The 72,089-nt window shown below is 38.1% G+C and overlaps 4 protein-coding genes and 1 pseudogene across 11 annotated transcripts; 2 read left to right on the forward strand and 3 right to left on the reverse strand.

Moving 5' to 3' along the window:
• Window positions 1-4,160: 4,160 nt before the first annotated feature.
• Window positions 4,161-24,657, reverse strand: LOC149029608 (DNA photolyase). 7 transcript variants are annotated; one of them, XR_016171184.1, is made up of 15 exons: window positions 24,244-24,656; window positions 24,032-24,165; window positions 23,783-23,932; window positions 23,511-23,622; window positions 23,024-23,354; window positions 9,068-9,281; window positions 8,843-8,932; window positions 8,041-8,296; window positions 7,756-7,868; window positions 6,246-6,347; window positions 6,113-6,160; window positions 5,234-5,344; window positions 5,079-5,169; window positions 4,728-4,972; window positions 4,167-4,606 (listed from the first exon to the last, which is right to left on the reverse strand). XR_016171184.1 is itself a non-coding variant. In XM_089141975.1 (14 exons), exons 1-14 carry the CDS (start codon window positions 24,494-24,496, stop codon window positions 4,866-4,868), a joined length of 2,112 nt encoding a protein of 703 aa, XP_088998101.1. In that variant the 5' UTR covers window positions 24,497-24,656; the 3' UTR covers window positions 4,164-4,865. The 7 variants fall into 7 exon arrangements, 3 of the variants coding, with proteins under 3 accessions (XP_088998102.1, XP_088998101.1, XP_088998103.1); XM_089141975.1 differs by having other exon boundaries at window positions 4,164-4,972; XM_089141976.1 differs by lacking the exons at window positions 5,234-5,344; window positions 6,113-6,160 and having other exon boundaries at window positions 4,161-4,972.
• Window positions 24,658-35,690: 11,033 nt separating this feature from the next.
• On the forward strand, window positions 35,691-46,668 carry LOC149029609 (uncharacterized). The gene is made up of 3 exons (XM_089141978.1): window positions 35,691-35,859; window positions 36,748-38,417; window positions 38,878-46,668. The coding sequence occupies exons 2-3, from the start codon at window positions 36,752-36,754 to the stop codon at window positions 39,243-39,245; spliced, it is 2,034 nt and encodes a 677-aa protein (XP_088998104.1). The 5' UTR covers window positions 35,691-35,859; window positions 36,748-36,751; the 3' UTR covers window positions 39,246-46,668.
• A 257-nt stretch (window positions 46,669-46,925) lies between these two features.
• On the reverse strand, window positions 46,926-49,155 carry LOC149029610 (geraniol 8-hydroxylase-like; annotated as a pseudogene). The gene is made up of 2 exons (XR_016172728.1): window positions 48,096-49,155; window positions 46,926-48,019 (listed from the first exon to the last, which is right to left on the reverse strand). The product of XR_016172728.1 is annotated as a geraniol 8-hydroxylase-like (transcript).
• Window positions 49,156-51,482: 2,327 nt separating this feature from the next.
• Window positions 51,483-53,519, forward strand: LOC149029611 (geraniol 8-hydroxylase-like). Its single transcript, XM_089151099.1, has 2 exons — window positions 51,483-52,624; window positions 52,701-53,519. The coding sequence occupies exons 1-2, from the start codon at window positions 51,683-51,685 to the stop codon at window positions 53,322-53,324; spliced, it is 1,566 nt and encodes a 521-aa protein (XP_089007225.1). The 5' UTR covers window positions 51,483-51,682; the 3' UTR covers window positions 53,325-53,519.
• A 1,075-nt stretch (window positions 53,520-54,594) lies between these two features.
• On the reverse strand, window positions 54,595-56,677 carry LOC149029612 (uncharacterized). Its single transcript, XM_089143637.1, has 2 exons — window positions 56,465-56,677; window positions 54,595-55,803 (listed from the first exon to the last, which is right to left on the reverse strand). The coding sequence occupies exons 1-2, from the start codon at window positions 56,675-56,677 to the stop codon at window positions 54,595-54,597; spliced, it is 1,422 nt and encodes a 473-aa protein (XP_088999763.1).
• Between the last annotated feature and the right edge of the window lie 15,412 nt (window positions 56,678-72,089).

Consider the following 72,089-nt stretch of genomic DNA (forward strand, 5'->3'; position numbering starts at 1 on the left):
CTAACAAGGAATGCAACTAGAAAATCATTTAAAAAGGCATTGAGAGCCTCTCTTCCTCTAGAACTTATTCATTCAAATGTGTATGAACCCATGAATGTGTATATTAGAAAATCATTTGAAAAGGCATTGAGAGCCTCTCTTCTTCTAGAACTTATTCATTCAAATGTGTGTGAACCCATGAATGTGTATACTAGAAAATGACAAGCTTATTTCATCACATTCATAAATGACTATACACGGTATGGTCACATTTATCTAATTTTTCACAGTTAGAAGTTCATAAACTTAGTTGAAAATCAGTTAGATAAAATTATTAAAAATCTCAGAACGGATAGAGGTAGAGAATATTTCTCCGATACGTTCAAAGGATTGTTTGATGAAAAGGGGATATCTAAACAACTTATTATTCCAGGGACTCCATAACAAAATGGGGTTGCTGAGAGGATGAATAGAACCTTGCTTACACCAAGTTTCCCTCTTTTTTTCCCTTTTAATGTTTGGTGCATTTGGAAATCTCAAACAGATACCCAGAAAATCTCAAGCACTTCAGATCACTGTTTGCAGACCAGACAAAACAACTAGTTTAATACAGCTTCAAAATCATGCATTTCTTTCGTACGGAAGTTTTCCTCTCCTCTCAAATATCAGTAATTACATGTGTTCTTGATCAATATTTTTTTAGAAAGAGATAAATTTAGTATTTCTTAGTCTCATACAATCAATTATAGAGAGTTATGATTACAAGACAACGATAGGAAGCCCAAGAGTAGATTAAAAGGAATTTCTTACCTTAAGCATATGCTTAAATGCTTACTAAGAGGTGATGCAATTTACAATTATTAATAAAGGGTAAACAGCAGTTATCTTCCCTCTTAATTGGTTAAATGACGCTTAGATTCCCTCCTAATATGATAATTAAGTTTAATCTTCTTTGATTTGGAAAACTTGACAATCACTCCTAGTATTAATGACAATTCCATTCGACCACTGTGGTGACGTATAATTTTTTTTCTTCTTTTTCTTTCTCCTATTTCACAATATTCCCTGAAACCTAGGGGCTTAATACGGATGAAAATTCGCTTGTGATAGCTTAAAGCCTTAAACCCATCCAAAGCCTAGAAAAGTTTGGGTTTGGTTGTTAATTCTAAAGAAGATTAGGTTTGGAAAGTGCAGATCCTGGGTGAAGGTGCTAGGCTCCTCATGAAGCCTAGCTTGGGCCCAAGTTAGCTTCCCAATGAACCCTAATTTTATTCTAGACTTTCCTTCTACCTTGAATATAGAGTCTGGATCTTCACCCCGTCGGAGGAGCACAGAGACTGCTCCCACGACTTCACAACCACACAAATATGTCGGGCCCACAGGTGAAAAATACTTTTTGAAAAAAATAAATAAAAAAACTTCAAATTTTCACCTGTGGGCCCCACGTGTTTGTGTGGTTGGGAAGCCGTCGGGTAGTAGTCTGTGGTCCCCCGACGGGGTGAGGATCCGGACTCTTGAATATATAATTTACTTGTGCTACTAGTTTTGTAAAGCTTCTTGTGTGCTCGTGCTCGTCATCTTTCTATTCCCTCTTATTTTTGAATTGCTATACAATTATCTATAAATTGAAAAATGAATAACTTAAACCTTACTCTTTTTCTACAGCACAAGAAGACAAAAATGACGGAAAAATAAGAACAACCAAACTAGGTCAATCAGGGCCAACTCGGCCCAGCCCATCTTAAGCAGGGTCAATTTGATTGGGCTGGGCTGAATCCAACAGTATTGGGCTGGGTCAAGGGTTTTCAACCCTGAGTCATCGATCCAAGATTCCAAGGGTTGGGTAGCCAAAGAGTGCCAAGTTTGAACTGAAGTCCACAAAAACCTGACAAACCGTGTTTTTCCTTGCCCTTTGTGCTTAAAAGAGTCAAAATCCTCTACACATTAGGATAGAGGACTGTGATCCGTTTATAATTTTTCATCACACATTAAGAAGGAGGTCTACTATAGTCCCACCTCAGATTCATATTATCAGAATTTTAGAGATAGTTCCCCTTCCTAATACGCTAGTATGTGGTAGAGAGATGTGAGGAAACACAAACCTCTACCTTGACAGGTAAAAAAATCCCAACTAGACTTGAACATCACGGAGAGGCACCCATGCTTCTATTGTGCTAGGGCTTGGGCAACCGGTGTGAGCCTAAGGACTGGTTCAGTTTTGTTTATTCTTGGGTAATAATTATTAGTTCACTTTGAGGGGTTTAGGTTAAACCAGTCCTAATTTGGTTAAACCGGAGTCTCATCTCGCAAATGATATCAACATAAAACTAGACCTATAAACAGATTAGATTTGGCTCAAATACACCAGTATCCGAATCCGAATCCGAGACATAAATTTAGAGAAGGCATCCAAATTCGAATCCGAAACTTTGTCGGATATCCGATAATAATCTGATTCGATAAACTATCCAATTATTGATTGGTGATTATCATTTTTTATATTTTTTATTTTCGATTTCCAATTTCTAAGTACCGATTACGGTTTCCCAATCTGATTATTAGCCTATTTTTTAGAGAAAAATGTTTAATACTTTACTTTAACCAGAAATTATCCGGTTACCAATTATCGGTATCCAAATCCAATTATCATCCCTTTTCAAAGAAAAAAATGTTGAATAATTCACTTTATCCGGATATTATCCGATCCGATAAGCAATTATCCGAATCCGAATTCGGTTGCTTAGCTTTCGATAAGAAAAATTTTGGATATAGATTCCCATAAATGAGTACGAATGCTAAATCAGAGGCAGATTTTGGCTATGTATTTACAAGTCTACATAAAACCAACCTAAACGCTAAGCTGGAATTTCAATTAAATCCTAGTTCGAGAAGAAGTGATCGGCCGAATCGGTCCTATATCAATAAGTTCTTCTTCACCAGTCACCACCCCCTGTAAGTGTCATTCACAGCAATCAAATCCCAGGTGTGTGTGTGCAGCCATGAATTCTAGGATGGTTTCCTCAGGTGCTCGATCCTTGTCACCCACGGTTGAATTCTCAGGAGATGACGTTGCAGATTTGGCCAACAAATTGTTCTGCACCGATGGTTCCTCGATGGCATTATGTGCCAAAGCCGCACACTGGTAAGTTCAGGTTTCTGCATGACAAGTAAAAATAATAGTCGTAAACCATCCGCTCGAACCATGGTCGATTCGGTTTATTCCGGTGGGGACTAGAACTAGAAGTTAGCCCAGAAATGCCTTGGGTATGAAGAACTCAAGGGTTATAAAAAGAAACGTGATCCTGCCAGATTTGGGATGAATAATTGTACCCCAAAAGAAAACCGTAACTAGCTCGGATTATGGTATCAAACCTACAATCTTACCGCTAAGATGAGATTTGTAAATTGATCTAACAATTAAAAATAAGAGGTAAATCACGTATAAGTCAAAGAATAACACAAAGAAAAAATAACTGAATCGTTTTCCTCCATTGAACCTTTCAATTAAGCTTTGTAACTCACTAGAGTTTTTGTGTGGTGCTCTTATTGACTTAATCATAGAAGGTGGCTTCCCAACTGTCGAGTCGGCTTGCAACTCATGTTTGTTTTATAGGCCTTCGAAAGTTGGACAATTTTTAGACACATCACAGTTGATTTCAGCAATAAAATTCAGTCTTAGATGGGAGTACTATTTCAGCAAAGAAAGTCGGAAAAAAAAATTGCCTCCTTGAGAAGTAAGATGAATGATCAAGGGTGGGTTAGTGTAGGGGTCGTGGCTAGTGTGACTTGCATGTAGCGCATTAAGTGCAGCGCATTAAATGCGCAGCACTGAAGCACGACCTGGTCGTGGCTGAGTTTGGTAGGATTAAGAATATGACAAGCTAGGGATCAGAATTTGATTATCTGGGCACTCCGAACTTCTACTCGACTGTGGTAGAAGTCCAAGGGCGCAAGATTCACAAACCTCAAGATTGGAGACTTGAAACCTACCAAAAGGCTTTTAACTGAACTGCTACAAATTTCTGCTCAAAGATTGAAGGAGTCCAAAAGAGTTGAGATTCTTTTCTTGACCATGGAGTCTACTTTTTTAGCATCCCTCCACTACATTTTTAGGAGGGGTCCACTTCTCAACTCCATCGCGGATAAAGGATCTCAACTCGTCGTAAACTACCTTTAATCCTTGACCTACTAATTGAATGGTGAAAAGATGCGAACAAAAAACAATCCTTCAACGATAGATAGAAAATCCAAACTCATATGCAACAGAATTCCCAAAATTACACCAAGCTAGTTACGTTCTTCTACTGTTAATACTGCAGGAGAAAGAAAAAAATTACATCATTGTGGAATGCTCTTCAGTGGAGCTGCATCAGATGTGGAATCATTCCAGAAACATTGTCAAACTTTACTAACGTAGAGCCATATTTCATTATCTGAACTGGTAATCCCTCTTCTTCTCCACCATGTTGGCCTGGGACTTCCTCTGAAGCCATTCCCTCTAGGTGTCTCGGGAGTTCTCTTCAGTACTAGACCTACATTTCCCAGCAATCTCAATGACTTTGAAGAATGGTAAACGCCTTCCTATCAGTTTCCAATTGTTGAACAATCAAAAAGGCAATGTTGTACCCTGAAATCACAAGACTGAATTTGACCACTACATTTCAGAAAAGAAAGGAAAAAATGCTTACAAGATACAATGGTGCGAATCAAAGAAAATTTTGGGAGCTTCCCCAGGTCCCAGATACTACCTGGGTGAATAAATAAATAAAGAAGCAATGGTGCAAATGTGCGAGGCCAAGACTTAATCAACTGGATCAATATGATCAGGGAGTAGTTTCTTGTTACACATTCTTGAGCAAAGGACAAAACATAAAAAGTGTGATGCATTAAAACAGAATTCGTTCAACAGGGCAAAGGTTGCTTTCAATGGTGTTAATCCATTTACACAAAATAGAATTTACTTCATCCGGCTGCTCATCGTGAGGGCAATGTCCTGCAACATCAACAGGAACAAAGAGAATCCTAAGTAAAGGATCAAGATCTCAGGATAATAATGTAGAAGGAGCAAACACCAATTCAAAACCAAGTCCTGCCCTCACCAGCATTCAATTCTCTAATCACGACACTTTTGCAATGCTCCCTAAACATAGAGACTTTTAACTTGGAATTCGTAAGGGGATCTTTCATACCCTGTTGAGAAAACTAATCAGTAAGCAACGTTATGACTTTAAGTGTAGTTCATGTTGCAAGTTACCTGTACAATTAAGACTTTTCCTCCAAATGATTCCAATAGATAATTGAGAGGAATCGCTAGGTTGAAGTTGAAGACACTTTGCAGAACATACAGCACACCAGGATCATCTGACTAAAATATTTGTTAAGGAGTATCAAATATTACTTGAGAGGGTACTGCACTGGCCTATCCAGCCATATGTTTAGAGGCCTGACTAAATAAATCTGATATTGTATGGACTGGACTCAATCTTAGAACAACTCAAAAAGGAGACAGCATGCAGGGGGATCCTAATTAAAAATCTGTACCCAATGCACCGGGATACTGCACTTAGCAGGGTACAGGGCATTCCAGAGAGGCTGTTTTCATGACTTGAACCCCATGACCAAGCATCAGCAAGTGAACACTTGACCAATGTGCCAAGCATGACACTCAATGGAGATTCTAATTGCATCTATAAACAACGTTATAATCCTTAACCTATTTTCCAAACTTTCCCTGCCAAAAAGATAATACCGGGCAAGAGACCACTACAAGAGATCACTACATGGTCAGGTGGTGCCTGCGCAAGGAGAGACATGCAGGTCCATGGGAGTGCAATGGCAATTTCCCATGCCAATGTCTGGGCACAGAATCTACATAACCACACAGCATTCTTATTCCCAAAAATAAATGCTAATACAAGTTTGCATTGAGCATAGATGGATAATCAATTTGGCAGTCACGAACAAGGATACTGCTCCAGATCTTTTGATTGTCCCCATGAGACCCTCACATCTAATCCCCCAACCCCCACCCCCGCTTTTATCATTTGTGCCCGTTGTGTCTGTTCGGGTTCCTCCCACTATGGAGGGTGCTTTCTTTAATTAATTATTTATTTATCTAATGAAAATAGGATACTGCTCTAATCATTTCATTAATAAGCCAATCATCTGCTCGGCTTCTGTTCTGCAACCTGAGCCTTGGTGAGGAAAAAGACCAACATATCCAACAGAAAAACATCAAAATGGTGTCAGCAATAGAGAATACTTACCACTGGATAGCAGTTCTTCACTATGTTCCCAACATTCAACCTCAAATACAGTTGTAGGAAACGACTACCAAACCATGCAATTCCACTTGGTACACGTCTTTCCTGAAGCAAGTTTTAGATGAAATGAATAAACACCAAACATTGTTAACTCCATTGCTTAACATCAGCGGGTCCAACAATAGCATTGTGCAGAATAAACAATGTGGTAAAATAATTAAAACAATAAATCCAGCAGAAAAAATCCTTGGGTTCCAAAAATTTGTGTCAGAGACAATGAGTCTTATGTATTGTTCTTACAATTCTGGATATGAAGACACACATATCACAGAAAGAAAGCTGGTACAGTATCCTAACATACAAGGCTGAAACAAGTAAAATATTTCCTAGTATTTGTACTACTGAACTACTAACGAAGTCTGGTCCACAGTGCTCATTAGAATTCCAAACTGCAGGACACAACTGAGGGAACTAAAGAGCTACACAAAGTGCTTAACACATTGTAAATCTGACGGCTCAAATAGAGATGCTGAGGAAATAGATCACAGATGACAGCCAATTACCAGATCCATTTACTTCCAACTTATTGGTTGCAACATAGAAACCAGCCCATTCTGCTACTTCTGTAGAGACAAACACACTCTGAAACCAAAGGCGAACATAGTATAACCAAGAGATATAGTAGGAGGAGAAGAGAAGTGTAAATGGGAGAGAAGAAAAAAAAAGGATTGCAGGAGAGGAGAGAAGAGAGGAGATTGATGAGACGGAGAGAAGCACATACGCTAGACAGATATAAAACATGTATTTTATCTTATTCCATAGTGAAGCAATGAGGGGCAATACTTGTATATAGAAAACCTTTAAGAATAAAAATCCTGTTAGACATTAGCTTTCTTAAACCTGTCTACGGCTGCCTTAATGTGAAAAGGTTTTCAACAAGACTCATCTAATACACTGACACACCAGTGCTTGCCAGCCGTTAAATATTATATTTTTAAAATCTCAAATACAAAGATATCAATGATACCTTATATAAACCCCCAAATATCCAATCCAAAATCATGCACATGTTTGGATTCAAACCTGAATCTAAAGGCTTAGAAAAATGTACTGGATCTTTTGGGCTTTGGTTTCCAAAATCTATCATGCCTATCCAGCCACTTCAATCCATCTCTATCAACCACTCACAGCAAAACCGTAATTTAGCAAGTTTGAAAGCTGCTGCATGGGTGGTTCCCCCCAACCATTCAACCACAGGATCAGGGTCTAATAGATTCTTTTTCTATTAGGACACCAAAGGTAACTTACAAAGGAAATAAAAATATCCTCATGACGGAAAGATTCAGCAAGTATAACACTGAAAATCTAATCCAAGCAACAAACTAGTAACACTGATCCAGTTGAGAAACACAACAAACAAGTGTTTTATAAACTGAGAGTGCACATGCCATAATATAACACAATGAGCTTAGAAAATTGCTGAAATGTTATAAGAGGAAGGAAATCCTCTTACTCTGGTGACTTGGAGAGAAGAATATCCTGGAACAACTGAACCTGCAGTATTGATTAGGCAAACAGACTTCACCAAGGCAGGCCAAAGCCCAGCAACAATAGCAGCAAAATAACCTTGGAGAAAGAAAAAGAAAATCAAACAGACAGATAATAAGAGTGAGAAAATTCAATTTGACCAAAGTACATCATATGTGTACTTGGGGGGGGGGGGTTTGGAACCCAGAAGTTTTTGAATAACAGGTAGAGAAACAAACAAAGATAAAATAACTTCAAATTCGGAACATACCACCAATCGAGTTTCCAACTAGGTGTACTGGCTCTTCCACAACATCAATTATAAAATCTCTTAAAAGTTCAGCCCACATGAGTTCATTGTAAACACTGTTTGGCTTTTCTGATTTTCCAAACCCCAGAAGAGAAACTGCCCAAACCTGATTTCCATCAGCAGCTATTGCATTTATATTATCACGGTAATGCTCCAAAAATGCACCAAACCCATGTACAAGAAGTACAGCAGGACCTTCATGACCAACAACCGTGTACTGCAAGTGGAACAGCTCAGCAGAATAAGTATTTCTCTCAGCAAAAGAGTTGACAATGTTTCTCATTACATAATTTATTCTTCTCCTTCACCAGATTGTACCTATTATCCTGCATTCTATTAGTATGCATTTATTTCAGGTTTCAATTATTGGGGGGAAAAATTGCTGAACAAATGGAGCTATATTTTAGGAGGGAAATGTGGCAACAAGTTGCAAAGATATAGGATTCCTCACTGTTTAGATTCATTTACAAGACAATGTATTTAGAAAACACACACTATTAAAAATTCATAAAATCATAATATATTCCCAAACAATAATTGTACATCCCTTTAGAGTCTCATCAGTAATCAATAACACCCTTCATACGGTCATACAAACTGAATTCTTATCCTAAGGTTTTGGCACTAAAAAATTATGATACTTAGAATCTGTTAGAGAATCTCAGGGGGAAAAACATTAATGAGCCTCTTTTTTTTTTGGACCGAATAATATTTTTTGGATGAATATTAATGAGCCATTTTGAAACAATGTTCCACGAAGTACCTGAATTAAATAGCCATTCCATCTCCATATCCTAACAGAATATCTTCCTTCACTGCTTATTAGGCTTTTTAAAGCCATAAGCCAATACCACTGCCACGAAAGTCAACGCAAGATCAGTGAATTTTTGACATGGCAAACCGAAATTGACATTAATTAACATTGGGAATCTTCTTAACCAAGGAAGAAGATTATTCCACAAACCACATCATCTAAATGTTCATTTACCTCCATTGAGCAGACAGCATTAACTGCTGCAGTAACAGTGGCTGCTGAGGGTCCAAAAGGATATAGAAACCCTGTGTTACATTCCTTCTCATACTTAATTGCTTCAAAATATACTCTCCTCCTTGATATGATGCCAAGAAAAAGGCCTGAACCAAACAGAGTACCAAATGAAGCTCCCTTCATAATTTCAGCATTACGTATCTTCTCATGCACCCTGTCATGAAACCAAGTCAAAAGGACTGCTCCTACAATGCAAAGATAAGAATGAAATCCTCTCATGAATGAGTATTTCTTCAATGGGACAAATACAAACCTAAAGAAAAAATATGGTATCTGTAAACATCAATGCTAACCAACAAAAGACATCGTCAAGGAACCCCTGTTTGGCAATTCAATCCACTATATCAGAGACTAATCATGGTTTCACTTGGAACAATCTATTTGAGGATGAAGCACATGTGATGCAGAATTAAAGACATATTTAAAGGAAGAAAAAGCTCATTGGGTTAGGCCCATTAACGGCCTAAAGCTATCACTTGAATCAGCCCATGGCTTTCATGGGCTAGGACTGTTTTAGTGGGTTAAAGTTAGCCCACATATGTTGAACTTCATAGTTTATACCTAAGCCCAAGTCTAGGTTTTGAAAAATCAATAAAAGGGGGCTATGGTTTGAAAATAAAAGAACTCATTGTCAAAAGAGTTTTCCTTTGTTAAAGAGTTAGGTAGTAGTTGAGTTATTAATAAGTAGGTGGTGTTAGCTAGTGATTGGATGTTACCATTAATGTTTATGTCTCTTTAGAATGCTATATAAAGAGGCTTATGTAAGAGGTGAACACACAACTCATGAATTGAAATCAAATTGCTTGCTAGCATTCTTCCTCTTTGGAGAACCATTGTGTTTGATCAAGGTAGGTTGGTGTTCGATCCAATCGATCCACCTTGCGGTGTGAAGCCCGGGTGTTACATGTTACATTGTTATTGTCACTTTCTTCATTATAGTTATGCCCCTATTTGAAGATCTATTCAGCCCATTTCGTTATATGCTATTATCCTTATAATACCATTCTAGTTTCAGCCCTCTTTCCCATCTAAACTTTGTTTCACCTTAAGTCCATCAAATCTAAAACTGATTCCCTGTGAAAGGTCCTATTTGGCTACTGTTTTGATCAATCAAATACAATACTACATTATTTGGTATCAGAGCCATGACAAGGAGTGAAAATTCTGGACCATCCAGTCCAACTAATCCTATGGTGGCAATGATGGAGATGGTTCAACAACTGAGCAACCAAATCACTGCGAACCAGAAGCAAATGAACGAGAGGTTGTCAGAAATGGAGGCCAGAGTTGCTGCCTCTACTCATGCTCCTCACCCTCCACTTGGTGAAGAATCCCAACCAACTCATTTTGTAGCCAATTTTCCTACTCAAAGAAATATGGGGAGAGGACCCCAAAGGATTCTAATTGTGCAACCAACTTTTGAGGAGTACCTACGAAGTTATTTTGCTGGAGAACAACCTACATTCAATAGGCATGTTGGTGACTATCACAGGGTTAAGCTTGAACTCAAAGAATACTCGGGTAAGCATGATCCTCGAGTCTTTTTTGATTGGTTGGCAGCGTTGAATGACTATTTTGATTGGTATGAACTATCGGAGGTACAAAGATGAAGTTAGCACGTACCAAGCTAGTTGGAGCTGCACATGAATGGTGGAGAACTCACGAATATGAATTGGAAGATCGTGGTAGAGCTCCTACTACGTGGGAGGAAATGAAGGAAGAACTGAGAGAAAAGCATTTGTCATCTACTTTTCGATTGCGACTACAAGACAAGTTAAATTCTCTTCGTCAAGGGAACTTGTCAGTTGCAGAATATATGGAACAATTTGACTCTCTTTCTTCTCGTATAGGAATTCGAGAGAGGGAGATCCAAATCTTGTCACGTTTCAGATTGGGTTTACGGCTTGAAATCAATAAGGCTATTGGCGTTGTGGATGTAGAGAACGTGCGGGATTGTTTTTAAAAGGCATTACGTGCGGAAGAATTATTGGCATCCAACAACAAAAGGTTTGGATACCAAGCCGGGGAGGCTAGGCGAAATTTTCCAGCACCAAAACCTACAACAACAACCCTTACTCAACCCACATTTCCTACCCGACAAGATAAGGGCAAGGTTCCTATGACTAGTGGCAGCCAAGCACAATGTTTTCATTGTCAAGAGGCTGGACATTATGCTAAATATTGCATTGTTCCATATATTCTGCAATTGACAAGTTCCCTTGACGAAAAGAATTTAACTAGTCATGTAGTCGCAAACGAAAAGTAGATGACAAAAAATTTTCTCTCAGTTCTTCCTTCATTTCCTCCCACGTAGTAGGAGCTCTACCACGATCTTCCAATTCATATTCGTGAGTTCTCCACCATTCACGTGCAGCTCCAACTAGCTTGGCGCGTAACTTCATCTTCGCCCCTAGTTCATCCACAATGTCATCCAACGCTATCTCGAGAATCATGCTTACCCGAGTATTCTTTGAGTTCAAGCTTAACCCTATCAAAGTCACCAACATGCCTATTGAATGTAGGTTGTTCTCCAGAGAAAATAACTTCGTAGGTACTCCTCCAAAGTTGGTTGCACAATTAGAATCCTTTGGGGTCCTCTCCCCATATTTCTCCGAGTAGGAAAATTGGCTACAGAATGAGCTGGATGGGATTCTTCACCAAGTGGAGGGTGAGGAGCATAAGTAGAGGCAGCAACTCTGGCCTCCATTTCTGACAACCTCTCGTCCATTTGCTTCTAGTTCGCAGTGATTTGGTTGCTCAATTGTTGAACCATCTCCATCATTGCTGCCATAGGATTAATTGGACTGGATGGTCCAAAATTTTCACTCCCTATCATGGCTCTGATACCAAAGGAGAGGACTAGCGGCGCAATTGTATCTTCTACAGCCGTATGAAGTCCGGAGATAATACCACTTTGGTGATAGTTGACAGTGGGAGTTGTGTCAACGTTACTTCAAACACCTTTGCGAAGAAAGCAAACTTGAAGGTGGAGAAGCACCCTCAACCATATCGGGTATCCTTGCTGAATGGGAATACTATGGAGGTAAATCAACGGTGTTCCATACCACTGAAGCTCCATTGATATGAGGAAAAGGTATGGTGTGAAGTAATCCCTATGCATCTTACTGATGTTCTGTTTGGTCGACCATGGATGTATGATAATGATGTTATGGTCGGGGGGAAGAAAAACCAATGTGTATTCAAGTTCAAAGGACTTCACACTGTCCTCCACCCAGTCAATGTCCCAGCCATGGTAAAAAATTCGAGGGAAACTCAAGTTTCGATCGGGTGAAAATGGGAAACTTGGGAAATTTCGAAGAAACCGAGGACTTTTCCGTACAAATTTCAACATCAAGTTTCAACAGGTTTTAAAGAGTATTTTGGGGTGGGATTTTGTATTTAAGCTAATTAGAGTATAAAGAACAAATTGGTTGTATTTTGCGAAAAAAATTTATGTAGATATGTCAATCAATGTACATAACATCAATGTAGAGTTGTCCGAAAAGTACATTATAAACTTAACTACTTAAGCACATAACATTCAATATATAATTTCTAACTTCAAAATAGTTGACAATAAAAGGAAAATACAACTTAGTGCTAAGAGGAGTGTCAAGAGTGGATTCATCCTGTGAGCTGAGTAGTACTATTCTTGTAACATCCTCTCCTCCAACCAACGAACATAAACATCCCATGACATTTTATGCCTATGATTGTCAAGGTAATCGACAACTATAACTTTATAAGTGTGGTCAACAACATGGCTTAAGATAACCAGCCTGAGGGAATACGCACTTTGGATAGGGAAGTCCTAATGGAGGGGGTATTTGTCGTGGTATTTGGGGAAACATGAAATAAACAAAAAAATTGAAAATTTAGGAAAGCTACAAAATTAACAAGAAAAAGTCTCAAGTTTCCACGAAATTTTCCAAGTTTCCACGAATTTTCCCAAATTTCCACAAAATTTCCCAAGTTTCCCACATAATTTTTCAAGTTTCCCACAAAATTTGGGAATTTTTTTTCTTATGAACCAGCTGGTCCAACTGGGTTGAACAAAGTTTTGACAAGTTTCGAGGTTTCGACAAGTTTCGACGAAATTTCGACAGTTTCGATCGAAACTGAGGACTTTTTTTTTGTCCTCATGAGTTTCGTTTAGCATTTTCCAAAATGCAAAATTTCGGTTGAAATTTTGCACATTTCGACCGAATTTTGTACCATGGTCCCAGCTGAAATGCGTCAACGGAGGTCCTTGAGGACCAACCAAAAGGGGACCAATGAAGCACAAAAGTTGTTGTCCATACAGCAAAAGAAGCTGCTGGTTGTTCCTCACAAGGAGTTCATTCACACTAGCCATAATACAAGGCTGGTATTGGCTCTTGTCACAAGGGTAGTCACGCCTCCACCTGAGGTGACATTCCCTCCACCCATCAAAGAGTTACTTTCTGATTTTTTTGATGTGGTTCAAGATGAGTTGCCTAATGAGCTACCTCCTATGCGCGATATTCAACATGCCATTGATTTGGTACCGGGTTCGGTGTTACCAAGCCTACCGGCTTATAGCCTTAGCCCAACAGAGCACAATGAACTCAAAAGACAGGTGAATGAGTTTCTACATAAAGGATTCATTTAGGAGAGCTTAAGTCCATATGATGTACCAGCATTACTGACTCCAAAGAAGGATGGCTTATGGCGCATGTGTGTGGACATTAAAGCAATCAACAAGATTACAGTCAAGTATAGGTTTCCTATACCGAGGCTTGATGACATGTTAGACATGCTATCCGAGGCTAAGATCTTTTCTAAATTGGATCTTAGAAGTGGCTATCATCAAATTCGTATTTGGCCTGGAGATGAGTGGAAGATTGCCTTCAAGACCAAGGATGGACTATTCGAATGGAAAGTCATGCCTTTTGGTTTGACGAATGCACCTAGTACATTCATAAGGGTGATGAAACAGGTACTCCGTCCTTTTATTGGTCGATTTTTGGTCATATACTTTGATGATATATTGATCTACAGCAAGCATCCAGATGATCACATCGATCATCTACGGCAAGTCTTGAGAGTGCTTCGCCATGAGAAGCTATACATCAATCTCAAGAAATGCTCATTTATGCTGCCAAAGGTTGTGTTCCTTGGTTTTATTATCTCATCACAGGGGGTTGAAGCTGATCCAGAGAAGATAACAAGTATAACAGATTGGGCTACACCAAAGACAATCACTGAGGTTCATAGTTTTCATGGACTTGCATTGTTTTACAGGAGATTCATTCGGAACTTTAGTGCAATCATGGCACCTATTACCGAGTGTTTGAAGCAAGGCAAAGGTGAGTTCAAGTGGACAGCAACGGCAACCAAAGCCTTTCATCTTATCAAGTAAAAGATGACAGAGGCTCCAATACTTCGCCTGCCAAATTTTGACTATATATTTGAGGTAGCAACTAATGCCTCACATATTGGTCTAGGAGGTGTAGTGATGCAAGGAGGGCACCCTATCGCTTTCTACAACAAGAAACTCAATGATGCCAAGCGACACTATTCGACATATGATCTAGAGCTCTATGCTGTTGTCCAGGTGTTATGCCATTGGAGACATTATCTCATCGGCAAAGAGTTCATTCTCAATACCGATCATGAGGCGCTGAACTATCTACATTCACAGAAGTCGATAAGCAACAGGCATGCTAAATGGGTTGCTTATCTCCAAGAGTTTGCGTTCGCAATGAAGTACAAGGCAAGAAAGGAGAATACAATGGCTGATGCATTGAGCCAAAAAGTACTTACTCTTAGCACATTCTCAGCACATGCAGTTAGCATTGATTAGATACGTTATGAGTATGCATCTGACAACGATTTCAACATGCCATACAAGGAGTTACAGCAAGGCAAACAACATCATAAATTCTCACTTCACGATGGGTATTTGTTTTTGGGAACTCGATTATGCATTCCAAATTCTTCCCTATGACATCACATCATACAGGAGCTGCATGGCGGAGGTTTGGGAGGTCACTTTGGTAGGGATAAGACTATCATACAAGTTACCGATCGGTATTATTGGCCCCATATTGCAAAGGATGTTGATCATGTAATCAAGAGATGCAAAGTCTGTTAGCTAGCCAAGGGAACTAAGCAAAATACAGGTCTGTGCTCACCATTACCAGTTCCTCTGGCACCTTGGATTGATATTAGTTGGATTTCGTACTTGGGCTACCCTTAACAAAAGAGCAATCTGACTCCATCATGGTTGTGGTTGACCGATTCTCAAAGATGGCTCACTTTATACCATGTCGAAAGACCTTTGATGCATCTCACATTGCAAAGATATTCTTTAAGGAGGTTGTACGACTACATGGGCTACCAAGTAGCATTGCCTTAGATCGTGACATCAAGTTCATGAGCTACTTTTGGAAGACATTGTGACTAAAAAGTAACACAAAGTTACAGTTTTCAACCGCATTCCATCCACAAATTGACGGGCAAACAGAGGTGGTGAATCGAAGCTTGGGAAACTTAATGAGGTGTTTAGTTCGTGACTATGAGAAGACATGATGGCCATCCATATTTGGCATAGCTGAGTTTGTTTACAACAGCTCAGTTAATTGTACAATAGGTCATACTCCTTTTGAGATTCTACTTGGAGTTCAACCCCGACGGCCTATAGACCTCATTCCATTACCAGCACAAGCACGCGTGAGTATTGAGGCTGATGAGTTTATGCGCCATATCACAGAGGTCCATGCTGATGTTTGCCAAAGAATAACTCTCAACAATGATGACTACAAGGCTACAACAGATCGTCATCAACGATACGTAGAGTTTCAAGCGGGAGACATGGTGATGGTTCGTGTCAACCCAGAAAGGTTCCAACATGGGGTTAACAACAAACTCCATCCAAGAAGATGGGTCCATACAAGGTGCTGAAGCGCAAATGCTTATGTACTCGAGCTACCAGAAAAAATGAACATAAGCAATGTCTTCAACGTGGCTGACTTACATCTTTATGGAGGACACCACTTTGATGATGGAGACACTAAACAAATGTTGAGGTTGCCCCAACTCAAGCCACCAATCACTAACATCATTGAGGAGGTTTTGGATGACTCTTACAAAACCACTCGTCGTGGCACTGGATACCATGCTTTCCTCATCAAATGAAAGAATCGTCCACGACATGATAGTACTTGGATTCATGCTAACGATTTCAAGAAACTCGATCCTGATTTGTATGAACGTTACATGTCATTCATTCATTCGTCTTCGACGAATGTTTTCAAGCCAAGAGAGTTGATGCAAAATTAAAGACATATTTAAGGAAGAAAAAGCCCATTGGGTTAGGCCCATTAACGGCCTAAAGCTATCACTTGAATCAGCCCATGGCTTTCATGGGCTAGGACTATTTTAGTGGGTTAAAGTTAGCCCACATTTGTTGAACTTCATAGTTTATACCTAAGCCCAAGTCTAGGTTTTGAAAAGTCAATAAAAGGGGCTATGGTTTGAAAATAAAAGAACTCATTGTCAAAGGAGTTTTCCTTTGTCAAAGAGTTAGATAGTAGTTGAGTTATTAATAAGTAGGTGGTGTTAGCTAGTGGTTGGATGTTACCATTAATGTTTATATCTCTTTAGAATGCTATATAAAGAGACTTATGTAAGAGGTGAACACACAACTCGTGAATTGAAATCAAATTGCTTGCTAGCATTCCTCCTCTTTGGAGAACCCTTGTGTTTGATCAAGGTAGGTTGGTGTTCGATCCAATCGATCCACCTTGCGGTGTGAAGCCCGGGTGTTACATTTTACATTGTTATTGTCACTTTCTTCATTATAGTTCTGCCCCTATTTGAAGATCTATTCAGCCCGTTTCGTTATATGCTATTATCCTTATAATACCATTCTAGTTTCAGCCCTCTTTTCCATCTAAACTCTATTTCACCTTAAGTCCATCAAATCTGAAATTGATTCCCTGTGAAAGGTCCTATTTGGATATTGTTTTGATCAATCAAATACAGTACTACATTAACATGCATGACCTGTCCGATAATGCACGAGGTTTCCATGATCCTCTTATTTCCTTGCATTTATCCAATGACATAACCGATATTACACTTTCTTATTCCTTCAATGCGAGTGACCCCATGTCCTGAAGAAAAAGAAGCACCTAAGCTCTCAGCCAAATAAAAGTTTTCATACCAACGTACCCGCTGACCAGAATAACCAAAGGTGGGTTTCCAAGGAGAGATGCCTTAGTAGTCAAGGCTAATGGAAAGCTATCAAGCAAGTATAGACCACCAACCATCTTAGCCAATCGTACCATCCTCAGTCCAAGCCCTCGAAAAAACAATGAGTTGGGGAAAAAAGGTTATGTTGCATTTTGGATCGCTTTTGAGACAACTAATAGAAAGAAGATCATTCAGCTTTAATTAAGGGACATGTAAAACAAATGAAAGAGATAACCACAAAGAACACTTGATGGAGCCCTTTCCCAAAGGAGAGGAGAGAAAACAACCAGCAACATGGACTTTAACATTACCTGACAGAAGACTATATTGAAAAGAAAACACGATGGGAAGATCCACTCATGTAACAAGTGGCACCTGAGTCAATTATCCAAGGAACGGACACGATTGAGGATCTGGCGCACAATGACCACTCAATAGCTTACCTAAAAGAACAGTAGGTGAATCAGAGATCATTGGCAGGGAAACGGAGGAGGCGGCAGATGGCACTGATGAAGAGGATGAATTTACCTTGGCTTAGAGCCTTAGACATCAGATGACGCAGAGTCTGTAACTCCTTAACTTAGAAGTCAGCTCTAGTAAGAACCAAACACTACTATAGGATCAATGATAGGTTACAGCAGAACACCAAAAACAAAAATTGGTCGGTTAGTTAAAGAAGAAAAAGGTAGATGAGGCAAGATAAAGAGATAGGACTAGGTTAGGCCATCTCAGCCTTGGGCCTCTCACCCAGCTCCCTCAGCAGTTGAGAAAAATAGCTCTCCCAGATTTCAACAAAGCAAATTGCAACTTCATTATATTTACAAATAGTTGGAGGCTACAGGGGTATTACATTCTACAGAGGCAAGGACAGAGCCCAAAATAGAAATCATTTGCTACCAATGAGCTAACAACCGAAAATAAACCTCTATAAAATTTACCAACTAAAAATCAGAATAGAAACCCTCATTTTAGAGAAGAGGGGGAAAAAAAAGGGGGGGGGGAAAGCAGTGGCAATTAAAATTCTGAACTACGAATGATTCAGTTGCAATGACATTAAATGTACTCTCTATGATGCAGGACAACCAACATGAAACTTGGACCAAGTGAACCAGCAATGGACCAGGCCAGCTCAAGCCAACCCATTCAGTTCAAATGGTCTTTTAGAAGGCCAAAACATTGTTCATGAGAACAGTGTCACAGCCCATTATTTGGCATTTTGGAAATATTCATAAAGGATTAAGTGGACCCAGCACTGGATTTTATGAAGATTTTATTCTTGGGAGATTTAAGAGCTTAGTTTAGTTTCTATTTTAGTTATTTATGCATGTAGCTCAAAAATGAAGCCTAGTAGTTTCTAATTTTAATTAGTTTTCTATTTCCATAAGATTCTATTGTTGCTAGTTAATAGGGCATTAGTTTCTATTTTTTATCTATTAAGTTTCTATTTCTTGTAAAGTTTTAACCAAGCTATAAATAGGGCCCTTACATTGCAATAAGAAGATGAAGAATTTTGGAAGAAATAAAAGATGAATTGAAGCTTTAGCATTGAGCTTTTGCAACCCCACCCCCCTCTCTCTTCTTCTTCTTCTTCTTCTTCTTCTTCTTATGAGTGTTCTTCTCCTACTTCTCCTTCTTCCCCTTCTTCAAGTCAAATTCTTCTCAGATTTTTCCTTCTTTCCGATATCTTATTTATTCTCCTTTCATCTCTATCCCGTCCCTCATTAATTGGCATCAAAACCCAAACTTGGATAACTCTCTTTGTCTATTGGATTCTTCACTCTATCAAGTTTCCTATCGACTTTTCTTCCTCGCTAACTTCCTTCTTCTTATGATCTTTCTTCCCTGCTAATTCTCCTTCTCTATTTCTTCTTTTTGTGGTCTCCTTCCCTATTCTATTCTCCATTGTGATTAAAATCACTGTCACAAACCTCATCTTCCTTCATTTCGCACACCCTTTAAAAATAAAAAATAAAATAAAAAACAGCATACTTTGAACAAACGTTTTCCATACACTATCAGTTCAGTTCTTATTTCATTCAAATTCGAGGACGAGTTTTTTTAAGACAGGGAGAAACTGAAGCAGGACAACCAGCATGGAACTAGGTGCAAGTGAACAACAATTGACTAGGCCAGCTCAAATCAGGCCATTCAGTTCAGATGGTCTTTTAGAAGGCCAAGAAGAGGCCAAAACACTGTTCACGTGAACAGTGTCACGTCCCATTATTTGGCATACTAGGAATATTCATAGAGGTTGTGGGGCCCAAGATATTTATGAAGATTTTATTCTTGGGAGATTTAGGAGCTTAGTTTAGTTCCTATCTTGGTAAATTTTATTTTATTTACTTATGCATGTGGCTGAAATATAAAGCCTAGTAGTTTCTAATTTAATTAGTTTTCTATTTCCATAAGATTCTATTTTTGCTAGTTAATAGGGTATTACTTTCTATTTTTGATCTATTAAGTTTCTATATCTTGTAAAGCTTTAGCCAAGCTATAAATAGGCCCTTACATTGCAATAAGAAGAGAAAGACTTTTGGAGGAAAGAAAAAGATGAATTAAAGCTTTAGCATTGGGCTTTTGCACCCATGGGGGAACCCGAGACCGGCGAGACCGCGAGATATCCGGTCATAAACCGAGACGAGACAAGGCGAGACTGCGAGATGGGAATCTCGCCGAGATCTCGCCAATCTCGCCATATCCGCTATATCTCGCCATATCTTGCCATACCGCCCCAAATCTCGCCATACGGAACTCCAATTACCAAATGTAGATTTCAGCCAAAGTTCACGCAACTACCTAGCACACACAACTCAAAGAAAGCCAACATCCCACTGTCTTATGAACTTATCGTAATGACTATATAAAACCTAATGGTTGTATACTATCACTATCCGAAAATAAGATTAATACCACAGAATGTTATCTGATGACATTAAGTTATGATGATTGATACACAGATTTTCATTATATGCCTAAGGTTTTATATTACAAGTATATAACCGCACCTAACCTACGCATTAATGGTTTTATATTATATGTTATAACCTGCACTCTAATCCTCGCATTCGGCACAATATGGGTAGACTTAGAAACAACTTAGGGCGTTCCCAAATCAAGGCCACTAGTGTGTCAAAGGCACAAATAGGCTAAATACCAAGTTTGCCTAACTGGCCCTAAACCCACCGAGATGGGCTACCGAGTTGACACCCAAAAAATGACATATCTCGACCGAGATCTCGCCGAGATGGTCGAGATCTCGGTTTTTCATGGTAGCGAGATCCCACCATGTTTGCAGCCCCCATCCTCTCTCTCCTCTTCTCTTCTTCTTCTAATGAATTTTCTTCTCCTCCTTCCCCTTCTTCAAGTCTAATTCTTCCCAGATTTCTCTTCTTTCCTCTATCTTCTTTATCCTTTTTGCTTTTCTATCCCATCTCTCATTACTCTAGAATTCAAAAAATAAACTAAAATCTGGCAGCACTAAGATAGAATCCTTATCCACTTGATGGGCCCACAATATCTTCCAAAACACATACCCACACAAGGTTAACATGGTACTGATCATGTCATCAGTGCCATGAACAATATTTTGGTTTTTTTTTTCTTCAAATTTTGATCTACATCAAATCTCCCCCCACTTAAAAAAAAAATGTCAAGTTTTATTAAGTTTAGGGATAAACTGGGTATAAGGGATGTCAAATATCTGCCCAAATAATCTTGAAGATAAGGAAATAGCCCAAAGCGTGTGGAGTTTGGTCTCAAAAGTACTTTGGTGAATAACAAATTTGAAAGAGTACTTTTTACATGCACCCCAAGTTTTGCAACAAAACTCATGAGACCCCCCAAGGATTGCCAACCTTACAAATAGGCTCTCCACATTAGACACCTTTAAGGACCATTTACAAATATTGACTGAAATTCAAATTATTTTAATATGACCAAAATACCCTTAACAAATTAAAATGACAAAAATACCCTGACTTTACATCTATTTTCAACTTTGAAGCACACTCATAAAGGTTGGTGAAGGTGGGATCCCTTCATCCATCTTCTTCATTGGCTAAGTTGGGGCAAGAAAGAACTAGTACCCAGCTTATGAAGTGCTCTGTTGCATTTTTTTAACAGATTCTTGAAACAAGGTTCCACAAAACACAACATGGAAGAAAAAGAAGAAACCCTAGTTGATAAAGATTTCCCTCTCTTCTCCAAAAAAAGTTGCTGCAAGGGCCTCTAAGAAAGCTTCACTAAACTCCAAAACCGAGACCCATCCAGAAACACTAGAAATCAACAGACTCTGAATCCAGTTCGTGCAGTTTATCTGATCTGTGTCTCTCCATGTAAAGAGTTTGGTATTAAGAGGCCAACTCCAGTTCAGCAACACTGTATTCCTTGAATTCTTGCTGCAATATCATTTGCTCATTTTTTACCTAATCAGTGAACGAAAAACCATAAAATTCAAGTTCAAGAGCTTCAGAACTATCAGACCTTATAATCCAAGTTTGAACCATAAGAGGAGGTTTTCAGTAGGGCCCTTCATTTCCTAGTGGCGGAGCTTGCTTATTGAGTTTTGTTGAAGCTTTAGTTTGGTGGTAGGAGGAAGGAAGGAATAAGAAGGGTGAAGCTCCCCCTTCACCCACCTGTATGGTAGAACTTTGAAATAGGGATGGATTAGGTTAAAGGTGGAATAGTAATTTCATATTAACTTCTCTATTTCTTTTTCTAATTGAGGGTAAAATGGTCATCTCCCCTCAACCATTAACAGCCACAATTGATGGTGTCTTAACGTGCAGGGGCATATTTGTAAGGTTGGCAATCCTGGGGAAGTGGGTCTCACAAGTTTCGCTGCAAAACTAGGGGGTGCATGTAAAAAACTCAATTTGAAATCATCAATCTTGTCCATGGGGTCACCCACAAATCTGTCTTTGACCTTCCCAGCTAGCTCAATATAAACTCCATCTCAGTGTAAAACTCCTCATGCAATACGACTAATGCAGCTCTTCAAGTGAACGAGGGCCAGAAATCCAAGACCTCAGATGAATAGCTAGGAAGATTTTGGGTTAAAGGGCTTTTTGCCAGAACTGGTTCAGATCTCAATTTAGGGTGAAACCAGAATTATAAGTCAGGTCTAGTTTATTAGATAAGGACCCTGTTTCTAAATATTTCATGTACCAGAAAGCTGGATTGTTCCCTGTTGGATGTTGGAATTAGGATTAGCTATCAAGGGTCTCAGACTAAGGTTTGAATAGGTCTAAGGTTATGGTTTTGGAGAACTCAGGTTATGGATGTAAGGAGTCTAGGTTAGGTAACAGATTTAGGCATCAAAATTCAAATATGATTCCCTCTCTTGATTTAAGCATTTTAAGTGCATGGCTGAATCTATTCCTTCTATGGTTCTACCAACATGAGAGTTTCAAAGCAATGAAACCCTTAAACTAACCTGTGGTGTTTTTAAGGAACTTCTGGATGCAAGTAGAATTTATTAATCTAGCCGAATACAAGAGGTTCCACATCACAAGTGGTGGAAGAAGATGATGGCTGCACCATCACAATATGCTTTCTAATAGAATCTCAGAAAAAATTAAAGTACATCAAGAACAGATAAGTACAAGTATAGAACAACAATATGAAAGGAGGAGGGAAAATGACCAACATGAAGAGAAATAACAGATTGGTATGACTTACTCTTGCCAGTCACCCCTAGGCGTTCCCTCCAAATATCTCACATATGCAGCAAATGCATTTAACAAACTATCTGTCCCACCTCCAATTGCATTCCCTTTCCTTGAGAGAAAAACAGAATTCGGCAACTGCGTCATCTGAATATTCTGGGAATCCAAATTACTTTGACTGTTCTCAACTGAATTTATATTTCTCACGCTTTGACCGGAATAGTTCTGCATTTGAGTTAAAATTGTTCTAGCAGAAATTTGCTTGATTGAAGTCCAACTCTTTTTTGACTTGTGGGGGCTCCCAATCAAAAATCTCTTCACATCAGAAAATGTAGGAATCGTGCCTAAAGAGTAATTGAACATAAGCTCAACAGCAACATTTATAATACCCAAAATGTGGGGGTGGGGAATGATAAAATAAGATGAGCAAGAAAGAGTGGGATTCTTTAAGGAAAGTAGAAGTATAGAAGGATAGGAGGTCCAAAGGCTCTATAACATACCCCAATCCAAATCCAAGTTCACAACAGGTACAAAAGGGTGTCCAATTGGGGTAGTAATGGGGTACTGGAGTTTTCTGAAGTCCCAGTACGACGTCGGTAGCTCCACCAAGTTCTACTAGACATGGGTATGTGACAAATTCAAGTACATAACATTATTTGGATGAGGAAACCAAAAGCGAGAATAAACAAAAGGCAAACCAAAGAAATGAGGGAATTAAGCTTCCATTACTAGTTCTTCATCACAACAACCCAACCAGGGCGAAGTGGGCTACCTTGACATCATAAAAAGGAGTCTTCCAACGCACAAATTGAGGGCTGCACCAAGAAAAAGTCAGGGACGACAGCAAGCCTTCAACGATATCAATCATGGAACGAAGGTCATACTCCACCTCTTCCTCTACATATACATGGGTAGCTTTCACCTGTTCCAACCCTAGGCCATGAGTTTAACCAGCTGATTTGAGAACTGCGTAAAATTTCGTTTAAATTGCAGATAGTAAACCATATGAATTTGTAACAACCTCTTGTACAAGTTCCAGTACTACATTTTCCGCATTACCGAACCTGACCATCAGATTAGACCCCTGGGAATTCAACCATTCTCGCAAATCTTCCAAAGCCAAGAGAAGCAGTTCCAGCATCTCATCAGAAAACCCTGTACCAATGGAAAATCTCATTTCATGAATTGTTAAGAGGGGAAAGGAAGTCAATGAGAATAGAGGGAGTTGTTTACGAGAGAGAATGCGGTGATCGAAGATGTAAAGAGGAATAACAGTTTGATGCTGAGAAGCGGCGACGATGCCCGGGTGATCGTCCGAGCGGAGATCGTGCTTGAACCACAACAGAGAAACATTGTCGTTCTCTTTCCTATAAATGTCTACTTGTGTGCTAGTAGCTGCTGATGAGAAACGGCAAAGCCTAACTGGGGAAGGAAGAAGGGAGGAGGAGGGGAAGAAGTGGACGCGCGGAAAGATGAGAAGCGCCATAGAGAGAAAACCAGAGTGAACACTGCTGCGAGATATCCATAGAAGTTGCACTTCCTTTCTTGTTCAATCAAATCAACAGAGAAATGAGAGACCATGGAATTTTTGTGGGAGAAAAATCAGTTTTTTTTTTTTTCCTTTTCCCGCCGTGTTCAGAACCTTCCACGAGTGACTGATTTATTGTGGCGAGTAATACAACACGACTACCATCCGCATCCGATTTAAAGGAGTTCAGATTTGAGATCTGCAGAAGAGACAGGTTGGACCAATCCGGATCAACCATTGAATATGTTGTATCACGTAATCAAAATAAAATAAAATCAAATTGTTGAGAATCAAATAATAGGATTTACTTGTAAATATTATTTTTTAATTTTATATTTTAAGGATTTAAAAGTTTACTGATTTACAAAATCAGGCCCTTATTTATCCTACTTAAAAACTTAAATCACTCAATTTCCCAAACACTGAGTGCTCCTCCGCGTCACCTCTACCTCCCCCATAATCCTCTGCTCTATCTCTCGAATCTGGCATTGGAGCAAAGGAGAACAGAGGTGGGCAATTAGGCAACTAGGTTTAGATGAATTGGTTACATTTCCTCTTCTTTGACCCTGAGAACTTAGAGTCTGCATCATGCAAAATCTTGCCATAAAAAAAGGAATAATAATAATAAAAAAAAATTTCAAATGTAGGTCTTCGGCAAGTTAAGTTGCCTTTAAAATATTTTCTTCTTCCATACTCTATTGGATTGCCCGGGGAACCATCTTCTGGGTTCTATTGGTTCTTGGCCATGACTGGTATTTCCCCATTTCTTTTGAGCTTCTTCTTTGAGATCCCCTACTTTTGATTTCCAACTTCTTGTTGATGGATTCTGTGTTTTTGATGATGTTGATGGCACAGTGGCCATGGAAGCTTTTCAAAAAATCTTCGGTTGTTGTTGGACATATTCACCATTCCTCAATCCTTATTCCTTACCATGGATGGTATGTGCTGTTAAACCCTGTCTTCTTCCAGCTACTTAATGGCGCGCTTGACTTGTAGGAATGATGCAGGAAGATTTGCCATAGGACACATTATCAGAACCATGGGCATGTCAAGAATGATGAGTCGTGGCACCTAGTTAGTTCAGTCTCTCACTACCCCTCTCGTAGTCGCACCGAGGATTTGGGAAAACCCCAAGAACAGAGTGCAGATCCAAGCTTCTCCATCTCTACTTCTTTTTCATTAGTGCGAATTGAAGGATATGATAAGAGTTGGAGATCGATAGTTAGGATTGAAGACGAGCTAGGAACGTTGACATTAATGGTTCCGCTGTGGTTGTCATCTCTGATGATGTATCTCGGTGGTGGTTGTTTTTCGCTTATTGTGTGTTAGTCTTGGTCAAGGAGGAGACTAAAGGATCTTTATCCCAAGGAAAAAAGGAATGTGTTCCCATAACCCTCCATTACACATTTAAGAGGATGTCTTACTACTGAAAAGATGGACCAAGAATAAAGGTAAAGATAGATGAAGAGGAAGAAAATGAATGGAAAGGAAGAGAGGAATGAAGAACAAGAATGATCAACACTTGGTGAACAGGTCACGGGTTCAACTCTCCCCAATGGTATATGTAATAGTTCCCTACTCCATGTTATAAAGCTACTTGTGAAATCCCTAAAATCCTAACCCGATAACCCGATGTTTCATGTTCGCGAACCCGAAGTATTGGTAAAAGACAATTTGGACCATCCAAGTTGAGCCCGAAAGTTTAAAAAATCAAACCTATAGACTTGAATGAACTAGAAGAAGGCCCAACCACCCTAATTGATTTCAAAAGGAGGGAGAAAGTCAGCCCGGAAGGCATTAAAAGTGAGGTTTTGGCATGCACGGAAACCTATGTTGGAAGACTTCAATGCTAAAATAAAATATACCATTGATTAGGAAATATTTAGAGGTTCCTATCCTCTGAAGCTAGTTGCAATCGGCATTCGTATGTAGAAGATAAAGGCCAGTTGATTGGGAGAGGTTGCACGGTTTGATCAACCGCCCCTGCCCAGCTTCGGGATTTTGGGTTTAAAACCCTATTTTATGACTAGCCAACCTTATAAACGAAAATTTTGGTGTATTTGGGGCTAAGCTCGTGGGAAAGGAGAAGAGGAAGGATTTTTGAGAGATTTTTGCACAATTGGAGGTACTGAAGAGCGAATCAAAAGGGTAATCTCATATTGAGGTAAGAATGTTCTAAAAATCCCTCTTTTAAGCTTTCTTCTTGGTATTTTGATGGATTATTGACCTTATGGATGAGATTGGTGAGTTGGGTTGAATGGAATGATTGTTCTTACTTTCTATTGTGTTTTCCAACCCCATTAAATTATGAATCATGCTATCTATTTGTTTTTAGACCAATTCATCCTTTCTGAGATACTCGTGGGCGACTCTCTGAGAACCAAACTGGGGCTTTTGTGTTGGAGACTAATTGGGGTGTTTGGAAGGTGTTTTTAGGACATTGGTGGCATCCTATTGAAGCCCCAAAAGTCCCCAAAAGTCAAGGTTTTGAAATAGGGCAAGAAGAGGCCTTTTGGTTCGGAGCCAATGGACAATCGACTGGGTGAGTGACCGGCCCTATCCAACCGGTCCGCTTTTCGAGTGAGGTGAATTTGATTCCTATGATGCTTAGTCTTGTTCCAAACTAAAATCTAATGTAACATTTATGTTTTATAGGTTTATTGTGGGTTGTTGCACTCTTTAGTTGTGGAATTCTTGAGCTTTGGAAGTTTAATTTGTCATTAACAAGTGAGGGATACATTTTCATATATCATGCAATTAACTTGATTGTATTGCTTGTTATTATATTGTGAGGGAAGACATTTTATATATTGAGTACTCTTTTTTTGATTATAATTCTTGTTATTATAAATGTGGAATATCTTTGTATGAATTGTGTGGGACTTTGCATGGATAAATGGTAAGGTGATATTTTATGTTTATCTACTATTCATCTCATTTCAAATTATGGTTGTGAAAGTAATGTGTTGGGAATTGGATGATAATGCATTACATGTATATTAACCCAGGGTTGTGGGTTCACCCATTGCTCCTAGTGTCTTCACATTCATTTAGTCCTTTATGTGCATTATATGTAGGTGTCTAGATGCATGGCTAGAGTATCATTTTTACATGCTACTACCCATTCCACATGGGTATTGAAGCCGAGTGACCCATGGTACTAGTGGCTGAGTCCTGTGGGCGTCCAAAAGAGGTATCCAGTCCATAAGGAGACACAGGCCCATTGTTATCATTCAATGGTAAGGTTGTATATATGGAGGGTTTGGGCTCATGGACATCCAACAGAGGTAGCCAGTCCATGAGGAGACACGAGAGCATCCTCCAAAGCATATGTGTCTGACCATAGGTTTACGAAATGTTAATCTAACAGAGGTAGCAGTTCATGAGGAGTAACATTTTTAGGTGGGAATGACATTGGACCAACAAACGTAGCCAATCCGTGAGGAAAGGTATCCGGATCACATGTAGTATGAAATGTAGTTGATTTGCATTAGGCTGGGCTTATTCCTGACATGCCCTAGTACTCATACCAATGGTGTGGTGAGAGAGTGGTGACCTAATCCCCAACCATGGTGTGTTATGACCATCCTCCTATATTGTGGGATCCCAACAAAGGTAGTCAGTCCACGAGGGATCAAAGTGATGAGACTCCCCAGAGGAGGCTGGTGTTACGACTTAATGCATGTCTGCTATAGACAATAACACTTGTTACAGTATAAGCGGCATGCTTGAATAATATATCACTCCATTTCATTTACATTCCTATTTCATATTTGGTATATGTATTGGATGCATGATATGTGATTTTGTTGACCTCACTTAGTTTTGTGGAACTCATTCCTCGAAAATATATTTTCTCTAGACTCTTTTACAGGTTATGAGAACTCCATCATTTTGGAGTATGCGTGTCACACCCCACCCACCGGTATTGGTCCCACTTGACAACCCGTGAGTGCAATCCATAGTCACAAGATCCATGGTTTACCCATCAATGATAATGAATACACATAATAATAAATCAAGAGCAAGAATAATTCAATAATTAAATAAAAAGGAAAATTACGTGTCCAACGTTCAAAAAGGAATTATCAAAGAAAAGAATAAAGTAATTGTGTCCAAAAAGGAATCTCAGCGGAAGCATAATAAATCATGATTTAATTGTTTTTTTGTTCTTTTTCAAAGATGGTAGTTTTCTCTTCTAATTTCTCGATGAACAAGGTCATCCAACCTTCCTTCATCGACTTGTTGAAATGGTGAGCCACCTAAATTATTCTGCCATCAATGGGAGCTGTAAACACACTCCAAGCACCCGCAAGTGACTTCGTGTTGTATATCACTACCTCCCACTAACACCTCCATAGTTTCTTCACAGGGGTTCTCCTAGTCATATGGAAGTTCTCCTAGCCCAATATCGCAATCTAAATCATTAAATATTAATCTACAAAAAGGAATGAGTTATGTGGAACTCAGTAAGGCAACATATCTCATATACATGTCACATCATATCATGGTAAGTAACATGTGTGAAAGATGATATGCATAAGTATGGATGCATCTAGTAGCTAACTATGCAAGTCTCTAGTATGATAGGTATGCTTTAAGATATAACATCAGCCCTCCTCTAAGTAGGTCTAGCCACTCTAATCCCTCACAAACTGGTTATCTCTATTGGGATCCCGGACAAGGGCTTCAGTCCTCGTCAAACAACTATGGCCGGGGTTTAGGTCAACACTCTCTCACCACAACCATTGGCATGAGTACTAGCACATGCCGAGGATTCTAATCTAATGCAAGGTCATACAGTAATATACTACATGTGGTCTAGATACTTCCCCTATGGCACCAACCAACTCAGTTCAGTATCCTTGTCCACCTAGGAATGAGAATCCTCATGGATTGGCTAGCTCTATTGGACTCTATTCATAACCCTATGGTCATCCCCATATTGTTGGGGCGGATCTCTTTATGTCCCCTCACGACTCCCAACCACTTATTAGACACCTATGAGCCCAACCCTAACATATGCAACCATACTAATGCATGATCAACAATGGATCACTGAGTCTTCGCACGGATTGGTTACTGTTGTAAGATGAAACAGAGTCACATCACCGTTATCACAGGTCATTCGGCTTCAATACCCCCGCCGAAAGGGTAGCATGTAAGGGTTTCTAACCATGCAATCTATACCTCCTAAGAATGTAACCCAGCAACCATGATAGTGTTGGGGGCATCAGAGAATAGTGTCTCATACCACAATCCTTGATATCCCAAGCAAAGGATACCCAAAAAGGTACCCTCAATCATAGCTACATCAACTCATCATTCATTATCACATAACAAGTCATTCAATCATCACATAGTAAATTATATACAACTAATCATCATTCACAACATATTATAATCAATAAATCATCTAAGATAATGTAACAACAGTTATACATTCACTTATGTATTTGAAGTTATATACAATTCATCACAATACATGTTAATGCATATATTTAGAAATGTAACCTTACCTTTCGAAGCGTAAAAGATATTGAAAGTGTAATCAAACCTCACAACTAACAAGTCCAGAGAACCTCAAAGAGCACCTCTAATAGGGTTACAAAGATACATTTAGAACCTAAGTCAAATTAGAGCAATAACCAAGTTGACAAAGCTTCTGTGACCCAGCCGGTCGCTTATGGTGGTTGGTTGGGTCAATTAACGCCCCTGAGCGACCGCCCCTCTTTCAGGCAGACTCTCAAGTCTGAAATTCCAACTTTTGATCACCCATCCTCGATCTGATTTTGGGATGATTCAAATCCGAATTTTATTCTTAACATGCTAAAGAGTCAATCTCAATCCAAAAACCACGAAGACAAATGGTTTAGAAATCATATCATCTCCTTCAATTAACCTTGACCTGGATATGAGATTTTTTTGGATATGATGTAATCATGATCATTGATGAGAATATCTTAAACAACATAATTCACCATCTAGATGCTCCAGACTCTTTTGAAGATTTGGTTATATTAATAGAATTCAAATAAAATAAAAAATTGATCTTATGTTGGTTTATTTATCTTAAATGTAATTCTTTTTTTCCTTCTATTTTTTTTTTTTTATGTTCACTTTTTACATATCTTTTTATGTATTTGTTTCATTTTGATGAATAATATAGATATTCCCTAATGTGCTACAAAGCATATCGTACTAAGAATTAAAAAAAAAATTTCTTATTTGATAATGGGGAAGCCAATATTCATAGAATAGTTTTGTAATACAAAATTGATTAAAGGCTCCGGAAGAACTAATCTGTTATTACTTAGGAGATCAAATTGACTATAGATAATGCATTATTTTGTAATAAGCCTCAAAGAAACTTATTAAGTTTTGAAGATATATGCTAAAATGATTATCATATTGAGACTACAAATGACAGTCTACGCATTACTACAAAAATGTTAGATCTTTTCTCTCAGTTTGTTCTACACGAATATTCTCATTGTTAAAATAATTGTTTTGGTAAATCAAAAGATCATTGATTTTGATAGCTTTATTATTTGGCATGACCGATTGGACCATCTGGATCAAGTATGATGTGAAAAATTATTGAAAATTCATTTGTCACTCATTAAAGAAACAAAGATTCTTCAATTCACTAAATTTTCTTGTGCTGCTTGTTCTTAAGGAAAATCTATTATTAGTTTACCCGCTAAAATTGATATTGAACTTTTTATGTTTTTGAAACCTACACAAAGTGAAATATATGAGCACATTCACCTATCATGTGGACCATTCAGATGATATATGATTTAAGTAGATGCATTTATAAAAGGACACATGTATGTTCATAATGAACTCGTAATTTGATATTTGCGAAATTGTTTACTCAAATATTAGATTAAAAACATAATTTCTAGATTATAAGATAAAGACAATTTGTCTTGATAATGTCGGTGAATCTATATCTCAAGCTTTATGATTCATGTATAATAGATATGTTGTGTCTCAGATTTGATTCTGGTCCTGACCTAGTTAGATCGGCTCTCGAGTAATCTCCCATGCAAGAAGATGATAAGACATGTAAGAGAAGTTAGACGCTGGTCGACTTGGATGCCGGGCAACAGCCTCCGATGCTAAGTCAGTTGGGGATCAGATTAAGGTCTGAGCGAATGCTGCTCAGGGATTCACTAGAAAACGTTTGTGTCCTTACCTAAGGAGTGAGTCCTTGTTAAGTAGTATGTGGGTTACCTTACTTAAAACCAACAAGATCTTGATTATTGATCCGCCTAACGATCTCTGGGGTAGACCTTCCGTTTTATGTTGACATTGTCTTCTTTGTCTTAGCGTGAATGGAGTGTTCCATATCAGTCACATTTGATCGGGCTAAGTCCTGACTACTTAGCTAGTTGATTACCCAAGTGAGAGTTCTACTCAATTAGCTGGAGTGAGTATCTCCCGTAACAAGCTAAAATCACAGTTGAATAATCTGTTGCTCATGTTTATACCTAAAATGGTTTGGCAAAATTATTTACTAAATATCTCCATTTAATAGCAAAGTCATTGTTTATGAGAATAAATTCCTATGTTGACATAGGGATATGCTATATTATATACATCATTATTTGTACACATCAAGCCAACAAGTAGTCATAAATTCTTCCTAGTATAATTGGCCTATGTTACGAAGCTATATATTTATCATCTTAGAATTTTCAGATGCATGGTTTATGTTCTAATTGCTCCACCACAACACGCAAAGATGAGTCCCCAAAGAAAATTGAAAATATATGTTGGATATGAATATCTTTCTGCAATTTAATATTTTGTCAATGATTGGAGCAGATTTATTTAAACAAGACTTATTGATTATAATTTTGATGAACTATTTTTTCCAATATGATAGATAATTAATAAATAGTTGGAAAAAGAGATTGATTAGAACGCATTATCATTATCTCATTTAGATCATTATCATTTCCAATATGAGAGAGAAAGAATAAATAGTTGGAAAAAGAAATTGATTATAATATATTATCATTATCTCATTTATATCATCGCACTGAACAATGTGCATGAAGTTCAAAAGATAATGCATCTATAAAGTATGATGAATCAACTGGCGAATTACCTGATCTGCAAAGAATTATTAAATCTCATATTACAACTGTAATGGTTCAATTTTGTTTAATATTCCAACAGAACAATCTATCAGTGCAAATGAAATTAAATCATGTTTAAAATGTGGAAGATCGATTGATTCTAAGGATAAAATCATAGAAAAAAAAAAAGAAATGAAACAAATAATTAAGATGATCATAATATGGAGACAATTGATCATAAAAATTATCAAGACATAACTTTCCATAAAACCCTAGAAAAGGTTCATGTACTTGAAAATAATTAAGAGATCTCGATTAATTATAACACTACAGGAAAGAGATGACACAAAAAAGATAAAGTTGTTGATAACATTTTTGCATTTAATATTATTATTGAAATAATGAAACAAGATAAGGATCTTAAACTTATATCTTTTGATGAATGTAAGTGAGTATATGATTGGCCAAAATAGAAATATGCAATTCAAACAGAATTTAATTCACTTGAAAAAGTAAATTTTTTGAATCTATAGTCTAAACATTTGAACGTACAAAGCCAATAGGGGTACAAATAAGTTTTTGTACGAAAATGAAATGAGAAGAAAATTTAAATTGTAATATATAAAGCATGAATTATTGCACAAGATTTCGCGCAAAGGTCGGATATTGATTATATGAAAACATGTTCTCTTGTAGTGAATGTAATCACCTTCAGATATCTTATTAGTCTAGTAGTACATAAAAAGCTTGATATGCGTCTAATGGATATTATTATAGTCTATTTATCTAGTTCACTTGAGTGTGAAATTTATATGAAAATCTTTGAAGCATTCAAAATACTTGAAGCACATAAAATTCTCGAAAAATTTGTTCAATAAGGCTTCAAGAATCATTATATATATTAAAACAATCAGGGCATATATGATTTAACCACCTTAATGAATATTTACTAAATGAAGAGTATAAAAATAAGTCAATTTATTATTGTGAGAAAGTTGAAATGAAAGATCGATGTTGAAAAACAAAGTTTGTCTAAGCTTGCAAATTGATCATTTGATGAATAAAATATTATTTCATCAATCAATTTCTATAGGGAAAGTTTTGAAATGATTTAAATGAATAAAACATATCCATTGAGTATATTGATGATTGTAAGATCGCTTGACATAAAGAAAGATTCATTTCGACCCCCTGAAAATAATGAAGAATTTTTTTGTCCTGAAGTACCATATCTCAATGCCATTTGTGCATTACTGTATCTTACTAATAATATACAACTAGAAATAATATTTTCTGTAAGTTAATTAACAAGATTTAGTTTTTCTCCATGACTAAGAATTGAAATAATATTAAACATATATTTTGATACCTTCGAAATGTGGTTATTTTATTCAAATGAATGTAGAATCAACTTACTCGTTATTTTATTATGCAAATGCATCTTATGAAGCAAGCCGAGAATGTGTTTGATTAAGATTAATGACCTAAACATCTTGGGAACATGCAGTCTTCTATTAAAAAAATGGGTTTCAACAACATTATATGAAGATAATACTGCGTGCATAGCTCATCTGAAGAATATAATACATCAAATGAGATGGAACAAAACATATTTCACCAAAGTTCTTCTTCACTCATGATCTTCAATGAAATGGTGGAATCAATGTTCAACAAATTCGTTCAAGTGATAACTTGACAAACTTATCTACTGAGAAGTTGCCTACTTCAAATTTGGAAAAGCTGATACATGATGTTAAGATGTGTAGACGTAATGATATTTAATGATGTTATCATTAGGGGAAGTAAAATCAATGCTGCACTCTTTTTTCATTCACCAAGGTTTTGTCCTACTGGATTTTTCTGGTAAGAATTTTTTTGAGGCAGTTAGTGAGACGTATTATTTAGATATGTATAATCTTTTTCATTCACTAATATTTTTTTCACGAGGTTTTTTTTAGTAAAGTTTTAACGAGGTACATTATTTATTGATGAACATCCAAATGAAAGTGTTATAAATAATATCGATTATGGATGTTCATCACCCCTAAAAAGATCATGCTAAAAGATGTTTTCAAATGAAGATCTCAGCCACTTCAATGTGTTATCTTGGAGATTCACGTTCTTATATTAACTGAAGATCACATCAATGCATTTTTCCATATCAATATCATATTATTGTGTACAAGAAACATATATTGTATTTTCTAGTAGACTTTGATATTTCTATATTAGAGAAGATGCTATTTTTACTGTACATATTTAATGCACATTATTTAATGGAAGAATTCAATTCATCTTGTCCTAATTTTATTCATTGTCTTTAATATATCTTATTTTATTTCCTTGTGATTATGTTTTGGCTCTCCCTACTGCAATCCATAGTTACATAAGAATAAAATCACAGAAAGTAAGCTAGTTGAAAATGTAGCAAATAAAGTCATGAATGTTCATCGAAGATGAACCGACTCTGTATCATCTTTACCATAGTATGGAAACATCAATATAAAACAAAATGGAGAAAAGAAGGGGAGAAATCAAACTTTCTAGTGAGGTTGTTTCTTATTTGAAATTGGCGATGACTCCGGTATCAAGAACAAACCACAAAGTTGTTGCAACGAGTAGAGCATTTAGAAAAATCTTCATGCTTCCAAGTACCCAGTTAAGCCACCACATCAAACCAAATCGTTTTGGTTTCTTACCTTACTCGATAGAAGGGGTTGCTAATGATTTTATCGCTGGAAATAGTACCGGGTGAGTCCATCTACAGTGCCAAGTTCACCGATGAGACCTTTGTCAAGAAGCACATTAGACCTGGCATCCTCTCCATGATCAACGCTAGACCTAACACCAACAAACAGAGACAAGAGATCCGTGGCAGTGCAACTTTGATGGTAAGAAAACACACCAGTGCGCTTGAGCTGCAGATAACTTTAAGAGACATTTATTTGGTCAACCATAGTTAGCATGGAGTCACGTGCACGTAACAGTTGTCACGTGAAGCATGGGCGATTAGTACTAGATTTGTCATTTCCTCGCTTCTTCCCAACTTTGATCGCCGATCCCCTTTCCCCATTCAACTCTTCGGATATCGGATTCGGTTGGAGTTCTTCCTCCACTTCGAGCTCCACTTCTCATCAGCTGCGAACCAGTGTCACAAAATCAGTTGCAGCAGTGGAAAAAAAAGGCAGGAGTAAAGCTTCAAATGCACTAGATCCCCTCTTAGTTCGGGTAGGGTTAATGAATCTTATCTAATTCCAGTCTAATCACTCTTTCATTTCTTGCTTGTTCATATCCTCCTCCTAGTGGTCGAACGGGAAGTAATCCTGAGCTTCTTCCCCAACCCAGATACTGCATCTTTTGAATTTTTTTTCATTGATCCTTTCTATGGAGCTGCTGTTGTAACTGCTAACTTATCCTGCCGTTATAAAATTGGAGCTTCGAAATGTTTCTACGGATTCCTAGTTATTCTCAGTTGTGTTGAACCTCAATTTTAAGTTTTGATGAATGATTTCAGTTAGTTGGCGAGTTCTAATTTGGTGGACTCTCACCAGGGTAGGGTAACGGAGTGAAGAACTTATGATGTCTTACATGATAAAACATATATGATTTGGTTCATCTTCGTTAATTTAACTTTCTTATTAAGGTATTTGAGGTTGAACAGTGGGTCTAGAGACAGAATGTGATCCAATTGACGGAAAACAATCTGACCAAGATATACTAGCAACCACTTCGATTTGTCTATGAATAAGCATGTCAGACAGATTGCCTTTCCTACAGGAAGCAGTGTCTTGCTAAATGATTAGAATTGGCATTCCATTGTAGTTTTGAGTTGACTTTTAGTCGGAGGCTTCTGTTAACTGTGTTTTTTTGAGCCTACAATGTATTTTGAACCCCTATCTTTAAGTGTCACTTGATTTGAACATTATTATTGTCCACTCTGATGAAATTGAAAAAACCTTAATATGTTGAACCAGTATTGACTATTCTAAAAAAATGCCAAGTAATGCCCCTATCAGAGATTCAGCATCAACTTCTCACTTCTTCAATGCCTTTCAATATTATTTGTTGCAGCCCTGGAAAATAAGAGATGTTGCTAAGACAATTTATTTATTGTAGGACGATGGTGAGAGGAAGAGATGCATGCTGGGAGCACTGTGTTTTGGTTGATGCAACAAGACAGAAAGTGAGATGTAATTATTGTCATCGAGAGTTCAGTGGTGGGGTTTACAGGATGAAGTTTCATCTGGCTCAAATCAAGAACAAAGACATAGTTCCCTGTACTGAGGTGCCAAATGACGTAAGAGATTTGATACAAAACATATTAAGGACGCCAAAGAAACAGAAGACACCCAAGAAGCCAAAAGCAGAGCGTGTGGTCAATGGTCCTCAAAATAGCTCTTCTGCTAGTGGCGGTTTACATCCCAATCCTGGATCTAGTGGACAACATGGTAGCACCTGCCCATCTTTGTTATATGTGCGCCCTTCACCAAGTGTACAGCCACTGGTAGATGTTGCAACAAAGCAAAAGCAGGATGATGCTGATAAAAAAATAGCTTTGTTTTTCTTTCATAATTCTATCCCTTTCAATGCTGCTAAGTCCACGTATTATCAGGCAATGGTGGATGCAATAGCAGAATGTGGAGTGGGCTATAAGGCCCCCAGTTATGACAAACTGAGATCTTCTCTCTTGGATAAAGTGAAAGGTGAAATTAATGATAATTACAGAAAACTTAGAGATGAGTGGAAAGAGACGGGTTGCACTATCTTGTCAGATTTCTGGTCAGATGGTAGGAACAAATCTGTTGCGGTATTTTCAGTTACATCCCCTAAAGGGACATTTTTTCTTAAGTCAGTTGATGTGTCAGGTCGTGCAGATAATGCTCAGTATTTGTTTGAATTGCTTGAGTCAGTTGTTCTGGAAGTTGGTTTAGAAAATGTTGTTCAAGTAATAACAGACAGTACGGCAAGTTTTGTTTATGCTGGGAGGCTTCTTATTTCCAGGTACCCCTCACTATTCTGGTCTACTTGTGCTTCATATTGTATTAATAAGATGTTGGAGGATATCAGTAAGCAGGAATGGGTCAGTGCAGTAATTGAAGAAGCTTGGGCTATCACAAATTACCTATACAGTCATGCATGGATCTTAAATATGATGAGAAAGTTCACTGGTGGAAAGGAATTGGTTCGACCAAAAATTACTAGATCTGTATCAAATTTCCTCAATTTGAGATCCCTTGTAATACAAGAAGCTAATTTAAAGCACATGTTTTCCAATACAGAGTGGTTGTCATCTGTGTTTTCCGGGCATCCTGATGCCCAAGTTATCAAGTCACTTCTATATCAAGATCGATTTTGGAAATGTGCTCATGAAGCTGTGAGTGTATCAGAGCCTCTTGTTAAAGTTTTGAGGATTGTAGATGGGGACATGCCTGCCATGGGCTATATATATGAAAGCATTGAAAGGGCAAAGGTGGCAATTAGAGCATATTATAAAGGGAGTGATGAGAAACATTCATCGATTTGGGAGATAATTGACAGGAGATGGAATATACAGCTACACTCACCACTACATGCAGCTGCTGCTTTCCTTAACCCTTCTATATTTTATAACCCAAATAGCAAACTTGATTTAAAGATGAGAAATGGGTTTCAAGATGCAATGGTGAAGATGCTTCCCGAGGAAAGAGATAAGATTGAATTCACTAAGGAACATCCCATGTATCTCAATTCATTAGGCGCTCTTGGGAGTGATTTTGCAGTCATGGGGAGGACACTGAATTCCCCAGGTACAATAAGAATATATTTCTTTGCTCTCATTATGATTTGTATGTTTCGAAAGTGACTTGAGTCAGAGGGAGAACAGGAAGAAGCTAACCTTCTTGTCTCTGCTCTAAATGTGTTACAGTACAGGAAGAAGCTAACCTTCTTGTCTCTGCTCTAAATGTGCTACGGTACATCTTTGGGTCCAATATTGATTGGATATAATCAAGAGTTTTTGTGCCAACAACTGAACATTACATGATGATTTATGACTTTCTTGCTATTTTCATGCACTCCTATTTTATGTTGTCTTCAATGGGAATCATTGCTTCATTTCAAATGTTACCAAACAGAGCAATATATGAGAACTGGATGACTTCTTCCACTCATATGTGGCTTGACTGTTTGCATTTGTATAAATACTATGGATTCTTGAAAATGTTGTATGTGGTCTCTAACTTTTAGTTGTTTATCCTTGCTCCTTAGGTGACTGGTGGGCTGCATATGGTTATGAAGTCCCCACACTGCAGAGAGTAGCAATGCGGATACTGAGCCAACCTTGTAGTTCTCACTGGTGCAGATGGAACTGGAGCACCTTTGAAAACTTATATAATAAGAAACGGAGCAAAATGGAACAGGAAAAGTTCAATGAATTGGTTTTTGTGCACTGCAATCTGTGGTTACAGGCTATAACTCAGAATAGAGATTCAAAATGTAAACCAATTATTTATGATGAAATTGACATTAGCTCTGAGTGGCCGACCGAGTCGGATTCATCATCCCTTCTCTTGGATGATCAATGGTTAGAAAATTTCCCTTTTGATATCAGGGGCAGCCCCTCAGATTATGAATGAATCAATTGAAAAGGAACAAGATTTGTATCCTTTTGTATATATGTTGTACCCTGCTGTTAATTATTCAATTCAATGCAGTTATGTCTAGAAATCCCTTTTAGTTTTTGAGTTTCTTTGTATTTGTATATTGGTTCGCTAAATTTGATATTTACTGGGAGATGCCTACATGTCCTGATTTGGTTACTCCTAATTAAGCATGCGAGCTTTATTGGGACATAGTCACAGCAAGATTCATTTAGACAGTTTTTGCCATCAACATCTATGAATTATATGCTATAGCCATTGTCATATTATCTTGCTGCAGGTACTTAGGTTTTCAGAAGAGTGACTGTCCCAGTGCACAAAGCTCCTGCTACTGCAGGGTCTGGGAGGGGCAAATGTACACAACCTTACCCCTTCTTTGCAGGAAAGGTTGCTATCTTGTGAGCTACTTAGTAGCCAAGACACTTGCTATTCTTGTAGCATGTACTTTACTTTTATGGAAGAAGCTGGGGAACCCACTGGTAAACAGGCTCCACAGTGGCGAGAGCCTTGGTACCGGGTACACACTTAAAGCAAGAACAACACATGCTCAACAAGTTTGAGTGCTTGAGAAACTTGGCTTTTACTTCTTGGGTAACTCATTATGTAGGTCCAGCCTTGTTTTGGTGAAGTGATAGGTTTAAGATTGGTGGTGATTTCATTCCCATAGGCCAGGTGGTGAAGCCTTTGTCATATCTCTGTTCCTTCTATCATATGCATATAAAGATATGTTAGAGAATTATGTTGTCAGTGTTAGTTTGTCCCCATATGTTATCCTGTTGCAATTGATATCCTGCTAGGATTACTGGTTTGAGATTGATTCTGCATTAGTAGCTGATCTCACTAGGACTGAAATTCGGGTGTCCTCTTTCTAACACTTCATTCTGGTGGAGATTCTTCACTGGTAGTACGGTAGTTCCCTCAGTTATGCCCCGGTAGGAGGGTCTGTTTGACTGCATATTTTGGCAACTCTGTTGAAGGCATTCAGAATGTTAGACTCATAAATTGCAACTAAGGCAACCCACAAGAGTGGAAAATGAAACTAAAGGCTTCTTCAAATACACACTTCCAATGTTTAATCTGTTTGAGTTCACCAGTTACTGGGGAAAAAGATTGCAATTCATCAGCATGCAGGAGTATGTGCTGAATGTTGACTACTTATTTTCTTTCCTTTCTTTTTTTATTTTTATTTTTTATTTTATTTTAAATAATTTGCATAGTTTGTTTCATTTTATTTTATTTTTAATTGGGGAAATCATTGTGTTAATTAATTTTTAAAATTTTTGATCGTTAATTAATTTCTTATGGAGAATTAAATGTCTCTTAAATTGAGGAGTATTGAGTTACATAAATTGGGCTTAGTTCTTGTGGATAGATACTTGTTGTTAGGTCTGTGGAGATGAATGAAGCGTATGAATAAAGGAGACCAGGTAAGGACTGAATATTTTTAAACTGATACTTATGAAAAAAAGATTTAGGTTTTTTAAAAACCATATTGCAACTGAGCATTCGTAAATGCAGAATGGAATTAGCACAGGACATTTTGTTTTATTGGGCCCCCCTTGGGGGGGGGGGGTGATACATAATAATCACAAATCTCAGGAGAATGTAATTTATCATTTCTTTATTGGTTAGTTTCAACTTCTGTGTCAATAGTAATGCTGCATGTAAGATGAAACAATCTCTTCAAACATGTAACGTTCCAAAACTCCCCCTCCCCCTGGTGGGGAAGTTCTCTTTTCTGGTGTGCATGTAGGTGTGGGTATTAACTTGGGAGTACTCCTAGGCATAAGTTAACTGACTGGCTTTATTTGTAATCTTTGTATGAATCTTTTGTTGCTCTCATGCTACACTTCTTTTTGGCATTTGTCTTCTCATTTTGTTATTTAATTTAACCTGCTTTACGTGCCTTTTTATGGATCTGGTTATCAGATCTTGATTTAGGAAGCAGTAACTATCATGGTGCATTTGTACTCCAATGCCAGCTCGGTCTTTCCTTTCTAGTGTGCATATAGGTGCAGGTATGGTTAAGTTTTCCTATTCATGGGTGAACTGGGTGGCTTTAGTTGTAATTGTTTGAATTCTTTATTGCTGTCATGCCACTCCTTTTTTTGGTCTTCTTTTTATTTCTATTTTGTTGTTTAGTTTTTACTAACTTGGGTTACATGCCCTCCATGGATCTGGTCAAACATCTCAGTTTAGGATTCAGTGGCAATGATGCTACATTTGATGCTCAAAATATCAGTTCCCTTGACAGGTACTATTACTTCCTTTATTCAGTATTTCTCTATAATGTTGGGGACAACCCCAGACCATGTAAGATGAATGAAAAATATGTAAGATCTCCACCTGTTGGCATTTTTTTACTTGGTGTGCATGTAGGTGTGAGTATGGTTTAATTGGAGTTTCCCTATTCATAGGTTAATAGACATGCTTTATTTGTTAGCTTTGTCTGATTTCTTTATTGCTCTCAAGCTACAATTTTTTTTTCTTTCTTTTCATGTTGTTTAGTTTTCTAATTACTTGGTTTACGGGCCCTTTCATGGATCTGTTTAACAAATTTTGATCTAGGATCAGTGACAACCATGGTGCATTTGATGCTCAAATATCAGTTTTCTGTAAAGCCATAGAAAAGTTTGGTTTACTCTTGTATCAGAAATTAGAATAGTTTTCCCTTTGAGCAAATTCAATGGCCGCATTTTGTTTCTAATGGAAGACATCTCACAGGAACTTTTCTACACAAATAAAAGGGAAATTCAGCACACGCCCTGTTACCCCCCTAAAACTAATGCTACCTCAAAATTTTCCAAAAATTCAGCCAGTCCCCAATTTCTAACAGTGTTAGGCTTTGGGATGCATTTACTGTATCACCGCTTAAAATATTTGCCTGAATAACTTAAAGGGAAATTACTGCTAAAATTACTGACTGTTCTACTTTTCTGAATTACTGACCTACTCCTCTGGTTTGCAAAGTCTTTCTGTTATGCACTTGCTGTTACCCTTTGTTGTTGATGTCTAATGTGGCCTAGGAGTTGTTCTCATAAGAGCAAAAGTAACCCTGGGCCATTCCAAATGATCCTTCAACCCTCTTCTTTTTCCTCTTCCTGCAACTGCTTTCCTCCTCTACCACCAGCATCACCCCCACTGCTGCTGCCACTGACTCCTCCTGATATGAGTCTGTTGAGGGTAAGCTTGTGCTAGGTGAAGACCATCCAGCTTCTTTATGTCATTCATGGGGCTTAAAAAACAAGTCTCATTGCTGGCTTTTCTGACTTGTTCCATTATCAGTTTCACAGAAAGTTTCTTCTATATGATAAAAATCTAAGAGGGAGTCTGTTTGTAAAATTCATCTACAGCTGAGCTGGATAAGAAATAAGTTGATGACAAACACTCTGCAAGCTCAAAAGGTTTTGACAGTTGCATCTTCAAGTGAATGGCCTGTTTCTTAAATTGGAATCAGCTGAGCGACCTATTAGAAGGAGAAAGTCCTTGTCGAGTACTAATTACATGGAGAACTCATTTTGGTTGACCTGCTGTTTGCCCAGGAGCTGATATTAAATGTGGCAGAACATGTAGTGGCACATTCTAATGCTTCATTCTTGTGATGTGTTCCATTTTTTTTGGTAGTGGAACAAGTGCTTATGGAACTCAGAATTGAGAAAGATGAAATGGAGATAACTTATAGAGTTGAACATGGTAGAGCTGCCAATCTGATGAAGGACAAAGGTATGGTTTTTTCTTGAAATTCTTACCTTCCTTTCAGGCTGTGAGAAATGCTTCAGTTAAGAGCCAATTTATTTTCAAAGCATTCTAGAGTTGCTGATAAGTAGGATGTTGTTGCTGAGTTTCACTGATTTTTGAAACTCTGGATTTGTTACTACACGTTGTCCAAGCAAGAGGACTACTTGGCCCGAGGAATGCCATCAAGTTGAGGAGAAAACGCATAAGTTGGACTCTTGAGGCATATATGCTGTTTCAAAGAAAAGCCGAGGCTTAGGGACAGTTGGTTAAATACTCGAGGCATTGGTGATGGTTGAAGTAAAATAGTCATTGGTGTTTTGAGGATGAAGAACAAGGTAACTTAGTAATATGATTTGGATGTTTTAGTACTAGGGTAAAGTCAGCCTTGACACCAATAACGGTCATCCGGTTAACACTGTTAGTTAGAGGTGAGGGATTAGTAATTGATCAAGTTGCAGGAGAGAATTAGTAGTTTCATCCAAGCACTGGGAGGTGTTAGTAACTTTTCCTAAAATAAACTATTTTTACAGCAATACAACCCCTGCTGCCAAAGTGACTGTTTTAATGGTTTGTTAAGGAAACAACGTAGTATTTTCTGTAAGCCAGATGGCAGTCTCTTAGTGGTTGTAATTATAGTTGCTGTAGTCAGACTTATGTATAAATAACAGTAAATCAACTTTCAGATTTATTATCTGATGGTTTTTTACATGGTATCATTGTGACAATTCAGTCTATTGGGGGTTTTTGCTCTGGGTCTTTTTCTGACTTCCGTTTCTTGATCTTGACAAGGGTTTCTTGCTCTCTGCATTCTGCTTTCTTGTTCTTGAACAGGGATTCTTGCTTCGTTTCGCCATGGCTTCTGATTCTTCTCAGATTTCGGTTGCTTCTTCATCATGCCTTTCATTCTCCAACATCCATCATTTCTTGACAATCATACTTTCTTTTTCAAATTATCTTGTGTGGAGGTCTCAATTTCTCCATCTTCTGTGAAGCTCACATTTGATTGGATTCGCTGATGTTCATGGATGGCGGTAAAGCGTGTTTTATGGTATATTGAAGGGACTATCTTGTATGGGCTTCAGCTGTACTGTACTTCTTCTATGGTGTTAAATGTGTATTCTAACGCTGATTGGCCCGGTTTTGTTGATGATAGGAAATCTACAGCGGTTTTCTTATTTTCTTGGGCTCTAATCTTTTTCCTGGCAATCTAGGAAGCAATTGGTTCTAGCTAGATCAAGCACTGAAAGTGAATTTAGAACCCTTGCATTGGCCACGGCTGAGATGACATGGATTCAATCTTTGCTTCATGAACTTCATGTTCCTTTGGATTCAGCTCTTGCCTTATGGTGTGACAATATTAGGGCTGCTTACCTTTCCTCTAATACAGCGTTTCATGCTTGAATGAAGCGTGTCGAGATTGACTTCCACTTTGTTCATGACAAAGTTGCTCAAGGGGTCTTTTGGTTCGTTTCATCTCTTCTGCATCTGAGCAGCTGGCCGGATGTGCTTGCTAAGGCTCTTCCTACCCCTTGATTTATTATGTTACATTCCAAACTCAAATCTACTTGATGGTACCTTGAGTTTGAGGAGGGCTGTTTACAAAATAACATAGTATTTTCTTTAAGCCTCATGGCAGTATGTTAGTGTTTGTAATTATAGTTGCTGTAATCACACTTATTTGTAAACAACAGTAAATCAACTTCAGATTTATTATCTGAAGGTTCTTTACCTGGCTCAACTGACAAGGGACATTTTGCACTCATCTCATTTGTAAATTTGCAGCTCAGTAAGCCTGAGGAAGTGGGTGAATTCAGCCTTTCGAAAAAGCATGAAATTTCGTTTCTGTTTATTTAATGGGATTTACTTTCTAATTCTGAATTGAATATGGTGGCTTTCATTGTTTCAGGTTCACATTTTTATGCTGGACTGCAATTGCAGCTTGAGGTCAAGAAATCGAAACAACCTCTCAGCAAAATTTGTTGAGGGTAAGGTTGTGTAGGAAAATTAAGAATATGGTTGCATTCATTATGGTCTTCCCTAAACCAAGAGTGGCAAGAGTGTTATGCATTGGTACGCAGTCTCTTATTCCCCATTTGAACAGTTGATAACAGTTTCCATCCATCAGGTCAGTTGAAGTGGGGAATAATCTGGAAAGCCACCACTCTCCCAAAATTAAAACATTCTTATGGATAGCAGCTCATGATGGCATTCCTACCAAGAAAAATCTTTTTGGTCGTAGTAGTTTCCCCTCCTCTTTATATTTGTTGTGCTTGTCACAGGTGGAGTCCAAGACTCATGTATTGTTTTGTTGCGATCATGCCAAAAATAGTAGGAGAGCATCATGTCTGAGAATAGTAGGAGAGCATCATGTTTATGTTTGTTGTGCTTGTCACAGGTGGAGTACATGACTCATGTATAGTTTCGTTGTGATCATGCCAAAAATAGTAGGAGAGCATCATGTCTGAGAATAGACACTAATGAATTTCATGGTAACACTCAAGGATTGGATGGACATATAGACACTCGGTTTAGAAGTTTTCCAACCAATTAGAGTTGGTATACTCTAATTGGTATACTCTATCTGGAGTACGGATCATTTGGAATGACCGCAAAAATCTTTCATTAACTAACTAATTCCATGTTTTGGTTGCAGAAATTGTTGGATGACATACATTTTTGCATCTCCAATGTACAGCAAGAAGCACCTACGGCTCCACCAAACAACACCATGACAGTGCTTGTACGGCTGAGCCAATGTTTTAGAATCCATTCAGATGCGGCATGGGAACCATCATCGAAAAAAAGCAGGTCATAGTTGTGTTATATGTGATTCAGGTGGTAGTTTTTTGATAGCAAAAACAATGTTCTTTTTTGGTTTTTCGGCTTTATTGATGGTACCAGAAGCAGTTAGAGATGTAGCTTCTTCACTTCAGATCTCTCAAATTGCAATCTTTACAAATTGTCAGGTGGCTGTCATGGCTCTGATACCATATAAGATCTGAGATAAAAGATTTCTGAGGGCAATGGCGGAGCCACGAAGGGACCGGACGAGGCCATGGCCCCCCGGATTTTTGAAAATTTAAAAATACCTACATATTTTCCTAATTTTTCTCACTTTTACGTGTGAAATACCACTATTTGGCCACCCTCCAAAAATTACAAATAAAAGTCTAAGATATAGATGATGGGTACAAATGTCATTCTTAATCATAATCAAATGGTTATCATTAAACCCCTAGTTTTAAGGAATAAATGGTTAAATTCTAATTAAAAATTAATGCATGATCCATGAATTTCTCTTTATATTTTCTCTCACATTTTCATTCCTATTTATTCTCTAATGAATCTCCTCTTTTATTCTTGTTTCTCCTCTCTTTTTTTCTCACACGGCTCACAAAATATTGGAGTTGTTAGCAGACATTGAAATTTTTTGAAATCTTCTCCACAGTTATTAGTATTCACTCTCTCTTTTTCAAATTATTCTTCTCTCTCTCTCACAGTCACCACGATTTTTTTAATATTCATTTAATAAAGTATAATTTATTTATTTATTTATTTAGTTGTTCTTTCTTTCTCGTAAAATTTGATTCTACTAATAGCAATTTGAATCTAGTTAGAATTCAGCCATAGATTTTATCAGATCTAATCATAATCATTGATTTTTTTTTTAATCCTTAAATTTTTTTCTAAAATTTCATTCATATTAATAGAAATTCAAATCTTGTTTAGAATTTCAGCTTAATTTACCTAAAATTTTAATGTAGACCCCACATGTCAAAATATAATACAATTTTATGAGATGGACCCACGGTGGGTCCCGCATTGGCCCAGGCATATTCGGCCCCCCCAATATTTAATCCTGGTTCCGCCACTGTCTGAGGGAAGTTTATTTTCTACCGTTTTCACGATAAGAAGCATCTAATTTGTATTGGAATTTAGGGAGAGTTACAAGTGTATTATTACAGGGAAATACAGTTGAGTTTGATTGAGACTCAAGTTTGTGAATTTGGTGGTTGAGTTTCTAACATGGCTGACTCTATCAACGGAATATTCAAATTTTGAATTTTTGAAAGTTCTGTTACACTCCAATCCTTAGATTGGCCAAGTTGCTGTTTACTTAGAGAGATACTTAAATTAGTCTCAAATTAATTTTCAGCTTGTTCAGTTTAAGTATGTACATAGATCAAACAAACTTTTTCACATTATTTAGCAAGAGAGTCAAAGAAGCAATTTAGTCTACTTAAAGAGGTTGGTGACATCCCCAGCCCCATTCTTTGTAATCTCCTCTTTCTCAGTCTCTAGTATTACTCTAAGTCTCTAACGAGCTTAATATAAATTTCCTTTTTCCCAAAAAAGGGTATATATATATATATATATATATATATATACTACAAATATAGAGCTCCATCCGGCAGTCTTGGTGAGGCAACAGCAAGTAGTGGTGTCGCTGCCTTTAGCACAATCCCAAACTTTTCAGAAAGATTAACCTCTGCAACACCTTCAGGCAGTCTCCAGTCGAATGAGTGCAATAGCGATGCTAGTGAGAACATGACTGTCCTTTCGGCCATGGGTGTCCCTGCACATATTCTTCTTCCAGACCCAAATGGGAAGTAGTTAAAATCGTTGCCACTAAAATCCCATTTGTCGTTGAGAAACCTCTCTGGCTCAAATGTGGAAGCGTTCTTCCATATGGATGGATCCCTGTGAATCGCCCATACGTTTATGAATACCCTAGCACCCTTGGGAACAGTATAACCTGCGACCGTGCTGGATGAGCTTGGGCAGTGAGGAACCAACAGCGGGAGTGCTGGGTGTAGACGGAGCACCTCTTTCATCACTGCAGCCAGATAATGGAGTCTGGGAAGATGAGATTCTTCAACTACGCTCTCTTTTCCCACCACCTCATCCAGCTCTTCTTGAACCATCCTCATCGTCTCTGGTTTGTTCATCAGTTCGGCCATCGCCCACTCCACTGTGTTTGAAGTCGTATCAGTGCCACCCACCACCATGTCCTGCAGGTTCGATCAGTTCGTTAATTAATTAATTAGCTATAAGCCATCAACTTTGTTAGCAGAGATTAAGCTTTACCATAAGCAAGGCCTTGAGGTGGAGCATGGTGAAAGGCGTGTGATCGAGAATCTGCTTCGTCCTTGAGCTTGAGAAGAAATTGGAGAAAATTATGAGACTCCTCTCGTCCCTCTCCGTCCGTCTTTAGCCGATGATCAATGACTGAGTCGAATATCTGGTCCAATCGCACCACCAAAGCCTTCATATCTCTCTCAACGCCCTGCAGATCGAAGCGAGCCAAACTGGGATAGAAATCCGAGATGTTGGGCGTAAGGAGCGCAGTCATCTCACCGACGACTTGCCTAAACTCAGCACCAACGCTCTGTTGCTTGTCGCCCTTGATTGTGCCACCCCATAACATATTGGTGATAAGATTGAGAACTGTCAGAAACATCTGCTCGCCTATGTTGACTGGAGATCCAGAATTGCTATAAATAAAGCTAACAATCCGACGGACTTCATGGCGGCGATGGCTGTAAGCTGCCTCGAGGGAGGCGTTGCTGAGCATTTCGCGAACGCATATCTTCCGTAGCAGCCGCCACTGAGGTCCGTATGGATTCCATGCAATGTCGAGGCCGCCGTACGTGGCGATACGTCCTGCAACAGGCACGTCACGGTTGGCAAAGGTGGTGTCCTGGTCTTTGAGGACCTCTTTAGCTAGTGATGGTGAGCTCACTACAATACCCACCTTGTTGCCGAGTTGGAGCTTGAAGATGGGACCGTAAGTCTGAGCTAATTTGGTGAAGTAAGTGTGCAGCTCAGGATCGAGGAAAGGGAGGTTTCCTACGAGCGGCAGTGGTAGCGGCCCTGGTGGCAATGGAGGGTTTTGGTTTCTTGACTTGTTGAGCAACCATACACACCGGAAGATGATGAGGACGGCGAGGGAGAGCGTCAGTTGTTTGATGAACTGGTCCTTCTGATCGTTTGCCTCCCACCACCACGAAAGACCAGAGAAGCCGCTCATGCTTCCTAGCTAAGCGTCGAAACCGGAGAGAATTGTTTCCTCTGATCTGATACTCTGATGGCCGGTAATGATTCCTAGCTCATGGTGTGCAGTATGCATCCCCCACTTTGCATCAGACGCCACCCACTCATGTATCATGATTCGATTTTTTTTTTGTCTTTCTGAATTTGTGATAACTTTATCTTGTTTTCTTGCAGAATATGAGGCGGAGATTAAATTGATTAAATATAAGAACACTCTTAATGACCGAATAGGTGTGCAGCTGAATCTGAATAGGACTTGGGACTAAAGATTTTGCCCTTTAAAGTTGGATTAGGGCCAAAATATTCTGGCCTAAATTAGGGTCAAATGTGGGTTTGATATTACTTTTGGGCATTTACTCATCCATGATCTTGGCCAGCTGATCTTGGTCCATAATCGGCCGATATGGCCATGATCTTGGTCCATTGTTAGCCCTAATTTGACATGGTTTCTTGACCTGTAAAAACGTCTCGATGTTTTGTAGAAAATTAATGCAAATAAATTATATCCTCATTACCAATGTAGTAAGCATCCATTTGATTTTGGCTCTGATCCTAATTTGACTCTAATCTTAATGTTAAATTTGATGCCGATCATGTACTAGATTTTCACCCTAATCTTTGTATTAACATTATATAATCTCGTAGCTGTTTCGGTTTGTTGGCTGCGCCGTCCGATCGTCCCTTAAGGAAGTTCCCAATCAATCCTCGGGTTTGCCCTAGGGGGTCCTTCTGAGCATTTTGACCATAATTCTGGCCTTCGACATGTTGTTTATCCCCTTATTGGGAATGCCCTCACGCTGGAAGTATGAGCACATCTGCTTCTCCCGCACGCCTTTTGGCCTCTCCTTGATCGGGTGCCTGGGTAGCCACTACTTGCCTGACCAGCGCACGAAGCGTATTTATAGCATTTCCAAAAACTGGATCTGCATTTGTTCCAATTGCTGTTGAAAAGGATTCGAATGGTTTTGGTGTTCGTTACCACCTAATCTTCCGTCTTCACGAACCTCTTGAGCACAGCTTCTTTCTAGGATATCCTCTGGATCATTCCCATCCGGAGGACGGATGCTCAATTCTCGTTGAGCCGCCGCAGCTGCTGCTGATTTGGTGACCATGACTTCTTGAAGCGTTTCCCATAGACAGCGCTAAATGATGCGTCCAAAAATTGTTAAGCCTCCGGATCTATGAAGATGATCTGCAAAACAGGGTTAGACGTGGCCCGATCGCTGGGGTCGGGAGGCCACCTCCGAAGCTTAAGTCAACCGCTAAACTGATCACAATGCTCTGGTTGAATGTAAAGTCTAAAAATGAATACGAATAGTAGGGAAACGATCTAGATACCTCTGGAGTGAGTGGATCACTCGTATATACAGACGTTACCTCCAATTTTCGATCGTTAAGTGAATTCTCAATCTCTTCAGATGACCGTCTGATTATACGGTTTTGCCCTAGATATTCGGGGGGTGCATGTAATTACCGTTCTTAGCACGATTCCTTTTCCGTCTTGACGATAGTTGCTTCCTACAAGTTAGCTCTGCCTACCGCAAGATTCGGGAGGTTGTTCGTGACTGATAGCAATAGTGTGGTGCCCTCATCCGATCGTGAGATTAGGTTAAGGTGGGTCCCGATTGTAGTCTAACCCGGACGGAAGGTTTGAACCAGATCCGACGGGTTCGGTGACAATTTTCTTCATATCAAATAGAGAGTTTTTTATTGAGAGCCCATTTAATAAATGGGTAAAAGGAGTCTGGATCATCTCCTCATCAGGGGGCACTCTGTGTTCTCCAACGATTTTACAACCACAAAATACAATGGGGCCCATAGAATTAGGTGATGAATTTTTTTATCAAAATATTTCTATGATTTTGTGGTTGTAAAGCCGTCGGAGAGATGATCCGGACTCGGGTAAAAGTATCACCTGCTTTTATCAAATAAAAATAAAAAAATCACCTGCTATATATTAATGCATGTCTTTTTTTCTTTGCTGTTTTTTTTAGGAACTAAGAAACTTCATTCAAGCAGACCGTGAATTACATGTACATGTGGGATTAGGTTTTTTTTTTTTTTTTTTTTTTTTTTTTTTTTTTTTGGTGGTAATAAGTGGGATTAGGTGAATCGTCCAACGGAGTAGAACACCTTGATAAGGCCTCATTTGATTGGTTAATTTAAAATTATAATAAAAAAAAAGCCATAAAATTTGTTTTTTTTTTTGGTAAGCCAAGCCATAAAATTTGAAAGTAAGATTCGGATGTCATGGAGCAGAGGGTTTTTTTTTTTCTTTATTTGATTATATCCTCAGGGAGGAGATGTGGTCGGCTAGGAACCACGACCTCTCCATTGAATAGAGCAACCTTTCCATTATCTTTCAACAAATAAATGAGCTCACGATTGTCAGATTCGACCTCGAACTCTTCGACTCCTAACTTCAATTATGCAAGAAAATAAATTACGAGTGATGACAAGTTCACATATCAATCCATGATCCATCCCGACTCCCTGTCGGTGTTCATTGATTTTTCTGGTTCTTCAATTATTGTGATGTAAAGAGGATGGATAAAGCATATATCACTCCCTCACAATAAATCAGATCGAAAAGTTCTCTCCGGTTTCGACCCTTGAGAATCATGAGCGGCTTCTCTGGTCTTTCGTGGTGGTGGGAGGCAAACGATCAGAAAGACCGGTTCATCACACAACTGACGCTCTCCCTCGTCTTCGTCATCATCTTCTGGTATGCGTGGTTGCTCAACAGGTCAAGGAACCAAAACCCTCCATTGCCACCAGGGCCGCGACCACTCCCGCTCGTAGGAAACCTCCCTTCCCTTGATCCTGAGTTGCACACCTACTTCGCCAAATTAGCTAGGAGATACGGCCCCATCTTCAAGCTCCAACTCGGCAACAAGGTGGGTATCGTAGTGAGCTCGCCATCCCTAGCTAAAGAGGTCCTCAGAGACCAGGACATCACCTTTGCCAACCGTGACGTACCTGTCGCAGGAAGAGTCGCCACGTATGGAGGCTTCGACATTGTATGGAATCCATATGGACCTCAGTGGCGGATGCTAAGGAAGATATGCGTTCGCGAAATGCTCAGCAACGCCTCCCTCGAGGCAGCTTACAGCCATCGCCGCCATGAAGTCCGTCGGATGGTTAGCTTTATGTATAGCAATTCTGGATCTCTAGTCAACATAGGCGAGCAGATGTTTCTGACAGTGCTCAATCTTATCACCAATATGTTATGGGGTGGCACAATCAAGGGCGACAAGCAACAGAGTGTTGGAGCTGAGTTTAGGCAAGTCGTCGGTGAGATGACTGCGCTTCTGGGTAAGCCCAACATCTCGGATTTCTATCCCAGTTTGGCTCGCTTCGATCTGCAGGGCGTGGAAAGAGACATGAAGGCTTTGGTGGTGCGTTTGGATCAGATATTCGACTCAGTCATCGATCACCTGCTAAAGATGGACGGAGAGAGACGAGAGGAGTCTCATAATTTTCTCCAATTTCTTCTCAAGCTCAAGGACGAAGCAGATTCTCACACGCCTTTCACCATGCTCCACCTCAAGGCCTTGCTTATGGTAAAGCTTAATCTCTGCTAATAAAGTTGATGGCTTATAGCTAATTAATTAATTAACAAACTGATCGAACCTGCAGGACATGGTGGTGGGTGGCACTGATACGACTTCAAACACAGTGGAGTGGGCGATGGCCGAACTGATGAACAAACCAGAGACGATGAGGATGGTTCAAGAAGAGCTGGATGAGGTGGTGGGAAAAGAGAGCGTAGTTGAAGAATCTCATCTTCCCAGACTCCATTATCTGGCTGCAGTGATGAAAGAGGTGCTCCGTCTACACCCAGCACTCCCGCTGTTGGTTCCTCACTGCCCAAGCTCATCCAGCACGGTCGCAGGTTATACTGTTCCAAAGGGTGCCAGGGTATTCATAAACGTATGGGCGATTCACAGGGATCCATCCATATGGAAGAACGCTTCCACATTTGAGCCAGAGAGGTTTCTCAACGACAAATGGGATTATAGTGGCAACGATTTTAACTACTTCCCATTTGGGTCTGGAAGAAGAATATGTGCAGGGACATCCATGGCCGAAAGGACAGTCATGTTCTCACTAGCATCGTTATTGCACTCATTCGACTGGAGACTGCCTGAAGGTGTTGCAGAGGTTGATCTTTCTGAAATATTCGGGATTGTGTTGAAGGCGGCAACTCCACTACTCGCAACTGCCTCTCCAAGATTGCCGGATAAAGCTCTATACTTGTAGGATATACAGGTGGAAATTGTTTTAACTGTTGAATGACAAAATTGCTTGGGAGCAGCGCAACTGCCCAGATGAATTTAAAATTTCATCGGCTATCGAGCGGCACTCAGTATATGAGTGCCATCTGTAGTTTTTCACGTTTCAACCTTAGATTATTAATAAATTTTAAAGCGGATCAATCACGGTTGCTTCATTACATCCCATATCATATCAAATCAAATCATTAAACCAAGCCACCTGTCTCCTTCTACTTTTATTCTCTGTCGTTGTTTTCAGTTGGCAAAAATTAACCCTTGCACCAAAGTGGTTACGGCTTCCAAGATCTACTTTGTGCTAGAGTATCTGAGGAGAGTGTTCAAATAGGGTTACTAAAGGTCATTTAAGATAGGAGGTTGCGAGGGAATATTTTCAGCAGCTTATCACTGCTTCTTGATTCTGTATTGAGGTGTTCATTAGAATTATACCTGACTTATAATTGAGGTATTTGAGTTATACCCAACTTATATTCTAATATAATTCATCAAATTGATTATGATCTAACGCTGTAATAGGCTTTATAAGAGAGTCCAATTAAACGCGGAATCTAGTATTATTCTATAAACACTAGTTAGAAGCAACGGTTTGAATATTCCAAACTAAATACCCAGGATGTAATGCTTTAAGCCTTTTTACTCAAACTTTAAACATCAATAATCTTAAAGTACTCTAATTTTTTTTGTGAACTTCGTCTAGAAGTGATTCACAAGTTATCTGCAATATAAGTTTTTCAGTCACATTACTCTTTGAACCAAAATAATGATTAATTATTACTTATCTTGGTTTGAGCAATAAGGTGCTTCCTTGTTGATATTGAAACCAAGGAATTTGGTTAGTGTTTTCAAATTGAATAATCTGAGAATTACATGGTTGACAAATAAGGGCATGAATTCTTCTTTGGCTTATGGATTAAGGAAAAAGAAGAACAAATATCAATGCTTCATGATTGTGATATTTGACAACGCCATGATTACAATGAATCTATTTCTATTTTTTATTTTTTATCTCAAGATTTTGAAAAGTGAAAAGCAGTAGTTACATGTTAGTTCTTTACTTTTTCTTGAAGTTAGTTTACTGCTTTGGTTTTGCCGATAAGAAGTGGAGTAACATTACTTTATTTTTCTCAGCAATTCCATGATTGCACTAAGCTTTTTTTTTTTTTTTTAGTGCAAACAGAAGACCTTAATAGAGAAAAACCACGATTACAACCTAAAGAAAAAAGACCAAACAACATTAACTAGCTAATATGAGAAGGGGGAGTTTGTACATGTAAAAAAGATTCCTGACTTATAGCCCCTTCTTTAGCCAAAGCATCTGCAACTAAGTTGGCTTCCCTAAGGACATGAGTGATGGAAATATGTTCAAAAGTATCCATCATTTGCCGTATATCCAAGATAATAGGAAATATCTTCCAAGGGACCTCTAATAGATCTTTATGCAGGATGTAGATGAGAGCTTGGTTATCAGTTTCCATGTCCACAGATGACATATTAAAGTCTTTTGCCCACTGTAAAGCTTTTTGAATGGCTAATGCTTCTAGGGTTAGAACATCATGGGCTGTAGAACCATTGCCAAAACTAAACATCATTTTCCCCTGATAATCACGAGCAATGCCACCAAAACCAGCTAGATTTCTTTCCTTAAAAAAGGATCCATCTACGTTGATTTTGATATTGTTACGATTAGGTCTTACCAATTGAATGTTTGACTGTGGTGCTTTGGAGTCTCTTACGGGTACTTCCTTAGTACTGTATATCTGCAAACCCTTCCAGACCAGAAAACTTAGCTGGGAGTGTTGGTAGGTGTGATTGTTTGAAATATTTGTCGTATAAGCCTTCCATATAAGCCATAATGCAAGAAGTGTTTGTAGAAGCTTTGCATCTGAATCCCTACTCGGAGGTGTGGTGAGTAGCTGAATAATTGTTTCTCTGATGGTGTTAGCAGTGAGAAGTTCATGAAGTTGCAGTTCATGCCAGACATGTTTTGCAAAATGACAATGAATGAAAATGTGATCTGGATTAGTTTCATGCTCACCACAGAATAAACAATCCTTAGAGCAAACACATCCCCGTAGTCGAAGTACTTCCGCCGTTGGAAGCTTTCGGTGCAATAACTTCCAAAGAAAGTGAGTGGCTCGCGGATGTAAAGGAAGTCTCCAAAGTTTTAGCCATGATATAGAATTATCTGATGGAAGTCTTTGTGGATGCAATTGATCGCAAGCTAATCGATAAGTAGATTTTAGTGTGAATAGTCCTGATGATGTCCACTGCCATATGATGCGACCAGGTAAGTCCATGTGACGAATCTGAATGGTCAGAATTTTATCTACTATTGGTCTTGGCCACCAAGACTGAAGGATATCCCGATTCCATGTGCGAGTACGCTGGTCTATCAGTTGAGCAACAGTAGATGGGCCCATTGAAGCATAAGGATAACATCCCTCATCCTGCATAACATCAGGAATCCACTTTGAAATCCAAGGATTGATAAGGTGACCATTTCCTACTTGATGAAATAAGCCCTTTTAAAGCAGCTCTCTTCCCATAAGAATGGACTTCCATCCCCAGGAATCAGTTGGGTGAGGATTAGCTTCAAGAAAAAGGACATTGCCTACAGTATTTGTGTATCATAAGCCGCCCCCAAAGGGAATTAGGTTGATGCAAAAGTTCCCATGCCTTCCGAGACAGAAACACTAGGTTGAAAGCGTGAAGGTTGCAAATATTGATGCCACCTTCAGATTTTGGAGCACAGATCGTTCTCCAGTCCACTTTGTGAATATGTTGTTTATCCCCATTTGACCAATAGAAATTGCACATGGACTTTTCAATATCCATCACAATGGTAGTTGGCAGTTTGAAACAGGACATAAAATGTGAAGGTAAAGCTGCAAGAGTTGATTGAATGAGAATCGCCTTACTAGGAGATGAAAGTAGTTTTGACTTCCATCCTTGGAGTCATTTGGACACCCTTGCTATCAACGTATCACAATGTTTTTTCTTTAATTAGCTTCCCAGAAAACAGGGGTATACCCAAATAGATGTCCAGCTCTGAAGTAGGAGTGATGTTGAAATGAGAAGAGAGTATCCTTTTCATGCTTGTAGAGGTACTTGGACTGTAATGGGCTCTTGTTTCTGAACATTAAGTTCTTGCCCAGAAAGTGCACAGTACTGCTGAATTAGTTGACCAAAAACTCGGGCTTCAGATTTTGAGGCGTGACTAAAAAGTATAAGATCATCAACAAAAACAAGATGAGAAACATGCTCACCCCCTTGAGCCAGAGATATACCGTGCAATTTCTTTCTTGATACCACTATTTCCATGTGCAAAGAGAGAAGTTCCGCACATAAGATAAACAAATAAGGAGATAGTGGATCTCCTTGTTGAAGTCCTCGAGTTGGAGAGATAATATTGATATGGATCCATTCACCAATAAGGAATATTTGACTGATTTGACACAGAACATGATCCAGTTGATCCATTTGGGGGGGGGGGGGGGGACCATATGATATCAGAGCTTGAGAAAGAAAACCCCAATCCATTCTATCATAGGCTTTACTCATATCCAACTTGACAGCCATAAGACCTGTTTTCCTTTTTTTGTGTCGCTAAATTTTTGTGAGAAGCTCATGGGCAATTAAAATATTGTCTTGAATATGTCGCCCTTTGACAAAACCATTCTGTTGAAAAGAGACCAACTTGGGAATCATAGGCTTCAATCAATTGACCAATAACTTAGATATGATTTTATAACTTGAATTGCATAAGCTTTGGTCTATAATCACTCACTCCCTGCGGATTTTAAGACTTTGGAATAAGAGTGATGAAGGTAGCATTATGGGACAAGTTAAAAGTACCTGTATGATAAAATTGAGCTACCACTCCTTCAATATCAGTTTTAACTAATTGCACTAAGCTGTTCATTCCTTTTTATTTCATTATCTGATCCATACCCTAGTTGGATAATACCCGAAAAAAAGAAAGAAGGAAAAAGGGATTTCTTGTCACTTTTTTTGTACTTTCAAATTACTTGATTAATTGCAATGAGAGAAAAGAAAATTGCAGTTGGTTGAACTTGCTTTAATTTCTATTCTCTCCACTTTCAGATGGAATCGCTCCTTTTTTATTAGTATTAATTTACTTCTTCTGTTATTATAACCAAAAGAAGAAGTTAAAGGAGGCTATGTTATGGAATCTGAAAGATGATTTCTATTTGGGAAATTACAGCCCCCTTTGATTTATTACTAATGTATCCCCGGTATTTGAAAAATTACTAACCAACCTTAACTGTCATAATACAATGCCCCCCCGTAAGTCCGTTAGTTACGATGATGTGGCATCTCCATATTTTTGAAAACCCAAAATACCCTTACTATCTCTTTACTTATTTGCCCTTGTCAAGTTACAGTAATACCCTTAATTAATTGTAGAAAAAAATTATCATAACGTTACCAAAAAAACACCAAAATAAAGAAATAATAATTGAATAAAATTAAAATAGAAACCGAAGAGGAGGAAGATAGAATTCAACCAAATTTGGAAATGAATATCACCACCGTAATCCTTCTCGGCAAGATTTTGTGGTCGCAATGGTGGGTTAGTAAAGCGGTTAAAAGTCTAAACTCCCATTGGGAGGGTTACGTTTGTTTCCAATATTAAAAAGCACCAGTCCCCCAAAAAAAATTTTAAAAAATTGTGGTTTCCTTCCCTACGTATGCTAGAGGAGAAGGTGGGAAACCAAATTTGAATTTTGCCAATTTCTTTAATTCAAAATAAATAAGTTTAGTGAAGGTGGAAAACCAATATTTTTTTAATTCAAAATAAATGAAGTTAGGGTAAAATTGACATTTAATCTCGTTTATAAATGGGGTAGTATCGTCCTTTGATTTCTTAATTTTAATGAAGGACAAAGTGGACATTACATATTCAAACTTAACGGCTACTTAACACCGTTATAAGGAGGGGGCAACAGTAATTTTGTAAAGAACAGGGTTTTATTAGTAATAAAATCAAAGTACAGGGGGGCAATAGTAATTATTCCTTTCTGTTTTTATTGGCTGAATTTATTAGTTGACCAAAATCCCCTTCTCCAGTTTTATACTCATGGCGTATTAGATTGGAAATACTTGGCATAAAAGACCATAATTGAAAATTGAAGCCATGAAATTTGACATGAAATTTGAAATAGAAAAGACAACTTATGTGTTAATCATAGAATGGTGGAGGCATGGTTGTCAGCTGTTACTTCAATTCATTGAAGTTAAAACTAGAAATAAAATTAAATAACCCTATATTCTTGATGGGTTGGTGGTTATTTTAACTGACATAAGAAAGGATTTAGTTAAAGTGAACAAATTATGGCTTCGTCACTATTGAAATCCATAAAGAGATTGCCACTTACTCTCTTCCATCAGGAACTTTAACCTAAATGGAGATATGCATCCAAATTAACCTGATCAAATTGGAGACCTTCATTGGGTCTACAATCAATGCAAGGAAGAGGAAACAAAATTTGGATGGAGGAGTCTAAATTATATATTTTTTTATTTTTTATAAGCTAGAATGATGTGGTCTTAATTCTGTCTCATGAATTCTGTGTCATTGATTCCTAGTCTTGTAAATGAAAAAGGACAGGTCTCTAGGTTTTTGTTTCATATCAAGTGATTTGTATTGGTTTTGAATTTTGTGGATTTCAATAGAGTGAATGCCATGGACAAAAAGTATACTAATTATAAAATTTACGTAAACAAACCTGAAGGGTATGTCATGGAAGGTTTTGAACATAAAGACTATAAAATAACCTAGCATTTTTATTATCTTTAACAAGCACCTAAATATGTCATCAAAATTTGACAAAAATAGTAAAGAGCTTTTGGTTTTCAGACCAATTGTCACATCCCCCTGCCGGTACCCTACCTGAATATCTGGAGGTGTGATCCACAACCTCAAAGATCAAGTCTCAGTCAATCATCCAACCATTCCACACAATAGTACAATCATGAGCAATAATAAATCAATGTATTAATGTAATTAAAGAATAAAATCAAAATTAAGGATCTCAAAAGGATCTCAAAACTAATATCATAGTGCAGAAGTGATGTCAAATAATTAGAGTAATTGAGTGCGGAAGTAAAAGTAATCCTAACGTATACAACTGAGAATAATAAAGAAAAAACTATTCTAAATGTTACATCATATAAATGTCTTAAGCAAAATATAGTTTCTAAATTCAAAAATCTCCATATCGAGTACTGGGTAGACTAGCTCATGAGTCGAGTTAATCTTGGTATGCGCAGTCAAGACAAAAACACTTTTCATCGTGAATGTCATTGTCACCAACACCTTGTACACCTTACGGATCACTTGTCGGGGTCTCGTATTCCTGGATCTCAATATCATCTATACCTGCAACAAAGTCTAAAACAATATTGTCACCAAAGGATGAGCTCAAAAGAACCCAACGAGTAGTTCACATACAAATAACAATTACAATCCAATTCAATAATATAGCATGATGCAATATGATATGAGACAATACGCAGGAATGCAACCAACTCTAACAGATGCTAGTCTCTAATGGTATACACGCATTAAGATGGAACACCAGCCTCCTCTGGGAAGGTGTCGTCACTCTGATCTCTCACGGGTTGGTTACTAGTCTTGAGATCTCAGGTAAGGGGTCAAAGCATCCCTATCGGACTATCACCATGGTTGGGGTTTAGGTCACTGCTCTCTCACCACACCATTGGTATGAGTACTAGTGTGTGTCAGGGTTATACCTAGCCCAGTGCAAGTCATATACTGAGTCACATCCACTTAGGGTCGGATACTTCTTTTCATGCCTCTCACAATTGGTTCGGTATCCTTTCCCACTAGAGTCATTGTATCCTATGGCACCAACCAGCTTAGACTATGGACTCTTAACCTTATTGGCCATCCACATATAATAAACGGGAAGTTCTTATATCCTCTCATGGATTGTCTACTGGTCTTGAGCGCTCATGAGCCCAAGCTCATTATGATGTGACCCTACCAATGAATGGCCCCCATAATGTGATTGTGTGCTCTCACAAGTTGGCTACCAGTCTTGAATTCCCACAATCCCCATTGCTGCCATGGGTCATTCGGCATCAATACTCATGTTGATAGGGTGTGATATGACGGGGTTTCTAACAAAACACTTCTAGACTTCCTAGTTATGGCATCCAGTGATCATGAAAAGCACCAAGGGGGATCATTGGATTGTGTCCCAAGACAGAAACATCCGAATGGCATTCCCCAATTCACAACCTAGCATTCGCATTACAATATGATTCCAATCACATCATCATATAATAATTCATTCCAAATTCACAACAGTCACCTATAGATCATATATGATAAACATCATTACTAAACTATATTATGGAATTATAGAGTCATAGTAAACATGACTAAATCATGTAACAACAATATATAACATGCATTCAAGTCGTATAACAAATAAGAATGTTACTACAGTTATATGTAAGTGAATGTCCTCATCTTGTTATTGATTTGAAACTTTTGTAGAATAGATCAAAGGATGAGTTCAAACTTGTCAAAGAGTCCTAATAACATGATGATTCAAAGTTAAAAAACAAGCTTTAATGGTTTAGAATTGAAAAGAGGATAAAACCAAGCCACTTGTCTGTCAGCTCCAGGCTTGGTCGCCTGAGGCTGCCAAGGCAGGCGACCAAGGTTGTTGTGTACGGATAGAAAATGCCTATATCAATAGAAAACTCCTCATTTGGGATTCAAACAACTCCAAAATTAACTAGAAAATTTTGAAATCATAGTAGGACATTATCTAGCATGGTTTAAGGATCAATCATGACAAAAGAAATGAAAACCTAACGAATCCTATATTAAGTTTCTTCCAAAATTAAACCGCATGATTCACGGATAGACTAGAGTGACTGGAGATTCACTCTAGAGTAAAGGGAGTAGTAGATAAAGGTCTGAAATGATCATAGATCATGGTTTTACATAGTTTGGAGATCAAACTAATCAAAGAGAATAAAAATCCAATAGATTTTATACTAGGTCTTCACTGAAATCTTACTGTGAAGTTCACGGAAGAGCAAGAGTGAATGGAGACACTCTAGAACTAAGAGAACAGAAGGATAGCTAATTACAGCAAGTATAGGCCTTGAAGATAGTAGGTAGAAACAATCGAAAAAGAAGAACTAGAATGAAGAGAATGAATGGTAACCTTTTAGAAAGCGAAATGATGAACGTGATGGATGCTCCCACACCTTCCTTCACCTTGGAGAGGTTCTCTAGAGAGTCTCTGACGTTCTCTGATGGCTTTTGAACTTAATGGCATGTTTTAGAACAAAAAACAATTAAATAGGTATTCAAAAGCCTAATTTTCCCAAAATACCCTTTTTACCCTTTTTAGAACTTAATGGCATGTTAAGCTTGGCGCTTTTGATCAAAAAGGGGTTTTTGGCGCTTCAAAAGCCCTAGCTTCTTCTTGGTTCATTTTATAAGTTATGGATGGGTCTTACCTGATTTTTTGGGACCTTCTAGTTGTGTCATTACTATACTATTGATCCATTTACCAAGTCTATCAACGTTCGAGTTAGGTCTTCTTGCATAATCTGACAGAGTTCCCAACTTAGCATCATCTCCATCTACTTTCATTGGTTTAGAGTTTAATCCAATGGTTTCAATTTGAATGGCCCATAGTTGCCTTCTTCCCGCACTTCGAATTTTCAAGCCTACAATATGGATTTCTGGGTTATGGTTTTGAGGGATTTCACACCAATAACTTAGATTAGTGTCTTTACTATAAATATTTGTATTGAATAAGGTTGCAATTATCTGCTTGTTTGTACATGACATATTAATTATAGGTTTTGGTTACTCTATGATGAGTAATGTTAAAGAAACCTTAATAAAAGAATCTGACCCAAAGAAGGTGTTGTGGACGCCAATTTCTTTTATGAAAGTAAGTTTCATTGGGTAAAAGAGAGAAACTACTTTTTTTGATGAGGATACAATGTGATGCATATCGTTGCTCAAATATAGGAATAACAAATCCACTAGCGAATATATTTTTACACTAAGTGGAGTAGCTATTGTGTGGTGAAAATCTAAGAGACAGATTTGCATTGGTATGAGCTCTATGGAATCAGAATTATACATTCTAGACTCAACAGGACATGATGTAGAGTGAATAAGAGATTTGACCCTTGATATTCTGTTGGTTAACTTGAAGAAAACCTCTTTGAGTTTGTTCTGTGATAATCAGACAACGACAATGATAGCAAATAACTCACTCTTTAATAGTAAAATGAGAAAAATTAGACTAAGACAAACTGTATTGAATTATCTTATTGAACAAAGAATGATCACTTTGATTGATGTGAGATCAAAGGAGAACACGATAGATGCTCGTACAAAAGGATTGAATAAAGATCATACATTCAAAACTATGAGGGAGATGGGGTTAAATACCATATAGGTACGTCTTAGTCAAATTCTATGTTATTTTGAATTGTTTGAATTTCATCTAATCGTAGTTTGCATTCATGACAATTTATATATTTCAGATAATTTGGTAAGATTGTGGAATATAGAGGTGTGTGAAGCCATTCCACATTGATGATATAACAACCTTTGTTTGAAGCTTGGTTACCTTATTATTCCAAATAAGGAATATAGAAATTGTTGATATGTTTCAATGATGTTACTGTTATTTTTATATCATTCATATGTCTTTCATGAAAGGGTGTGTCATTCCAAATTTGATGATACAACCGAAAACTGTGTTAGATATTCTAAAAGGAAACATAGAATGGTTTTTTAAAAAAATCATTTAGATCTTGTTTTTGTATAGAAACTTGATAAGAATACAAATGTTTTTCAGCCATGATGTGATTGTAATAAGTTCTTTTGGTTGAACTAAAAACTTGTGCAAATGATTGAATTCATATATTATAAAATTCATATTTTGTAAATTTGCAATGGATGGAGCAAATGGATGAACGACTCTGAACTTAGGGCTTCATGGAATTGATTTATTTAACAAGAAAAATCAATTAAAGCTCTAAATATGGGTTTGGAAGAGCATGATTTACTTGATGAGTAAAATCATTCAAGGATGCAAGCAACAATTGTATTTGTTTTTTGCGAAAACAAGTAATTCATTTCCAAGAAGAACTTCTAATTATATTGGATTTAGATTTATTTCAAAAACTCATGTTTTGATTTAAAGAGTTTATTTGGATTTAATTGAATACTATTCTCTTTGGCAAATCATAAATGATTCTGTATTAAGTTTGAACATTACAATTATGAGACTAATGTTGGAGCCATATGTAGAACAAAGATGCATATTTTTAAGGTATTAGAGTTATACACAACTTATTGTTGAGGTATTTGAGTTATACCCAACTTATATTCTAATATAGGTTATCGGATTGGCTATGATCCAAAGGTGTAATGGGCCTTATAGGAGTCCAATAGCTGTAGAACTTGGTGTTGTTCTATAAATATTATTTAGAAGTAACGGTTTGGGTATTTCAAACTAGATACTCAGGGTGTAATGCTTTAAGCAACATTTTTTTTTTAAACTCTAAACATCTACATTTACCATTGTGATCTAAAGCTTGGAAATCTTTTATCAAATGAGAATGGCTTAGCTCGAGATCTTTGATTTTCGCCTTAGTTCTATATTAAATTAGATGAGGCATGGATGGATTGTTTCCACACTTGTTGAACACCTGCATATGTTGCTGCTGAAGTTCTACCTCGTAAGGGCTACAATGGGGCTAAGATCGATATTTGATTTCATGAAGTGACTTTGTTTATTTTGATGACTGCTGATTTTCCTTTCCAGAATAGTGATGCACTGATGTGATGCAGATGTATAAGAAAATCTATAAAAGAAAGTTTCAATACCCTAACATTCTAGAACTAAATACTCATTTGCTCTTGTTGTGCCAACCCACACTTAAGACTTCTGAACCCATGTGAACCACATGAACCAAGGGTCAACCGGTTTGGCTTCAATAGAAGGATTTGACTGTTGCTATTAGGCCCTGACACTTCTCGGAACATGATTTCCGGATTAGCCACTTGGCAATAGTTACTTTCCGGAATTGTTGCTCGATAGACTTTTCGACCTTCAGTTGTCAACAATATTATTGTTAGATATGAAGCACTCCTTATACAGCCGTACACGCGTAAGACCATTAAATTCAACATTTAATGTATTGTACCTATACATTAAATGATCTGCACTTATTAGGAGATATGCCAACATATTAAAATCCCTCTGGGTATTGCTTCTTGCTGGCTTGTCGAGAGATCAGAACAAGGCACATTAAGTTTGGTGTCAGCTTTTGCAAAGGTCAGTACAAGCCTTGTCAAATGTGCCTAAAGAGAGCTTTTTTATTGGCTCCTTCAATGAGGATCATTGGGTTATAAGGAACCAACAATAATTGATCCGGTTTAAAACTAATTAACAATCCAAGGGTTGAAAAAAGAACTGATGGCACTCATACATTGAGTGCCACTCGATAGCTGCTAGATTCTAGGCCATAGAGGTATATATGTTTACGGTATACACCAATGTGCAATTTTTCACCGAAGCATGGGAGTTCATTGGTTACCCAAATCCCAAGATTTCGGCAAAATCTTGGCAAAAAGGTTTTGGTCAATCAACCTTACCTAGTTACCTTATGCATTTTAGTCAATTTGGTTTCCAATTATAAATTTATAATTTTAATTAGCTTTACCTCATAAATTAAATTACATCTTTAGTTCCAATTATGATTTCAATTAATCTTACCTAATGATTTAATTTCCAATTATGCATTTCAGTTAACATATCTTTAGATTTGATTAAGGTTCGTTGGCAAGTGCTTCCTTTCTATTACCATTAGTATTAGAGCCACCAGCAAATTGCATAGTATCATAAATAACTATTCCTGCTATTTCCCATCCACCAAGTTTATAACCAAATACAGAGCTCTAGTATCATCTTCTATACTGAGATATACCATGAGACCGATAAGTTGATTCGAGATCTTTTAATTATAAATTTATAATTTCAATCAACCCTATCTTATGATTGGGTTTTCTAATTATTCAATCAATTTTACCTAATTACTTTATGTGTTTCGGTCGATCAACCTTACATTTCACCCAAATTTTGTATATAAATGATTAAGAATCGTTTAAGAATTTGTTTGACAATAATAAAATAAAGGCGAGAAATTGAAGAATTGGCGATTTCTTGCCGATTTTTTATAAACTCAATGTGGATGCCTTTTTGTATCGCTACCCACCAAACTGGTAAAATTTTGCCATTTTTCGGCGATATTTTGCCGATATGGCGCACCTTGGTTCATACCAATGGAATATGTTTACAAATGTCCTTGGAATATATTGTATTATGAATTTCCCCTTTTGTCTAACACCATTAGTTTGAATAGGAGTTTTTTATATATGGGTCCTCTTAGTAGTGCATAGATTAATGTTAGGTCCCTTTAGTGTAATAAATTCCATCTAGGTCCTATAGAAATTAACACCCTTAGAATAACCAAAATCCCCTTCAGATTCTTTAATATATATGATATTATTAAAATACCTTCATATGCTTTATTATTATCAACCATATAGATGGGCGAAGGACTACCAACATCCAACAAAAAGCAAAGGAAAAAAGAAAAGAAAAAAATTCTCACCAACAGAAGAAATTGAAGAATGGGAAACAATTGGACTCGACTCGTAGAAAAGAGTGAATGGATTCAATTTGATTTGACATCTTCTTTTTTTAGTGTTTCTTTGTTCCAATTGTTCCCATCTACATCAGTGGAGATTGTGTTGACTATGGTCATGCACATGTGTGAACGGACACGGCGGCCCGGGAGCGGGCGGGGGCAGGGAGGCCGGAGGAGGGGGGCAACGCCCTAAGCGAGAGGTTCCATGTTCTATGAAACTCAAAGTCTAATGGACTGCACCGATGAATAGATGTGGCTTAGAGTTTCAAGCACTAATATATATATATATATATATATATATATATATATATATATATATATATATATATATATATATATATATAAAAATATACGTAAGAATATGAATATAGTGAAAAATCTAATGGGACGAAGTCTCATATTGAGATGAACCAGGATTGAAGGTGAATCAAGATAAAGTCCGTGTCTCTTTCTTTCTTATTTTCTATTTGATTGTGTGTCATTGATCACTCTAATCCTAACAGATTGTTAAAAATAAAAAACTGAAACCAAATTAGAGATCTATAAGACAAAGAGAGAATAGACCTGAAGAGCGACTTCAGATTTTATTTTTATCGTTCCAATCTAGTTTTGCCAATTTTTGTCGTTTCTTTTTCCCATTTTTTAGTTTGGGTTGGAATTTTTTTTTTTTTGGGGGTGGAAAAATTCAAGCTAAGAAACTCGTAGAAGTCAAAAGAAACCACTCAACAATATATCATTTTTATCTTTAACAAGATCCAACCGTTTCAGTTTGATTGCTTCAACGCTATGAGATCACACAATTCTTTAGAATTTTTGCATTAGCAGAATTTCACAATTGGCCAACATTTCATGATTGCTTCATCCACGTATGACTGCAAGCAAGGATTTGCAGTGTGTAAACTGTAAAAGCTAAGATCCGGGCGGGAGCAGGCAGTGGCACGCCCAAGCGGAACGGTGAGCTAAAGCGGATTAAACCACCCTGATTATCAGCAGACAAAAAAGCAAAGTGGTTGACTGGTTAAGTGGCTAACCGAACCGGGATCACAGTCGAACCAAAATGAACTAGATGATTATAGAGATTGATCCACCGCCCCAAGAGCCCGGAAGAAAGAGACAATAACAGTACATTAAGGTCAACGGAGGGTAGTAGGATGGTTAGGACCCCCCCGGAGCCCCCCCCCCCCCCCCCCAAAAAAAAAACCCCCCAAAAAAAAAAAAGAACATTAAGAAACAGCGAGTCCTTAAGAACAAAGGGGTGCAAGGATTTCTTCAACCCTGTTCTTATAATACTCCTCAATTGGGATCCTTCCTGCGACACCCTCGCCGAATCGATATGGACTAAGTCCTTCTAAGTTGCTACAGAACGAGCCCTTGAAAGCCTCGAGAGCACCGGGCACGGCGAGGCAGAGAAGGCCAACAGGGTGAGAAATTGAGATGAGTGCAGGGAAGGCGCGAAGTGGGGGGCCCACCATGATAGAGTGAGATTCTCAGCTCTCCCAGCAGATGCATGTACAAATAAATTCCCCAGCAGACGCACCAAAAGTTCTCGAGTGGCTCTCTTTATCTTTGGGTATAAAAATCTCGAGTGATTCAAATCTACCATGGCTCAGGTTCTTATTTTCTGATGGCGATGCAGAAACCATGCGATAATAGAACAGCCTATACTGCGCTGGGGGCAGCGAGCCTCGTATCTGTGGAGTAACAGACACCGCAAAGAGAAAGCTGCTGCGCCCTCAACAATAATCCATTAAGAAGATACGCCTACAGGCCACAAAGCTGCAACCGGCAAAATCGCCGTGGACAATGGCTCGACGTGGCACGCCAACCCAAACCGCAAATAGCCCACAGACCCAACGGGCCACACCAGCATGAAACAGAGCCGCCGAGGAACAAGCTTTGAGGAAGGCGAATGACCAAACAATACCCAACGCAACCATGTATTTCACGGAATAAAATAATGCCCTTCAACGGCCCCAGCCTCGCATTGTTCTCTCCATCATCTTCCTTGTCTAGCAAACAGACCAAGCACGGAGCAGACGGGCCAAGGGGTTTAACGAAAACTGCAGATTATGTGAGGTTGAAAACAGGGAGCGCCCAAATGGGGAAAACTGGGGAAGGAAAACGGGGATCAAGCAAGTGAGCCACCAATCACGGTTCGTGTGGTCGAACGCTGTCCAACAGCGAGTTAGCCACAACCAAGTCAAAGTCACTTAAAATGACTTTTATTGCACATGTTGAAAATTAATGGTGAAGGTTTAATCCAAGCTTAAAATAGTACCGTCCTGCTTGGGGCAATGCCACGCGCCCCCATCCTCTTCTTCTTGTACTTCACCGGGCTTAATAAAATTCCTTTGAAAAATAAAAAACTATCTATCTTCTTGTACAGTTGTAACAAAAAAAGAAAAGGAAAGAGAAGAAAACTAAGATCGTCCAAGATTAACAATAATAATGACGTAAAGAACTAATAATCTGCTACAGATTATTCGTCTTTGGGCTTCTTTCTCATTTCGAAGGCTCATTTCGGTTCCTCAACTTTTAACGGAGGGATGTTTGGCCAAATCTTTTTTTGTTAAGATGTTTGGCCAAATCTTACCATGTCCCGTTTCTTCGATTCGCTTTTTTCTTCCCCAACGCCGGTTGTTTCTGTTAACAGTTTGTAATGTTGCATCAATAGAGGAGTTCCGGAATAAATTTTGAAATAATTGCTAAGCATGGTTTGCAGTTTCAATCTATTTCTTTGGTCGTTCATCTCTCTTCTTGCTTTTTGGGTGTAAAGGTTTGCCATAACAATACATGATGGTTTCGAGTTGAGCTAAAACAAAATTTAAATTTACCCCACGATAGTTCCGACAATGGTTCAACAGTGATTTTTGTAGAGTGAAGGACAAAGATAGGTAAATGGAATCCCACCTGTACAATTGATAGAAATATGGCATGTGAGTATTTTAATAATATCAAATGTATTAAATAACTTAAGGAGTATTTTGTTCTTTTTCATTTTTAAAATTTTAAAAAATTTTATCACTAAAAGACCGTGTTAATTGTTGTGAGACTTAAACATAATTTATTACACTAAGGGGATGCAACATTAGTTTGTGTTATATTAAGAGGACTTGAGTGTAAAACAACTTTTTTAAGTAAAAAAAATAATAAATCATACTATAAATTTAAAAAAAATTAAAAAATACAGGACAAATATTAGGGTGAATTGACTTTATTCTTAAGATACTTTTTTCGAAAACTGATTAGGAAGATTTTTTTTTGTTCAAGGGATAGGAGACTCTCAGTTGCTTCTTTTTCTTTTTGTTTTTTTTGTCCGAATTTTTTTTTCATGGTGCCCATTTAAGTAGGACCTAGATTAGTAAATTCTTGAGTGTCCACTTTTGGTGTTTTTCAAAATATCAAGTTATCTAGTGTTAACCTTTTTGTTAACTTTGAAATTGAAATTATTATTAGGAAAATATAAGTTATGATTTTTACAAACCTCATACACTTAATTTTTTTTTTCAAATTTAGAAGAAAACTCATTAGTTTACTCGATTCATCACCCCTCCCTTTGCTTTGCTGGTGACCACCGGCAACCACCACCACCTCCCACTACTGGAAAAGAGAAAACGAACATCAAACTCAGCTAAAGATTTATGAAGATTAATTCGTTAATCCGGTTGAACTATTTAAACCTAATGTGTTCAAGATATTTATAGAAGTTGAGAACGAACCAGAGTATTCTTAACTAGATAGGCTACTTTTAGGAATCAAATATAGGTGATTTAATGAATTTTGTCCAATCCTAGAGATCAGTTCGAAAAACTTACTTCCATCGTGATGATGTCCATTGTGCAATGAATTGATTTGGTTGGAAGTCCTTATAACAGGTGTCAAAAGAAGCTTTTAAATTTAGGGTGTAGGGGAAACTTCCAAAAGAATTTCCACCAAGGGCGCAGAGAGCCATGTCAGTCATCAATTCTTTATTTTGACAACTCATTTCTGCTAGCTTGGCTGAAAAGCTTCCATTGCAAGAGAGAAGTGAAAGACAGGAGTCATTTCTCCAGTTAAGGTGTAGAGTTATAAGAAGAGTAAGGTAAGGTTGATTGTGGGTAAGGAGATACTCCCTTAGTCGATCCGAGTTTGTGACTTGTGCAATTGTAGCATTTCTTGCCCAAACATCATAGTTATGTGGTTCTTGGATTTGTGTGAAAATTTGTTGATTGCCATGGAGCTGTTGTATCCATGGGTCGAACCATAAGGATGCTTCCATTCCATTGCTGACTTTTCTCGCCACCATTTTCTTTAGGAAGGGTAAGATGCTGTAGATGTTGTTCCAAGTCCATGAGCCCTTTTTTGAGTGTACTTTCGGATTGAAGGGGGAGGTATTTGAAAAGTATCTAGCCTTGAGAGTTTGGGCCCACATTGCTTCTTGGTTGGTAAGCATTCTCCATCCTTGTTTCAAAAGAAGAGCAGTATTCATATCCTCCATTCTTTTGAATCCTAGGCCTCCATGTTCTTTAGGGAGACAGCATTGGTTCCATGATATGAGTGTGAGCTATTTTTGTTTATCAGGATGCCCAAGCAAGAATTTTTGTCACGAGGAGTCAATTTTCCTACAAAAAAGTAATGGGGAATTTGAAAAATTGCATATGATAGAGGGGTTGCGAGTGGAAAACTAATTGAATTAATACTCCCCTGCCAGGATATGAGAGATTTGTCACTTTCCAATAAGCCATATTTTTCTGCATTTTGTGGAGGATGAATTGTAAAGGTTTAGATTTTGCTCTCCCGGAAAGAGATTTGTTCCTAAGTTGGTCACATCTTTGTTCATCTCCTTGATGTCGAGGGTAGAGAGGATTGATTGCTTACGTTGTGGTGAAACATTTCTACTGAAGAAAGCTTCACTTTTGACAAAGTTTATTTCTTGCCCTGTTATATCCGAAAATAAATCTAAAATTGCTTTTAGGATCAGCGAGTCCTCTTTTTCTACACAACAAAAAAGGAGAATATTATTAGCGAAAGAAAAGTGTGAAATTTCAAAGGCCCTTCTTGCAACCTTAATCCCATTGAAGGGGTTGAGGGATATGTACTCATTTACCAATCTATAAAGGATCTCCATAATCAGGATGGAAAGATAAGGGCTGAGGGGGCATCCTTGTTGCAATCCTCAAGAACTAGAGAACCAAAGGTTTGAGCTGCCATTAAGCTTAGTAGAGAAAGAAGAGGTGGAGATAAGGGAGTGGATGAGGTCACACCATTTTTGGTTGAAGCCTAGAAAATAGAATAATTTGGTTAAGCCCCCCATTCAACCCTATCAAAAGCCATAGACATATCAAGTTTAAGAGCCATGAAGCCAGTTTAACCTTTGATATTTCACATAAAGGGGAAGATCTCTTGTGCCAAGAAGATGTTGTCATAAATTTGTCTGAAATCCCATAAGAGAGGTTTTAGTCTTGAAGCCAAGAGTTTGGCCAACATTTTGTAGTTAAGGTTGCATAAGCTAATAGGCCTAAAATCAGTTAACAAAGTTGGGCTGATGTTTTTTAGGGATAAAACATAGAAGGGTGTGATTGACTCCAAAGGGTAAGGTACATGTGGAAAAGAAGGAGAGAACAAAATCATATAGATCATTTTTATTAAGTCCCAATGTTTTTGATAGAACCAAGCTGTAAAGCCATCAAAGCCAAGGGCTTTGTGTGGACCTAAAGAGAAAACCACTTTTTTCAATTCCTTCAAAGATGGGGGAGTAGAGCAGCCAATAGATCATTAGAGGGTAAATGCGGAAATAAACATTCAATAAAGGAGTGATCTAAAGGGTTATTTAAGGAAAATAAGTTTCGCATGAAGCTAGAAAAAGCAGAAGCAATATCAGTAGGGGACGAGATTGACTTTCCATTGTATTCCAAAGATTTTATATTTCTTTTGCGAAGATGGATTTTAGAGGAAAGATGGTAGAATCGTGTATTTTAGTCCCCATCAGCTATGTATTGGC

Source organism: Hakea prostrata, chromosome 1 (assembly GCF_041222555.1).
Source record: "Hakea prostrata isolate BN-2017 chromosome 1, UWA_Hpros_2, whole genome shotgun sequence".
NCBI lineage: Eukaryota > Viridiplantae > Streptophyta > Magnoliopsida > Proteales > Proteaceae > Hakea > Hakea prostrata.

What these genes read in the sequence shown, in the direction of transcription:
- LOC149029611 (XM_089151099.1), top strand. Translation starts at nt 51,683, where the DNA reads ATGAGCGGCTTCTCTGGTCTTTCGTGGTGGTGGGAGGCAAACGATCAG. An exon ending in ACCTCAAGGCCTTGCTTATG is followed by an intron (nt 52,625 to 52,700) that starts GTAAAGCTTAAT and finishes TCGAACCTGCAG; the next exon opens with GACATGGTGGTGGGTGGCAC.
- LOC149029608 (XM_089141975.1), bottom strand. Translation starts at nt 24,496, where the DNA reads ATGGCGCTTCTCATCTTTCCGCGCGTCCACTTCTTCCCCTCCTCCTCC. An exon ending in TTAATGAAATGATTAGAGCA is followed by an intron (nt 5,345 to 6,112) that starts GTATCCTATTTT and finishes CAAATATTTTAG; the next exon opens with TCAGATGATCCTGGTGTGCT. An exon ending in GATTAGAGAATTGAATGCTG is followed by an intron (nt 4,973 to 5,078) that starts GTGAGGGCAGGA and finishes TTGATGTTGCAG; the next exon opens with GACATTGCCCTCACGATGAG.
- LOC149029609 (XM_089141978.1), top strand. Translation starts at nt 36,752, where the DNA reads ATGGTGAGAGGAAGAGATGCATGCTGGGAGCACTGTGTTTTGGTTGAT. An exon ending in GAGGACACTGAATTCCCCAG is followed by an intron (nt 38,418 to 38,877) that starts GTACAATAAGAA and finishes CTTGCTCCTTAG; the next exon opens with GTGACTGGTGGGCTGCATAT.
- LOC149029612 (XM_089143637.1), bottom strand. Translation starts at nt 56,677, where the DNA reads ATGGAAATAGTGGTATCAAGAAAGAAATTGCACGGTATATCTCTGGCT. An exon ending in AAGAGCCCATTACAGTCCAA is followed by an intron (nt 55,804 to 56,464) that starts GTACCTCTACAA and finishes GATGTTATGCAG; the next exon opens with GATGAGGGATGTTATCCTTA.